Below are 60,494 nucleotides of genomic sequence, written 5' to 3'. Positions count from 1 at the left end.
TTTTTTTTTTTTTTAAGATTTATTCATCTGCATTGTTTTTAAACTTTTTTCTTATGTGTCCTATTCATCAATTGCCTCCATCTTTTAGATATCTTCTGTCACAGAACAAGATCACTACCTTGAGCTTTCTTTGAAGTTAGATATTTAGGAACCTCATAACACAAAACTGAAGAAATTATCATATGGAAATACTTGCAACAAACATCGTAAGAGGAAGTTTTCCAGTTATTTTTCACAAAGAGAAGGACTAAAGTCAGCCAAACTGAAGCCATGTGATCAGTGTTCTTATTAAAATGTTTATTAAAAAAGCTTGATTTTCTAAAATAGAAATATTATGTGCGTAGCAATTTCTGTCTCAGGAACCTAGCAAATAGGAATATATTCAGTTTCCTCCTCAGGCAAGTATCACACCTATATCACAGCTGGAGAAATCAAGGCAGGAAGATGAGATTTACCTGGAGGCATAGAAGCTAGTCAATTCCTGACTCTCTACGCTGGGCCAAAGACCACACCTTGCTTTCATCCACTCCAGTAATTAAAAATAAAAGAATTCTTGGTCTGTGTATTCTTTTCAGGCAGAACCTGTCTGACCTGCTAATTTACTGACAATGTATACGAAAAGTCACAGGACAGACAGCCAGGAGAGAATCTTGATTAAAAGAATCCCAGCCCTATACATTTCTTGTAGAATACCTACCTCCTTTTCCTTCCTCTGAACTGTGTTCATTCTGTAACCACCTTCCACAAAAACTTTCGTTGTGGATGATGCAGGATATAAATTCTATCAAGATTCCTACTCTCAGGAGGCAATGCCTTCTCATTAGTTAATTCAGTCATTAAGAAAAAGACAAATAAATATGGTTCTGTCTTCCTATTTTTTCAGATCAAGGCAGAACAAAACTTCCAAAAAGAAACTGCAAGGTGGTAGACATTCACAGAAAGAACGCTGGTGGAGCTCAGATTCTTCCAGGGACCATGAGAGAGACCTGATATTCTCACAAGCACGTGCAGCATGCATTTGTCCTCTGCAGTCAACTGCTTTCATAAAAGGGAGTGAAGGCAGCTAACTCTTGCCTGTAAGTCCTAATTTGCAAGCCTAGCATTGCAGTAACTATAACGTTGCTGTGGACAGCCCTTGGGTAACTGGTTGAATTGCACATCATCTGACACATTCAGATTCTTCTTGCAAACTTTTACTGCATCCAGGTGAGCACAATCTAATTCTTAACTTTAACTAAGAAAACACAGTTTAGCTTTGGTCTGAGAAAGACTTCCTCTCAGAGCTTCTCTGCATTTAAATTAGAGAATGACTGACTCTTCCAAATACACAAAAGCTACTCAAAATAAGGACTTCATACCCACATAAATTACATTGAATAGAATTGCACAATACTGTTCATGGAAACAAGTACTGCAAATATCACAGTCTTGGTAAGCAAAAAAAATCTGCAGTACAGATGATCAAAATACACTTTACGAACTTATCAGCAGAGTTCAGCTACAAAGGAAAACATACCACCAGAATTATATCACATATCCGTACTGACACAGCTCCCCATGTGTACCCATCATTTCCTCAGGGAAAAGTACCTTGCTGGGGTGGCCTGAAGAATGAAAACAGGTGCTGAAGCTGCGCCTGTGAATTTCCTTAAATGAATAACCCTTCCCAACTCCAAAGCAAATAGGTCCTAATATTCTGTTAGATTGGAACAGATATACAACAATTAAATGAGCATCATAAATACCACAGCAGAGCAACTGAGCTGCCTGCATAAAACAACACATACATTATTCCCTGTCAAAAAAGGCTGTGTGACTTTTATTTCTATTACATCTTATGCTACTAAGAAAATTGATCTCAGAAGAGCCATCTACCTTTTTCACACTCACCTGTTTTTCTCTGAACACGAAGCGTACACACGGAACATGAATTTCATAAGTTCAGCACAATTTTTACAGACTAGTAACTACACTCTGCTTGCACTGCAGTCACTAATCTCATTGTTTACTAATAGGTAGTGACAGTTTCCTTTTACACAGTACTTTCTCTTACTGTTTTCTACACACTTACTGAAAACTGAAAGCTTCAATGACTTCAGAAGCTACTGAACTACTTATGCTGACTGAAATTTCTCTCCAGTTGGACTAACACCAAAGAAAGCCATCACATTACATTTGAGTGTCAGTATTACACAAGTTGCAATACTACTAGACAGGAAAACCATCTTGGATTTAAAGCCTACTCGATTGAAGTTTTCTTTGCCTGATAGAAGATAGAATTTTTATCAGGAATGAGTGCAGAGGAAACAATCCTAAGGAAATCAATCAGCCACACCAGCCAGCACAGCAGTTGGCTTGGGATTAAATATAAAGAATGGTATTTGGGGACTATTAGAGATTATTACATATTAGATAATTTGTTGCATTTAGAATAAAAAATGACTATCAAAAAAGAATGACACAGTTCAGTGAATTGTACTGCATAACAACCAAAATAAATTCTGCACCTTTGGATGTCATGGCAAAAACTTGGGTAATATCACTTACCAGAAACTCAGCAAGATAGTGATTCCAGATAAACAGCTGGAATTGCAGGATGTCAGTAGATGACAGCGGGACCTCCCAAGTGAAAGAACCACATGCAAAATTAATAGAAACATCAAGTTCTTGCCTTCACACACTGACATGTTCCCACCAATACACACATTCCTATTGAAAAGCCTGTTCTTTAATTTATTTGGTTGAGCTGCAGTAAACTCTACAAAGACTTGAATCAATTTGAACGGTTGTATATTGATGCAGTGTGTGTTAATTATAAGAATAAACTCTGAACTGATTCTATTTTGGTCATCTATTTGGTCATCATATGTAACAGTTCCACTAAGGTCAGCCTTTGTGTTAGTTTCCAAGCTGATACAACACAGGACAAACAAAACGTAAAGGGCTATGAAATCAGTACCTGACTGTTTAAATAAATTCTGATTCCTTTGCAGTCATGGAGAATTCTGCTTTACCATACCCAGTGTGCATAGTGGAAAGGAGTCAAAAGAAAATGACATGATGCACAGAAACAGTGATTTGATTTCATAGAATGGTTTGAGTCGGAAGGCATCTTTAAGATCATCATCTAGTTCCAACCCCCTGCTACAGGCAGAGACACCTCCCACTTCAGAGACTGAATTACAGAAGGCTGCTCAGCAGTGTGTCTGCAAGTCAGTGACAGGCAAACATCTCTGACCCACATAGGGAAAAGAGCCTAACTGGCCCAGGTGCAAGGCAGTGCATCAGAAAATTGGGGAAGTAGGGAGGCACGACCCGCTCACCTCCTTCCAAAGGTAAGGCTCAGCTCATCTACTGAGCCTCACCTCAGGCACTCAGCTCCTGCAGATTTCTGGGCTCAGCAGGAACTGGACCTCATAGTGAGAAAGAAGCACTCTACTGAGAAATAGGAAGGCAAAGGCTAAAACAGCCCCTTGGAAATTCACACCACTGCAAAGAAATTGTGCTAAACATGTACTAACGCAGGGCAACCTATGTCCTAATTTCTCCACCCCTGTTTTACTACAGTTCTCACCACATCTCTCACTGTTAGCAATACACCTTCAAAAGAGCAAATCTCATATTGCAGCGAGGTGCCTTTCACTTACAGCTGACGGCCCAAACCTCTTTGTTCCACTTTTCTGGGCATATCCTGAAACCAAGTATCTTCAAATTATTTCTTGCTATTTCAGCAAAAGGCTGAAAAAACTCACACTTAAACAAAATAAACAAACAAACAAACAAATAAATACAAAAATAAAGCCAGAAGACTGGCATATTACTTAATTACTGGCTAAAAGCATCTAATATTTAAAATATTTCACTGCATTAGTACAAGTAATTTCAATGCAATTTCTCAGAATTAAAATAATCTGTTGTTTTACAACAGATATTAACGATATTAAGTGCATTTCAAACAATATTACAAACGATATTAAGTGCATTTCCTCACATTAACACCAAAAGCATGAGGACACCAGTTCATAATGAATATTTAATTAAATAGTCAGACCATGAACTTAATTCCAACAACGAGTTGTATGTTCATTTTCAGCCTGCAATCTATTGCCCATGTGCACAAACCAAAGGACTACTGAACAATTCTGTCTCTGCAACGGCAGGTAAAAAGCAAATCCATAGAAAGACTTCAGAGAGTCTCAGGGAGACACACTTATCACAAACACCAGAACTCATTTGCATGTTCTGGAGGGCATAAAACAATGGTATGGATTAGGAATGAACGCAGCTCTCACATGTGCAAACCTCATGTGGAGAATTATGCAAAAATTGCCCAAATGCGTGCAACCTTTAACACGTGGCTGCCTTCTGCAGCTGCCAGAACACAGGCTTATCAGCAGCTTGTGATCCTGAGGTATCTTTAGGTGATATGTATGTGTGTGTGTGTGTATATCCATCCATCTTTTCAGAATTAAAACTGTTATAAGCCATTCATCAATATTGATTCATTCTTCTGCGTTTGCAACAATTCTAATTTTAAAACAGCTGCCAGTTGGTCCTAAATACAAGGTTTCAACTATTAATTTTTCACAGCCTCAGTCTGAATGCACAGCTGACTGTCTCATTTGTACACAGACAAGCACTCTCTAAAAGCTGCTTGTGAGTCAAAAACAAGAAGCCTTTTTTGCTGTTTTATCTTTTGTTTTAAATGCATGCATGTGTGCAACTATTTCCTTTCATATGTTTGCTTTTAAGCACCGGCTTAAAAAAAAAAAAAAAAGCAAGAAATAAAACAGCTCAAAGCAAAATTCTTCTCCCAGAAATGTAAGTACAGAGTATGTAGAGAAAACCAATTAAATTTTGAAAGGTCAAGATCACAATATAACAAATTCAAGGAAGAAGAAAAATAAGAAAAAGATTAACATACAGCCTTTCTAAAGCTCCTGTATCTGCCACTTCTTTTCATAAAATAATGGTTAGAAAAATTATAAGGAAAGGTCTGAAGAAGAAAATTTGAAATCTTTGAAATCTTACCAGCACCTCTGGAAAATATGATCTCACATGAGTGCATATGATTCTACCTCTACAGTTACAGTTATTACAGAGAGGTTCATCACTGCAGCCCAATGTCTACCATTTCATATCGTGCGGGCATATCACTTTCTGGCTTCTCATAACCACCAAAAACTAGCACAGGAAGGTCCCACAAATGTTACATCCTGCTAGAGATCACCTGAGTGATCATTACTCTGCTCTACCAGGAAGTTCACCTCTGGCAGTCCTTAAAAGTTTATTCTGGCTTGCAACATTCACTCCACTCTGGACCCATGCTCTCAGGATTTCCTTAAAGATACAGCACTGCAGGGCAGCAAGCATACACCGATCCTGTTTGGAAAGTTACTTAGAAAGGCTCGAGCGCTATCAGAAACAAGAGTACACTGCTGTTGTTAACAGCTGAAAGAAATAGTTAAGGAGAACAGAAGTGCTCTCATTTGAACACCATCACATCGCTAGGAATGAACAGCCAAAAGCAGCAGTGAAAACCTACATTTTTCTACTGTCATAATCTCTCACTACCATTAACATCATGGTACGACTAAAAACAGACAGCAGCATTAATGTTTCTGCATTAAGGTCAGTGGAACAGCACATACTACCACTAACACTGTATTTTGAGAAGGAAAAAGAACTTTAAAACAAATTATCAAAAGATCCTACAGAAATATGCATGTAAAAATAAACAGATTACCAGTAAAAAATAAGGTTAGATAAGAAGATTTACACTGAAGGCATGTAAGAGTAAAGACAACTAAATAAGATCCAAGTTATTACTTCAGTGTGGCACTGTGGTTATCAAGTGGACACAGCAATTTGTTTGGTGCTCCTCTACCTATACAAATTGAGATGTTAAGTTTTTTAAGGGAGAATTAAGTGCAAGAAACATAAGTTTTACCTCTCCCAAATGCAGGAAAATTCTTGGAACCTTCCAGCAAAGCTCCTGGCTGAGAACCCAATATTGTGCATGATTATTAATAAGAATTATTTTATTAGTAGCAGTAAAATAACGGAATTTTCATACAGCAGATTGACAAAATACGTGCATGTATGCCAAATGATGGTGTGAGTTACATCACAGAGTACTGAGTACTGAGTACTGAGCACCATAGTAAGCACAGTAATAATTCACATATGTAAATCTGCTGCATGTTCTTTCCCACAATCCACAGCCAATCTATGAAATAAAGTCACAAAATACTTTTAGGAATCCCAACACAGATTCAACACCCGTATTACATTCCATCACAGTTACGTGAGGCAGGCTGAACTGATGAGCTTCGGGTGCGAGCCAACAAGTAACTGTCCATGGCTGAGAAACAACTTCCTTTCAGTACCTGCTGCACACTTCTGCTGGTCACAGGATGCACAGCTCTCATATAGTAAAACATCTCTTATTCCAACAGGGAAGCAAATTATGACTCTCCCTAAAAAGACATTAGGATACAATTGTTTCTGATTTTAAAAGCTAACAGTTCATTTTAAGTTCTCCCTGAGAGAGAGAGCTTATAGCTTACTTTAACTTCATTCCTTTCTCTGATCTTCTGTGGACAACTTCTTGCCACTTCCACTTTCAACAAGATACCATTAATTATCTGGGTTTCCATGTGTGTTTTTTGCCGTTGTTGTTTTGGGGTTTCATTTTTTGGGTTTTTTTTTTTTACTATCATACCTGAAGAAGCACAGCAAACGTTTTAGATGGAAATTTAATTATAAATACTTCTCAATACCCAGTACGTGCTTCGATACACTGTTGTAATACAAGGAAACATCACGAAAATACACTACTTTCAACCTGAATGATTCTGCCTTAAAACTATGTAACAATTTGTTCTAATCATTCATAAGACTCTTCTTCTGACACTATTTTCCTTTTGAAATACACTTGGTAGTTATTATAAAAGGGGTTATCACATCACATTTGGGTGAGTAACTGAAGAAGTTGAAAAGAAATTCATGAAATTTCATTCCTGATGTCAAACTACATTCCAATTCTTAACTACGCTGGCATGCTCTGGGAAGCAAGGAGCTGGTCTGTTCAGAAAGTTAAACTGACCTTTAAAGGCAAAACATCTGTTGAGAGTCATGAGAAGCTCAGTCCAACGGATTAAGGCAGCTGAGGAGACGTTAATGTAAGCAGTTATTGCTGTTACATTGGATGAAGTCTACCAAGTACCATAGCCAGGAAGAAGCAGATAGCTCAGAGGTTTTAATCAAGACTAGATAACTGCCTACTTCAAAAAGAAAAAAACAGATTTTTATTAAAAGGATAGATTAAAAATTTGTAAATTTTCTTTACACTGAAAAAGCAAAATATCCACTACTTTCTTTCATATTCAAACCATGACATAATTGATGCTCTTAAGTTTTTTTTCTTATTTCATCAATTCAAAACAACCTTCTTAAGGACTACTATAGACGTTAATACAACAATTTTAAAGCTAATTAACTATTCAACTATACTTCTAATAACAGAGCTCACAATTTTGGTATATAAGAATAATTGTTAGGCAAATATGGCATAACGAAACAATCTGTGTTGTGCCAGCGTTATACAAAACATGCTCTGAAATTGACTCAAAGACTGAGGCCCTTGCACAGTAAGCCCACGGATTTCAATCAGAGGCCAACACTGCTGAATTTTAACGTATTTGAAATACAGACCACTGTTGGAATGACGCTGTCTACTGACAAGATAATTCCAAGGGCAACAACTACTGAAAGAGGTTCTCCGTTTATATCATAATTAGGAGGCAAATTCACCATGAGGGACATCAGGGTTTAAAAACATATATATATAGGAGAGGTTACAGATGGAGCCATAGATGAACTGTGCTCTTTTGCTATTATGAGCCAGATAAATCCTGGTTCTAAGGAACGCCAATAACGGCCAGAGATTTATCATAGTAAAGCTATAGCTTAATACACGGATGTTCCCACATGAACCAAACAGACAAAAGAGGCATAACCCAGAAAATAAAAGCTGTCACTACTGCCACAGTTACAGGAAAATTAAGCCTGCTGCATGGGATAAAATGAATCAATTTTAAAATGAGAACACAAGAACGCACAAAAGCCTTTCTGTCCAGCTACCCTTTAGAATTTCTCTTACAGAACAATGAATACATGCAAAGCAAATTTAATTCCTGCATTATCAAGGTATTATCATCAGACACAATACTGTTGTAGCAGATAGATAAGAATGCCTTGTAATACAGTTAAGGATTTTTTTTTTGAGACAGATTTTAATTAATGAGTCCTTAAGTTTAAAATCAGAGCAGAAGTAAAAACAAGAACAACAACAAAGGGTAATAAATCACTTCACAACTTGCTAAGTAACAATCATTTCTCCTTTCAGGCTTATGGATGACAGACATTTCTGTAGTGGCATTGTTTGTAACTACATTAAAGATTTCTCATAAGAATGATCCAAGTAAGTTCTTTTTTGGTTCGACAGCAAAAGAGGGCCATTTATAAGTAAATCATTTGGGGGTTTGCTTCTTGGGGAGAAATACATTCTCTGCGGCCTGAAGCAAAATATCAGTTTTTGTTTTCTAATCACCAACAGAAGAAGTGAATTAGTATAATATCCCACTAGATAACTGGCTCTATTCTTTCATTAGCCATTAACTAGGACGCTCATATGGCACTGGGAAAACCCATGTTCAGATCCCTCATCTTTCAAGTCAGAATCTCAATGGCAAACCATAAATAAAGTCCAGGTTATCAGCAAGGGAAGAGAAAATACCAAACATATGCTCATTAAGAACCTAGATCTATATCTATTTACAACAGGACTCCGAACACTTTAGAAACATTTCACTGAAGAGTGCAGAACAGAAAGAGGAGTCAGCGGCCTCAATTTTAACACCACAGTCCTTGTAAAGAAATTAACTTCACAACAGTAAGACTGCTTTAACATATTGTATAATACCAATGTACTTAAATAAAGTCATCCTCTGATCCAGCATAAGGTCGTTAAATCAAAAATGAACATAGTGCTTTCTGAATCCTCCTTTCCTAAACACAGGCTTTTAATTTCCTTCCAGCAAAATGTACTTCCTTATTTGCCTACTTGCGTAAACAAAATGAAGAACTGTTACATTGCACCAAAGACATTCTCTTTCCCAAAAAGTCCTGCTTTGCCATCTGGAAAATGAGTAACAGTCACTGCAGAATGTATGGCATCTGGTGGATAGAACCTGAGCAACGGAGGGACAGCATGCCTATTGACAAGAGCCAGCCAGGAAGTTGTAAAGCGTTCCTACTTCTTACCTTTTCAGACTCGAGGATAAGAGCTTGCAATAACTGCAACACGATCAAGTAAGAGAAAGGACAGATAACAGAAAATAGCCCAAATCCAAGCTATTTTCTCTCTAATTCTGCCCTGAGAGTGCACCAGCTTTTCATGTGTGACACAGCATGTGTTCAAGCACGCCCTGATTCTCTGCGTTCTTACAGATGTGGAAAGAAGATCCTGGGAATGCATCCTGCATTTCACGAGCCAGCCTGCAGCACTCCTAGCTGAGGAGCAACTTGTTTAGTTTTTTAATGAAATAAAATAATCCACTACATAAAAATGGCCAGGTTTTCACAAGCTAGTATCTTCTGCCTAGCTGTAAAAAATCCCCCATTTGCGTCGCAATCACCCACCATAAAAAAACAGAACAAACCCACAATGACTGTGTAATTTTCCCCATATTTTTCCCCAGGCTCAGACAATAACAAATATTTAGTTCTGTAGAACAGACCAAACCAAGCACAAAGTCCCAGATATCCTGTTTCAGAGACTACAATCATTTAGAAGCATGTGCATTGACAAGTTCCACATGCTCGTGTATGTGCTATCATGCTTAACAATATGGTATTCACTCAGCTGCAGTTTTCAGAGCAGCGGTTGGTATCTGATGACAAATTCCATTCTAGCAAGAAGATTCTTTTCCCTCTCTGTGCCAAACAACATTTAAAGAGATAGTGTTTCAGCAAACAAAATTTCCTCGGAGGTAATGCCACCAATCACTGCAAACATTGTATCACCAATTAGGTAGACAGGATTCGGAAAGAAAAGACTTATTGTTTGGATGACGAGGGTCGGAACTCGGAGCAGCTGGTTTGTGCCCAAGCCACACTGGCTCAAAAGCATCTGCTATGCTGAAGGATGCTACAGCATGTTTATCAACTGCACCCGGATAACATCTTCAAAATGTTTTAAAATTAATTTTAAAAATACATATTTAGACACTTTGTTCCTGAAGGCATTACCATCACTCCACTGAGTATGCTAATGGTGTTCTACTGCTATTAAAATACATCTAGGCGCCAGGCAGACAACAGCCCCATTTTCCAGCCTATTTAACAAGTTGAAAACATAGTGCTACTCATTCTTTATTTCCTTGCTACAATAAACTTTGAGGGAGAATAAAGGGTGAAGTTTTGTGGAGATAAGAGTATGGGGGTGGGAGGGAAGCACTTCAAGGAATAACTTTTCCCTTTTAACACTCCTAATTTCAAGAAAATCCTAAGAATGATGAGATAGCCCTGATATCACTTCACAGAAAGCTCCTCTCTGAACATACTAAGGTCAGCTATGAAGTGTTTTTGGAAAACAAAGAGCAGAAGGTCAGGAATTCAGCCATTTGAGTGCTTTATGGGGAAAAAAAAAAAAAAGGAAAAAAGGTGAACTGATACTTAAAAACACAGAAATATTAATATTTTCCTAGTCTATATGGTTCATAAATCTAAAAGCATAATACTACACATGTCATTACTCACAGTACTTTATTATTTAAGGCTTTTGGTATTCATGCAGCACCAACAGATGACTCAGGCTGCCTTTCAGTGATTGAACCACATATGTTTTTCCATCACACTGCTACCAAGCAGAAACATCACACTTCCATACTTCTCTTCTTTTCAGTACTAACAGATGAGTTATGCCACAAATTCTGCTCCAAAACTAACAGGACTCCGTCTTTCCCCATCATTGATTAAATAAATGACTAACTGACAAATCCAGTTTTAACACCTTCAATAGCTGCTGAGGGATTACAAACATAAATATTACTGCTTAGGAATCAGATTTTCCTCCAAAAAGCTTAAGTTTCTGTTTTGTTAAACACAGCAGATAAGCTCTGACCATAAGAACAGGTTTTAATTCAAAATAATTATCCATCTCTTCATTGCAAAATAGATTAGGGCTGGGATTTTAAAGCACAATAGTTTTTCTGTATTAGACATACCAACTCTACAGTCTAGCTTAATTATTTGAAATTGATTAAACTAAACCACATAAAAGGAACTACTGCTGAAGAATAATAGTCACCACAGGCAAGGAGTGCAGAATAGCAATTCCAGGCTTACATGTAGAAAAAGAATATCACATGCAACTCCTCCACATGTTCAAGAAGAACAGCTTAATCAAAGATCATCCTTCTTTTACATGTAGTCCTCTATTGCAGGGTTTCAAAACGTAAACGAAGACTCAGTTGTTATGGAAGCAGCACAATGCACCAGAATGCAAAGCTATTACCCTCAACATTCTTGTGCCATTTATGAGCTGTTTCCAAACCTTTCATTTCCTTGTGGAAGTATATTGTCTTCTGTTTCCAAAAACAGACTTTTCATTCTGTTATCCTGAGAGGGTAAGAAACAGCGCGTTTTTTCTCTCCTCCATTCCCATACTCATGAACTGGAATTGCTCATTGGAAGGAGGAATAAACAACATGTTACAGGACAAATACTCAGCGTTTGCCATGCGTTGTGTTAGTGCAAGCTCTCATCAGCTTCTTCCCTCAATATTTTTTCTCAATAACAACATTATGCTTTTATATCACTTTTTAAAATTGAAAGACCAATTCTCAAAATCCTTATTTTTACATAAGAAATACAAAATAACACTTCACAGTGTTTGAACTCTGTACAGTTATGGGAGTTATGGAAAACTGTACTTCCAGTAATGAGTTACTAAAATATTACCATCTGAAACTGTAGTCTTCTCAAATTAGCCACTGTGAGTACTGAAGATATGAAAGATCATTACAATTCCAGTAAGTATGGTTTAGGGAAAGAACAGAAGAGCAGTATCAAAAATCTCATAGTAAACTTGACTTTTGCATCTCTACAGGAATCAACATTTGGTGAGGTTTCTAGCTCTGATAACATTAAAAAGACATCATGCATACACAGGCCTTACAGATGCCCACTTCATATAAAGCCCACTGAACAAAGCTTGGGGGGGAAAAAAAGCACCAAGCAGCAACACCCTACAAATGCCACCTACAGATGAAGAGTTGCACATTACCTACCCTGGAACAGCTGCTCATAAACAGCACCGACTTCCTACATCCTTTCCCTTCTCCTCTGGCAGTTCAGTGATTAGTGACAAGTCTTCAGTTGACAAATTAGCTCTTGCAAATCTTATTATTTACCTTAGATAACCACAAGCACATTTATGAGAAGATTTACTGATCCATTGGAACCTAACTACTCATCTCTTCAGAGCATCCTCATGTCAGGAAAGCACATCGCTTCCGTTCTTGTGTCTCCATTCAAAAAAACAAAAATATTTCAAACATGAAATGTGTAAAGGACACCAGGAATTGTCCCTTAGACAAACTTCATTCCAGCACAAAAGTAAAAGGCTCTGGATAAGACACTAATGTTTTTATTACTCTGCATTGTGACTGAGATATTAACAACTATGTAGAATTCAATATGGGGTATACAGATACAGAGAAGAACCAGTGCTAAAACTGCAGGGGGGAACGCCAGGCACTTCACTGGAAAGCTCAAGGATGTCTGCCCAATTCAGGCCTAAGGTTAACTCTTAGTATCCGTTCTGCAACACAATGTGAGCAACACTTGCTGGTACAATTTCCACAGGTCAACAAACAAAAAAAAGTTCAGCAACTGGCCTGGGCTACCATTTCTTCCTTCGAGCAGCTTTTCATACAACAGCATGATTGGTGCACAGTGCAGTGTGCACAGCAACAGGACAAACTCAGAGACAATCTAAGTCAGAAGTTGCAGAGTGGTATAAATCTAATTAAGTCGAAGTAGTAAAACTAAAGGAATGTAAATTAGAACCAGACACACACCAGCTTCCTCACATTCAAGTTGCACTGAATCAGACTTCCTCTGGATTCTCTAAATCCAGCCCAACATTCCTACCCCATGGAACTCAAAATCGAATTCAAACTAGAGAACTTAGGCAGTAGGCAACAACAACAAAAAAAAGCATCTCAAACTTAAGAAAATTGATAATGCATACTAAAAATACGCAAGGACTACTCCAAAAGTAGTGCCTCCAATTTTATGTAGTAAAAATAAGTAGTCAAAGGAAAACAGGCCAAGCTTTTGTCCTCCCTGCAAATTTGCAAGTTAGCTTACAAGAGAAATTTCCCAAGCCAAAATCAGAGAAATCTCCTTGAGACTTTCACTGCTGTTCATTGTACTCATAACAGTCAACAACTGTAGCACTAAACTAAATCATCCCACTGTAGTGGCATCAGTACAAATCCAGTCCATATCTAGCAGAGAAGTGAACATGAAAGAACAACAACAGCAATACTCATAAAACATAGAGACAATAATAGACAAGAGCTCATGAGTATAAAACCACCACTGCTCAAATTTCTTCAATAGTGAGCTACTGTTATCTAGAATATTGAATGGACAAACATGATGGAACTTCATCTTCAAACACACAGTGTTTGTTTACTACTGCAAGTACTTCAGTGAGCTGATTAGCAACAGCAGCAATGAATTCTTTTATAAAACATTCAAAGCTTCCACTTTTCAAAAAAAAGTGCACAGAATAAAAGAGCAAAGATTAAAAAGTGGAATTCACCTTAAGAGGTGACAATGCACAGAAGCTGCACACAAAAGCAGTTTAAAAGCCAGAAGAGCATTTTTCTAGTTAGCATCTACTCAGGTTGATAGCCAAGAAACATACACTAGTCAGAAAAAAACCTGAAAAACAGAGTTAATACTCATGCTCCATTCTAAAAAGCACAACTGCAGTTTGCCATAAATGAAAACATTCTGCTGACATTGGCTAACACACCTTGGACACTTAATGTGAATGCTAAGAGAAGTGAAAATGCTACCCATACTATTGCCAACATGTTACTCCACTGCTACAACTGACATTTACCAAGCTGACATCCTGTGCTCACCATTTATTAGCACTGAAAGGAAAGTGAAATGCTCATTACTAATTCTAACAGTTCATCTCCTAGTTTTTATGAGCTGGAATCTTTGCTCATCCATCCATGCACACCCAGTTATGTGTTCTTACAAGAGAATAGGCCTAACTTAAAACACTGAGGAGTGTGAGCTCTCAAATCCTCCCTAACTGGCCAGCAGCTCCACTACAATTTCTTTGTCTATTAACAATGCAAAAGTAATCAGGAAAAGTTGGGCACCTTTCTATAGATGGGAAAGCACATTTTTAAAGTGATAGTTTTGCATACTAAGCAATTTACATGCATTATATTCCTTTTGCATTTGAGGAAGACCATTTTAAGGGCTTCTACAGACATCTTCCTACATTTCAGATTCAAAAAGCTACAAAAATGAGCAAAGCCAACTCCTAGGCTAATACACAGTGCAAACATAAACATCTGGATCCAGGAAATAGAGAACTAAGTTTCAGACTTACGCTTCTCATCATCAGCATGTACCAGAGAGGCTGCTCTTGATAAAACATCCAATGGAGTCTCCATTCCTCTCTGGATCCTGAAAAATTCAGAGAAAAGGTCTTAAATTTTACAATGCTTTAACAGTACACAGTTATTCAGTCACTAAACTACAAATACTAGAAATCCTATCATCTTGCCTGCTGCATTTTTGAAGGTTTTCTTCCTTTCCACATGCCTTCCTTCCATCCAGACAGTCACATGAGACAATATCCAAAGATGCAACTCACCTGGACAGGTGGCCCAATGATCCATATCAGCTTAAGATTGTTTTAGACTCAAAATCTTCAATAAATTTGGACCCCATATTCTCCTATGCCCAAAGTGAAATTATCTAAAGCTTGTAAGCTATTAAGATGCTTTCTTACTTATGAATGTATGGTCAAGCCTTCAGTGTGCATTTGTATGCCACAGACAGAAAACTGCGACTTACATAAGCACCATCACACCTCAGTAACTTCTTGCACCTGTTCTTTCCCCACACAACTCATATTATTCCCATACTGAACAAATTAACGCCATCCCACAACAAGGTACATCTCAGGAGCTTACTAAGCAACAGCCTCTCCCACAAAAAAAAAAAAAAAAAAAAAAAAGTTAATAAAGTTTACATAAGTGTTACATAAATGGCTTCAAAACCGAAATGTTTTCTGTGTAAAAAGATGTGAAAGTGAAAGTAAAGAGGAGAGCAGCACATTGTCAAGATGCTTTCATTGAAAGGCCAGCAACTTGTATCTGTTTTACAATAAGACAACTGCAGAGAGAGAGCTGTTAGGAAAACAAATAGAGGAACAGAGACAACCCTAAGAATGCTCACAATGTCCTTGTTGTTTTGTTTTTTTTTTCCTTCCCAAAGCCTGTATGATAGACTGCCATTAAAACTGCTCACTGTAATTCTCTCTTCTATTTCCAAATCACGCTGAAAAGTAAGAAGAGAAAAAGGAGAAAAAAGGGAAATCTCAAACAGAGAAATCTCAAACACGTGTCTATGGGCTTAACAACAAGCACATGTTTGGGAAGCCATTTCTTTGACTTTGCACTATGAATGATGAACCTCACGATCCTCCCTCCCTCTTCCTGAATAAAGTCAAAGACTCTAAAATCAATCAAAGATTTTAAAGCATAAGATGAAGGATTCTTAAGTACGCTTAAGTTTCCATGATTTTTTCAAAAAAGAATTAAATCCAGTCTTGTTTGGCATCAGAACTGCCAAGAAGACTGGAGAAACTTGCAATAACCAAGTATCATGCTCAAGGATAAAGACATTCTTCCTTGCTGTCAGAATCAGCTTCTGCTCAAGAACGGTACTTTAACTCAGACAGAGCAGTCAGCTCTTCTCTTTTAAGGCAGTATAGGCAGGCAACACATTTTAGAAAATAAGATCTTAGACTCTGATTTTACAAAGTCTGTCTCAACTAAATATTTCTTTATATCATTTTCAACTTCTCCCTCTTCCAAATCAAAGCAAGCAGCATTCAGTAAGGAGAGCTCCATCACTGCACCCTGATCTCTTAGCCGGGGATGGTTGGTTCTTTTCTCCCTTTTGTTTTCCGAGGACTTTAAAATAGCACCACTTTCTTTCCCTCTGGCTGTTGGTTACTGAGCCTCTCACACAGACTTCTAACAAAGCCAAAGCTCTGCTGGAAACAAAGATGACAAGGCTTCTGATCAGATGAGGCAGCTACACCAAACTGACGGCTATCTCGTGGTTTAGCACTAACCAGCTTTGTCCTACATTTCAAAAGAACGCTGAGTTTTTTGGTCAATTCTTTAGAAAAACTCTCGGTAAAGAATAACGCAAAGGGTACTATAACGTCTTTTATGGAAAACAAGTTTTCTATTTGCTGCTTTCCTCGAGTGTTCCAGTGATTTTGGAATAGTGAGAGCTTTCCAGAACATGCTCATAGTGAGAGAGTTAGCTGGTGACAGAAGTTTGCCTTGAGAGAAGGAAATGGGAACAGAGTCTGAATTCTCTGCAGGAAATTAGACACTTTAAGAACGACTTTAGCACAACTGTCCTCAATATAGTTTTGTAGCTTTGCACACTCCTGAAAGTTCACATCACGGAGAGCTGCAGAAGTGTTTTGCTAACACTTAATGCCCTGTGAAGAACGTTGTGCCTGTTCAAGAGCTTCCTTGAAGGGATGCTGCTTATACAGCCATCTGCCAGTGCCAGCATGTGATTCCACATATGCTGTGACTTTTCAAGGCCGCTGAGCACACTGACAGTTTTAGAAAGTACCTTCAAGAAGCTACAAGCTCCCAGGCTGTATTCAAACAGTATGAAATATCCCCCCGTCCCTCAGTTAAGCTAACATCTCAGGGACAGCAGTTCAGAAAAGAAACAAAGGTTGCCTACGAGAATGAGAGGAGAATCTTCCCTTGGTGGTTTAAAGCTCGAAATCCTCATTTATCAGAAAGAACAGCAACTGCTCTGTGTACTCAGCCAGCCTTCAGAGGACAGCCCAGCCCCATCGCTCCCCTCAGCAGCCGCAGAACTGAAAGTTCAATTCCCAGGTTTTGATAAAAGCATCAACTCTCTGTTGCACCAAAATTTCTTTAAGCATTAGAGACAAAACTAAACCCCAGTATTTTAGCCTATGTGCTAATTGGTCTACATCCAGGTCTCAAAAGGGAAAACAAGTGCCTAGCAAGATGAAGTACACAAACTTAACTTCCTCTGGCTAGACTTGATTTAGACACTATGAAAACAGTTCAACTCTCAGTTTAAGTCTCTTACTTGTAATAAACTGTTCAAGCAGTGTGAGCTGAAAGTACTTTTACAAGAGCTTAAGATATTTTTATCTGCAGTAATTTCAATTATTAGTTATTGGTTACTGCTTCTACTCAGTATTTCCCTAGCCTGACATCTCCCCTGCACAGCAGCACTGAAACATTCTGAAAAACAGCACAGACATAGAATGTAAAATTCTATTTAAGAGACGTTTAGTAGCTTGCTGTTCAGACACCATCTAAATGATTACCACTGACTCATCAGAACAAAACACCTGTCAGTATAATGAAACAACACATTATTTTGTCCCTTCTTTTAAAGCTTCTGCAAATGCTCAGCTTATCAAATGCCTGTTAACATACACAGAGTGTAGCATTAGAGAAATCAAATCTTTTAAAAATGAACCATTAAATGTTTTCATGGATTTATATGGTACCCTCTGAGCATCAGGGAAAGAACACGGGGCAAAATCCTAAACCTGCCTGTTTAAAAGTCAAATAAACAAGCAGTAGGGAAACCAAAGACAAACTGCAGACTGGGCAACAGGACGTTCATGCAATCCCACAGTTATTATTCACAGCAGGGTATGTCAGGAAAGATTTCCAAAAAGAGACGAACTTCATATCTGATTAAACAAAAAGGGAATAGTGAAGGAACAGAAAGGAAGGAGAAATAAAAAGATAATGCTTGCAGCAATAATCAGCATGGAGCTATTAGCTTTTGGCTTGAAGGGATCTTAACTGGGAACCAAAGTAACAAGGCAGAAACAGGGAAAGGGATAGGTACACTTGGGGATGAGAACAACAGGTCTGCACAGAGAAGGCTGGGCAGATAAAAAAAATTGAGTAGGGTGTAGGCACAGTTTGGACAAGAAGATTTAAAGAGAGGTCATCCTCATAAGAATAGTTGGATCACAGTTCTGACTGACATACAGAATAGCAGAGCAGTCAACAGCTCTTGCAAACAAGTTAATAAAAAACTTCTAAAAGCAGACAATACTATGAGGTCTCTTTCAAACTTGCTGAGTGGGATCTAGAGAGAGACATCTGAATGGTGCCAACGAGAATGAAAGGCTGAACTTTTCAATGATGGAGAGAAAAATCTGGTGCTTGGATTCGTGTGTCTGGGGAAATCACAGATGAAGTTGGAGGGAGAGAAGTGGATTAAGAAATAAAGTCCTTTATAGCAATGAAAAAGTGAGACAAAAACAAGACACTCCAGAAACAACAAGGGAGCGAGGATGAAAATGAAGGAAGTGTAAATAATCAGAGATATAAAGAAAACATGATTAATTGAAGAGCATGGGCAAACAGGACAAAAGCACCTGACGCCTAGAAAGATGCAGGCAAAGTGCTTGTTAGACAAGTGCAGTAATCCCAAGTCAGCAGAGAAAGAGGGGTATTTCAGTTGATTTCAGTGAAAGAAAGTGCAGTGGAAAAGAAAATCCAGAAACTACTTATCAGCACAATGGAAAAGGCTGCAGAGGAAAGGAGTATGATGCGATAATTTGTTGAAAACCAAGTCAAGAGCTTTTATTTTTTCAGATAGGAGAGAGTAAAGCATACGTGCACTGTGAATAAGGCTAACGACAAGCATGTTGTATTCAATATATGTCCTCAAAAGCCACAACACGTTTAAATTCCTTCAACTGCACCTGTACTGCAACTTCTATTGGGGGATGCCTAAATCCTTTGTTGAGACAGCCATACAAAATGCTAACTGTTAAGTGTTCAGTTTAGATAGAGTTCTGATCTTATTTCTCATTTACAACAGTAAAATCTTCCCAGTGAGTTTCAGCTACTTGATCAGAGGAATCATCAAAGTACCATTTATTTTTAATGTGTTTGTTTAGCACCTTGGGTTCTTACTGTGCTTGTTTTGTGTGTGGAAAGCATGAAGAGCTAAATCTCCACACAGAAACTTGCCACCTATAAAACAATAAGCTTAAAGCAAAACCTTGGCATTTAGCGTTATGTTTTTTGTCTTCTTGATACGTAAATCCTCTCTAACATGGAAACATTCTAAAAAGAAATCTGTTAATAACAGTATTTGAATTAAAAGCTAGCAAACACAAGAAATTAAACAGGAAAAGTCTAACTTGACTGTATCTTGAACCTAAAAAGTCCATCATGTTACAAATTCTGATATAAAAAGAGTATGCAACATCTAAACATAGTAAAAGGAACCAATCAGAATCTGTTATAATGGAAAACTTTGAAACACTGAAAACAGATCAACCTTCTGTGTGTCTCCAAATCATGTTAGTTATCAAAGCTACATATTTATACGTACACACATATGTATCTCCTGTCGCTCTGTAATGCTTCTTCAGTTCACAAGCCCAAGAGGTCTATACCAACCATCTTCTACCAAGATTAACTACCAGCCCTATTTCATCCCATCAGGCTTTCAGCTTCCAGCAGCACCACTGGGTGCTCAGCTTACAGAACCAGCCTAATTGCTACTCCAAGCTACTGGTGGCAGTCACAGCACTGAGTCATAACTGAGCAGGGATGAGGAAGGCCAGCATCCTGCCCCAAACTGCCCCATCCCCATTCTCCACACTTGCGCCATTTTGCAGCAACTGTTCAGCGCAGTGGCTTGCTAAAAAACCCCAACACAATGCAAGTGTAGATGCCACCAAATTCTACCAAGACGGGCCAGATCTGTTGGCCATTTGTGACTTGCAGCGGCCTTTTGTAAATACAGCCTGACATCAAATATCATGATGGTAACTGTGATATTGACCAGAAGAAAGAGAAACATAAGGGATGTAAACAAAGCAAAATCAGAAATACCCTTAAGAGTAGGCATACGGGAAAACAGAAATAAAGAACAAGTATTAGAAAAGCCTTATGAACGCTCACGGATTACTGCAGCAATAGGGATGGATTACTGCCAGACCTCACACAGTTCTACATAATAATCCGTAATGTCACTGTACAGAGAACATCACAAGGATCTCAACTCTCCAAAAAAGTTATGCCACAAGAAGAACGTGGAGCACTTGACAGGTTGCTGTGCTTTGGTTTAACTACGAGATTCCCGTCGTTTCGTATTGCTGATAACCCTGCAGCAGCAGTGAAAAGGAACGTGAGCTGCCCTCACAGCTTCTCTCATCAGCAAAACGGCTGTTAAATTCCCACTTTCAGAAAAGAGGTGCACAGGTGGCCTGAAACTTAATTACTTCTGATGATACCTGGGAAACAAACTCAGCCTCACCAGGGAAACTGAATCTGCTCTGCTACAGACTAAAAAACGCTCTACAAACAGAATATACTAGATGCAGAGTGAAAAAGGCTTTACCAGTGCCCTTAGGACTCGTTCAACAAGATTTGCACCACAGAACCTTCTGCTGCTGGTGGAATTCCATAAGAAAAATACACTCTATCGAAGCCAAGGTGTGAATTTAAGATGGCAGTCGAAACGCTGCTTTGCTGGTCCCACAGCTGTACAACAGGCTTCCAGACAGAAACTTAGGGCGGCTTGTTTCCCAGCAGCCGGCTTCAGCACCTTCTGCTGTGATGGTGCGGCGTGGCGGGCCGTGAGGGCGCTCCGCAGCCAGGAGGAGCCTGAGGGCACGGCGCGGCACGGCACGGCAGCCGCCGCTCGCCCGAGGCAGGACCCAACCCCGCGGAGAAAGCCGCCCCTTCGCCGCGGCTCCAGGCCCCGCGGGCAGGCACGGGGCAGCCCGTTACCCGGGGCGGCGCCGCGCCCGCTCCTCCCAGCCCGCACCGACGCACGCCGGGGCGCCCGGCGCGGCTCGGCAGAAGTCCCGCGGCGCCGGGAGTTCCCCCGCTCCGGCAGGACGGCGGCGCTCCGCCTGTCAGCACCCGCCGGCACTCCTCTCGGCGCCCCGGGGCCCGCCGCCCCCGAGGGCCACCTGTCCCCTTCCTCCCGCCTCCCCGCTTCCGCCCCGCCGCGGCCGGGCTCACTCACCAGCGTGCTCTCGGGCGGGCGGGAGGCGGCGCGGCCGCGGGGCCGGGCGGGCGGCGGCGGAGTGGGGCGGCGGCGGGCGGGGGCGGAGGGCCGCTTGTTTACTCCCGGGCCGGGGCGGCGAGCCCGGGAGCGGAGCGGAGCAGGCGCCGCTGGCCCCGGCGCCGCTCGCTGCACGGGCCCGGGGAGGAATCCCAGGAATGATGGAATTCTGCTGCTAGCAGGTGGGGAGAGCGGGGCGGCCCCATTGGCCGGGCCAGGCTATGAGGTCAGCATAATTAGGGTAATGAGGCGCTGACATCATATCCTCGCAGGTAGCAGAGCGCGGCGCGGGCGGCGACGAGGAAGCGGAGCCGCGGCCAGGCCCCGCCCGCACGGAGCGCCCCCACGGCGGCTGCGGGAGGCGGGGCGGGGCGGCACCCGCGGGGCTCGCGCGGTGGGGAAGGGCGGAGAGCAGGTAGGGACGGACGGCGCCCAGCGCTTCGGGAACTGTGGGAAACCGGCGGTTCTCTGGAGAACAAAGCCAAGCACGCCTAAAAGCAAACGCAGCGCACGCCTTTAGAATTAAAGCGTTCTATCAGGCGGCAGCTGAGAAAGTCGCTCACCGGCCCCCCTCGGCTCAGTGCGAGCAGCAGAAAGCAGCATTTCCAGCCCTGCAGCCCCCGGCCGCAAATCCCATTTGCCGATACTACAGCTCCGCATTGATTTCCTGTTTACGACTCATTACTCCCGAAGCGCGGTAGGTTTGTTGGTGGGAGCAGTTGTTTTTTTTTCCAAGTCCCTCCTTGCAGTTGCTGTGACTCATTCAGCCCTCTGAGAAAGTAGCCAAAAATCGACGTGTGAAATGAAAGCTGAGTGACTGCCTCGGTCGACAAGGAACTCTCCGACACATCCAGACCCCCAGAGCCGGGGCTCCTCTTTAGTTCCAAGCAGCCCATGTTAGTCATGGCCACCACGCACCCCTGCGCACCATCCACTCCTGCACCATCCCCCATGACCTGCAGGAACGCTCATTCCAAACCCCAAATTTTCAAGACTTGAGCGCTTCAGGAGCGTATCAACACACCAAGCCTGCCCTCAGTCATGTCACGAAATGAAGCTGTCAGACTCGTGCATATGAAAGAACCATTTATCAGAAGCTGAGATCATATGACTTACCAAGGATCAAACAGAGCATAAGCGCACTAATTAAAGACCTTACCTGATAAAACAACTAAGAGATAAGAAAACCCATCAACTCCAGATGCACCACGGGAGTCAGCACTGTGGTGATGTGGTGGGACCTGGAAAGGACACCAGGCAGCAGCAAAACATCTCAGTACAGTTATGCGCATGATATTTCTTAGTCAGCTCATGCTTCCTTCTCTCAATGTGACAAACATATATTCTAACACATGCATAAAGAGATAAAAAGCAGCACAGCTGTCTTTCTTTACTGAAGGGGGAAGAAAAAAAAAAAAAAAAAAAAAAAAAAAAAAGCACCAAGATAGTGGAAGATTTATTTTAGCTTCTGAAAACGGTTCTTAAGCACAAAGGAGGGGAGGAAGCACAACTCCCACACTTACACAGCACGGCCACCAATGCAGAAGCCCCACCAAGTGGTGTGGGGAGGATGCATGGAAACAAACGGCCAGAGGCAAACCCTGCATCCTGATCCTGCATAAGTCAGAGCCTGTGATGGGGCTGTGCTCACCAACTCCAATTTTAAAATCTGTCAAAATCATGCAACTGATATTGAAGCCTTTTCATATCCTTGCAAGGACAAGTCATGAGATCTCAGGGCCACCAAAAGCTAGCCGTAAATGCATTCCAAACACTAAATGAACTCCAGATTCAGACTAAGCACTTAGTATATCCAATGGACTGATTTCAGTGGCTAAAAAAGTGAAAGGCAAGAAGTATGACAAACGCTATTTTATACGTCTTTAACTGTTAACCTATGATATTTATAACAATATAGGATAGTAGTTACAGGTTGGTTTTTGTTGTTTTATTATTTTGATATTTTAATACTGAACTGGAAAGTATTTTCACTGCCAGGAAGAACAGGAATTTTATTTTTTAATTTTTGGAAAAATGGTAGTCAAAATAGTGATGTAGAAAAAAACATTTAAAGCACCAAACAAGAAAAAAAGACTTTGAACTAGGGAAAACAAAACCGCAGGCACTGAGAAAAGATCTCAAATAGACACTGGTAAGTATCATGAGGATGAATTGCTGTAGACTAATTACAAACCTTTTCAATATGTATCTTCAAGGAAAAAGTACACCACTCCTGTTTACAACTGCTGGAGGGGAAGAAGGAGGAAAAGTTTCTTTGTTAAGGAGAGCTCCTGAGATGAGGAGGAGCCTGAAAAACAGAGGTCAAAACAGCTTTTGATCCTTGCATATGCTATTACAGCCCCCAGCAGAAGTTTTAGAAGAGTATTTATTAAACCATCTAAGGAGTCTGAGGAAACATCAGCCTCTGGGGAAGATGACCCTATGCATTCCTGCACAAACACTGCTAGTACAGACAGACTTCACCACTGAAGTTAGGCATCAGCAGTTGTTGAAACAACAATTATAAAAAAAAAAGAACAACTGTTAATTGTCAAAGCTGGAAATCACCAAAAACAAATCGTAACAGCTATCAAACCATAAGAGAAACTTGTTTAAGGCACTGAACTCAACACATGCTAATATTTAGCGAAGCTGTTTAAAGGCAAATTCACAGATTAGTAAATCAAAAACAATCTTGTTTGATGAACAATATTTTGGCTTGCTTGGGTGTTACAATTTGTTTCTCATTTTGCACATACTTTGCAAGTAAATGGTATCAAAGGCTCTTTGCTGACTAAATGCCAGCAGAAACCAAACTTTGCTGAAACACGAAAACTGACCGAGACAGCTGACAGTTTATACCTGAACTCAAACGAAAAATTTCAACCGGAATTTGGGCACCCAATAGAGAGCTTAAGGTGTGACTCAAATCCCACAACAGACCACAGTTGAATGGACACCTGTTCTTCCATGTGTATTAATGACTGAAAAGTGATAAGTGGGAAGGGGGTGGGGAGAGGAGGTAGTGAAATTCCAGTGGAATGACACACAGTGTTACTTCTACACTCCATATGCCAGTGCAACAGAAGACTTACCTGAGGGATCCAGAGCAGTGAATGAGGACTGGAAGCAGGCAGCTGAGGCACAACTCTATGGCACACCTGTGGACTGGGAGGAACCAGCAGACAAGAAAAGCGATTTCAAGTCAAGAGCTATGAGTGCATTCCAGTTACAGCAGTACTACCTAGATTTTCTGCTCAGGAGAATGCTTGTCAGCCAAAGATTTGCTGCCCTGAACTTGTGTCAGCCCACGGTCCCTGAGCCCTCTAAACAGGTAGAATCAGCTCAATTTGCCAAGAAGCTACTACTTCATAAGCAGCACAACCTGCTTTCTATGTACACTAAGAAATTTCCTGGAACATTTACCATTGCTTCATAGCTTGTTTTAAGGTGTTTAGGAAAAAAAAAAAAAAAGAAAGAAAGAAAGAAAAAAGCTTCCTCCCTCGCCAGAAAAAGCAGAACAGAAAAAGGGAAATATATCAAACAGCTGTAGTCATACACAGGGAGATCTGATGTCCTAGCTCTGCAGACTCTCATTAATCCTGTAATTATTATTGAAATTAAGCTTAACATCTGTTCCACAACCAAGTGAGAAAATAAAACGTTTCCACAGTAATAACAGTTGGTTAAAAATGCCGTGGGCAAGTACTTCCTTACATGTGGATCACAGCAGTGATATGTCTTACTACTGTCAGTGACATTAATGTTAACTAGACAGGGATACTCAGTGTGGAATGAGGCTCAAATCTGCTTTTGTTAAACCATTTTCAAGTGATTTCAGCTTATAAAAGTTACTAGTAGCAGGGGGTACACGTTGTGCTGTTTATTGAAGAAACACCCAACTCTGAAGAGATGGAGCTTTTTTCTTTAGGTGCCCATAGCATGCAGTAATTTGCCAGCAGGCATTCACTGCATGTTAAAGAGGAATTATCTGACTTCTTCCAGCTCCTTGCTCCAATTTCACTTTTGCTTTTTTGAGCAGCAGCAGTAAGAATACTTTCCAACACCACAGAAATACATGAAGCTACCTCAAGTCTGAACAGAAGGGTAAGATGTACTAGGAGAAACACAGCACAAAGATAATTAAGTCTGTGCCACAAAGCAAACACTTTTTCCAAAGCTATCACAGAACAACACTATACAAAGATCTCTCTGAAAGTAATACCTCCTATTTATTTCCATGGAAACTATAATAAATACAAAGAACATGTGTTATATGGTAACAAACCGTAATTAAACATTGATGGGAAGGTTCAACCTCTACAGCCATATCACCAACATCCACCTCTGAAGTGGGGGAGTCAACATAAAACGGGAGGCATTACTTTCAGAGCAGGCCTGTACATATCACAGACTACATAAGGAGTGTTATTCATTCACAGTATGTCAGTACAGTCATAATGCATACATCTATTTATATCTTCTTTAAATATTTTTTTTAATCAATGACAGCATCTCTTAAAACCATGTCAAAATACATTTTTATCTACAACAAATTACACAGCCTCACAAGCAAACAGACTTTCTTCAATGCCAAGACTGCTATACTTTGAATCTCAAGCTCCTCTCTGTAAAAGTTTGCTTGCGCTGCATCTCAAAGCTATCATGTGAGAACACATCCAAATTCAAAACAACATGCCACATAAGATTTTAAGAGACGCTAATTTTTTCAAAGATAGTTTATTATTTCATTAGAACATAATGTGTTAAATAGCAGTAATTCCAGACAGACTAGTCGATCCAAACTGTGAGTTGATGGAGTTGGTTATTTATTACCTGCTTCAAGACAAAGCTTGCCCTCTTCATTATTGTCTGCCCCATCATCCAAAGGAAGATTAAAAGAGACTCTGTAATTTCAGTTGGAGCAGGGTCAGAACAGAAGCACAATCTTAAAGCAAACAGTAAAATACTTCCCGAGCTGAACAGAAACATGAGCACCACTAACTGTTGTTTCAGAACATTTAACCACAGGTACTTTTGCTTGCTTTGTTCCAGGAAAGAAGATTGTACCCTATGGTGATTCCCATAAGATGAAAAAAGATGAGATACCTAAGCAGAAAAAGGAGTGTCAGATTGACAGATTAAAAGCACTCTTCAGCATTAACCCACTGGTTTTAATTTGTAGAAGTTTTGTCCAAGTTCATTAATAATGATAAAATGGACACAAATGGTTCACTGCAAAACCCTGAGTGATAAACTCAGTACAATCAGTGATACACAGATGTAGTTACATATTCAGAATAAGTTATACATTTTTCCCTGATTTTTCTCCCCTACTTGTGCAGTTATCACATGCATCTAATAGATTTCACTTCCTGTTAGGTTCTTCTTACAATTTTCTCAGATAAAAAAACAAATTTTAGCAAATTTTATTTTTAACTGGGATCACTAAAATAATGAACAGGTTACATTTCATGATCAGATGCAAAATTGCTTTGAGCTTATGTACTAAATCAGTGTAAACTACATAATTTACATATATTTCAAAGCTGCAAGAAAAAGTTTTTAGTCAACAGAACCGTTTCTAAATCAAAGACACTACCAGCAAATTACTAGATAAAAGTAACCTGCTATTGGAAAGATTCCTACCGAAATTACTAGAAAGCTAGAAAGGAAACAGAGATGCATCTTTAAATGATTAAACTAAGGATGAGGGTAAGAGTTTGCCATAAGCATGCAGAACCTCCTCATCCAGGATGTGTATGTCTCAACGCCAGACTTGTAAGGCAATTAAAGAAACGAGATCAACGAGACTTCAGTATGAAAATAGCTCAATTTTAAAAAGCCTCCCCTCAGAACGCAGTGCACTCCAACAGGGTCATGAGATGAGACACTGGGAGAGATGAGACATCGAGAGGATTCTGAAATCGGCTCCTCCCCCCTCTCCTGCACCCCTCTCAAGGCATTCAAAGCTACTGACTTCTTGGCTCTCAGTCTTGTCTTCTACAGGGACCGAGCCAGACGTTTCATCACTGCTAAGAGCAAGATAATTTGAGGATGGCAACATGAAGGAAAAAAAAAACACCACCACATACTGAATGTCTCCTTCTCATGTTTCACTACTGATTTTAAAATAGGAGGTTTGGAGAAACTTTGGCAGGAGACAGAGATTAAAAAAAAAAATCCACTCTGTGGGAACACAGCCTTCCACATTTACCGAGTAAACCAATAGAGCTAAATAGGCTCAGTGTAAGAGAAGTAATACAAATTAATTCAATAAAGCTAAAATGACACATTTAACTTAATGGTTTACTTAGTTCAGGGGAATAGAGGAGGTGCTTTAAACATGAGGCTCAAGACTTTCAAAGAGGGCCTGATGGTACAAAAAAAAAAAAAAAAGACAGGTGAAGGAAGCAGGAGCCAGAACGTTATGTACAATTTATTGACTTCTAACAACAACCCCTTATGGTTGCAGCAGCTAAGAACCAAATTCTATTCAAATTTAAAATCAGGAAGAACCCTCATGATAGCCATTCCATTTGCATGAAGTTTCAGACATACCAGAATATTCATCGTTGCAGCTGCATGACCTTCATTTTCTCAGAAAAATATGAGCAACTGTCAAAACAGCTATCCAACACTGATGGGAAGGTTGTGGCAGAGCAAGGGATTGTGAAGGTAAAAGTGACACCAAGTTCTTAGGCTAGACTTAAAAGATGTAACTGAGATATCTGTTTATACATGAACAATGTAACTGTACAGTCTGAAGCTTCACCTTCATGTACTAAAACTGAACTCATTTCTTTTCTGATTTAAAAAGCCTGAATAAACTGTTAAAACATGCAGGAATAAAACACAGCCTCTTCTCTAAAGCAGGCAGGATCAGTTAACAGCCATGTTGTAGATTTTTATCTAGAAAACAAAAGGTAAACAAGGTCACTTGATACTTTGGTTTCATAACAGAGAGAAGGATCAGCTGTTTACCCAGACTAAAAAGATACCATAAAATAGCTATACAAAGGTAATGTCTCTTCTTCCTGCAGTAGATAATACAAAGACAGCTAACTGTCCACACATTTGCAATATATGGCCAACAGAAGTGACCTCAAAAATAAAGAATGCTTTGTCCCCTGTAAACACCTTACCATTAAAAACTATCAGACACACACTGACCTGACATTCTGACCTTTAAAGCATATTTCAATTTCAATTCTATTTTTAAATTAATTGCTGGGAAAAGGCATGAGTCATAACCCTGGTTGGATCCCCCCCTACTGGATACTCACCAAGTGCTATGTTTGTTCTAAAGTTCCCTGAGGCAGAACAGGCTCCAGTATTATCTCTTCAATCAATTAAAAAAATAAAATAAAATAAAATAAAAAGGACCTTAGGGGTCAGCTCCCTAAACTGTCTGGGAATACTGGCCTCCATATCCACCTGTATCTCACCAGTTGGGCAAAGATGTTTGTTGCAAACATCAGAAAGCTATGGGATACTACAGAGGTCAGGCCTATAAAAGAAAGAAACCACACTTGTTCAGCTGTGTGCTACCTAGAGGCACCTTGTTTATGATAAGGCTGTTCCAATCCATCTGTCAGTCAAGTTAGCCAACAAGCAAGCTGAACCAAATGTAAAGAGAAATCACCCTGAAGTGCAGATGAGAAATACAGTGTCTACAATTGAAACAAAGTTAAATACATTAAAGACAGCCAATATTTGAAGGGTAGTACAGCCAGCCACCTGGAGAAATTTACTATTCAAATACTTGGGAAAAGGGGAAATAAAGTGATTAAGAACACATCTTACACACACTTATGGATAAAGTCAGCACCTTGTGTGGCACAATTTTACGCACTCACCAGCTAAGAACAGCCAAACATCATAATGCTAGTCAAATGGGTTGCTCAGAACTAAAGGCAAGTTAATAAAAAGACTCAACATCAAGAAGAAAGACTGTAAAAAGTGGAAACAAATCTATGGGTTATGCACCCGGTCATATTTTTATTCCCCATTCATCCGGGGTTGTGCAGTTCATTTCCTCTGAAGCATGAGATGAAGTTACACTCCACTGGCACTGTCCATCTCAGAGCCAGCCAGGCCCACAGTGCTGACTCACCTATGGAAATCCTTGGTACTTTGATTGGGCCCAGGCTCTTCAGCACAAAGACGCCTTTTAAACATCAAGAAATAAATCATGTCCAGAAAAAGAGAGGATGGAGCATGAAACAATATCCACAGCAGAATGGCCAAGCCAGAAACGAGGGGTGTCTGAAGAACAGAACAAAAGGCTTGTGAATTAATTCAAGAACAATTAAAAAAATAAAGCAATATGGAAACAGAGCAGGGAGGTACAAACAGGAAAGTTACAAATGGAATGAAAAGCTGGTGTGACTATTTTCACAAAAGAACAAACACACTGCACTGTGACAGAGTAACATTCTCATGTACTAACTTCCCATGCAACTAGTGATTTTAGTGAATTACAGCTGCACGACCATAAGAAATCACTTCCACATACTGTTGGGAAACTTCAAAAGCAACTAGCATGTCTGAAATCAATCTCTCTTCTCTTAAAAGTTTTACATAGCATAACACTGTAACAACCGCATGAAGTATTTTATATTAACAATAGAGAGGAGTTCAGACTGTAAGCTGCTCTGGGCTATGATTCATTCATGGCTCTCTGCCAGAAAAATAAATACATTCAAGACCAATGGCCTCAAGGGGAAAGGTAGGCCACTTTTTAAAAAGCACAGAGATAAATGATTTACAGAACAGAATACAGTTTAAGATTTCAGCCTATATGGATTATGAGGAAGAACTTCACAAAGATTTACTACACAGAGTTGAATACTGGCAGTGTATCAACAGATGGAGTAAACTAGGAACTATTAAACTGGGATTTGCAAAACTCTCCCTAAAGAGCATGAAATGACCGGTTATATTGCTGTACACAAAGAAAGTTCACAAAGCCAAATCAAGATAGGCAATGGGTATTTTGTCCATGCAAGACAAACACAGCCAGTTCACATTACAGGCAAACTCCGCAGTAAAGAAACACCTGCACAGTGAAAGACCAATCCACCAGCACACAACAAACAGTTTAAAGGCTGGAAGGGTTTGATGCTGTACAACATCTGCTGCAATATAAAGTTTAATTAGCTACTAACAGCAAGCAGTACATCCTTATTTTTCTCAAAAATATATATATATATATATATATATATATATTTCTTGATTAAATGCCCTTGTTAGCTAGCAATGTTCAGAATTAAGATACCTCTGCTGTACAACAGGAGCTAAGGTCAATTCATTCTTACACATCACATTGACTTATAATTGTAATTTTTTGAACCACTACTTCACATTAGCAAGCACCTTCTAAGACAGCAAAACCATTTCTAGATTTCTTACTTTAATATTCAGAACTTCATATTTTATTGGTTAATTTTAATTATTATATTTATATGTATTTATACAATAATCATATTTAATTGGCCAATGGTTCTACAAGAAAACTGTTCTCTTCAATGCTTCAGCAGAGTTACAACTGCATTTCATCATTTAGAAGTTCCTAGATTAACTGCTGCTCATTCCCAAACTTAGCAGTAATGAGAAATTTAAGCCTTTAAGAAACACTGAGCATCTTATAATCCATGATGCACTGAAAAGATGTTCCATTTAAAGCTCAGAAGGTGCACTTCTCAACTTAAAGAGCCACAAACTCAAGGTAACAAAAAAAAAAAAAAAAAAAAGAATTAAAAAAAAAAACTATTTATTCCCTTCATAGTGCAGCCATTTCCCAACGGATCATGAATGTCCAACAATATTCATACAGCACACCATTTATTTTACATTTTTAAACTTCTGTAAATTCAAGCCCAGTCCTTATATTTGTTAGATCCAGAAGGGAATTAAATACTTATTTAAGCAATGGTAAGTATGCATGCACTTTAAGTCAAGCATGTGACTAAATGCTCTGCTTGTAGGAATTCTCAACCAGATGTTAAGCAATCTCATGACACATGATCTCTTTCAACCAGAGTTTGCAGCAACAGTAATTTATGAGCTAGTGGTTTTGCATCCCGTGGTACTGTTATTTAACCAAGCTTTAAAAGCCCCATCTTCACCTTTACACAGGAAGAAAGTACAAAAATAAAGACGCAGGTTGTCAGGAAGGTTTTGCCCCATGGTATTACTTCCCAGTATGGCTCAAGATCTAAACCTTCACATAACTGCAGTACTACAGGGGAAGGGAGCTCCTTAAAATGGAAGGGCATCTCGTTTTGCCGCTGATCACTTTTTAATCGGGCCATATTGCTCATTCATTCTGTGGGTCAGTCACTGCTTCACCTGTGGACTACAGATGATTTTCTTCCCCTTCAGTTTGTACATTTTTGTCTTGCACTAAGAAAATTTGGGATTCTAGCTGGAATGATAATTATAGAAATGTAACAGTTACATTTTCAGAGTGAGGAGATGAATGACACAGAACTTTAGCTCCTAGCCTTAATTATCTAATCACACATTCAGTGGTATACATTGAATAATTTCCTAACAATTTCATGTGCAGTAACTGGAATTTCTAGAAGCAAAGTTAGCTGTTTTTCTACTTTCAGAAATTTTTTTCAAAAGATGACTACAGGAACAGAACTTACACACGAGAACATAATTTCACTAAAATTCATCAAATCTGACAAGGACAATGGTGAGAAAATGATATACTAAACCATTATTCATTGTAGGCTTTAATTTAGTGGGTTATTTGCATACTAAGCCCTCCAGTAGATGGTGGCTCTCTTCCTCCCAATAATACAGAGGACCATATTAAAAATTTACAAACTGCTGGTGTAAAAACGGGTCTTGGCTCACAGACCTTCCCATATGCAATTTTCCCTATTGCATACTTTCCTTGGAACAAAAAATAAAAGCTGTTGCCTCATTAGATGAATGTATCAGGCCGTTTTGACAACGCTGCACTTCTCACTTGGCAGCTAGCTCATTCAAAAAGCCATGGCTCCCTTCCGAATTCTTTCTCGTGCTGTTCCTGTGTCCAAAAGCCTTCTATCCGTCAGGGTGCATTTCTACCACCAGCATCCATATTCTTTGTTCTCAAGAATTTTCCAAACATACAACTAAGTCAGTCATTATCTGATTTTCTTTTAACTACGGCGTATGTAAGAAATATAAGAAATAAGAAACTGTATGACAAGTTCAAATTCTCATTGCACACAAATTCCACTTTGAAGTGGATACGGTGTACTTTGTATAAAGCACTTCTAGATTATCCACAAAGGATCTCTTCATGCAAGCAAAAAAAAAAAAAAAATCCAACCAAAAACCAGGGTTAATTTCAGCAGTGGTTAAAATGCCCTAATCTTTTTTTTTTCCTTCTCCAAATCAGGGACTTTGGCCTCTTAATAGAGATGCAGAATACCATCTACACCAACATTGGTTTGCATTTCTGTAACTTCTGCGGAACAGAGCAGCACCAGGACAGCCAGCCTCCTAAGATCACGAAACGGACATAAAGGGTTTTGTCTTACAAACTCTAGATCTACTACCAACTGATGAGCAGTAACATGTGAAGAACGTCCTATGACTTCAGAAAGAGACTATTCCACTTCAGTATTTTTCTCAAAAAAAATAAAAAAAAATCTGAAGATTATTCAACTTTTGCCATTTTAAGATGATCCATCCTCAGAAGTCCCCCCATCACTGATGCAAGCCTTAGTCAGTCACATTAAATAGTACAGTTTTTCCATATTTTTTACATTTATGCTTTGAACTGATCCCTGAAAACCACAGCCAATTTCATTCCAATAATGTTTCATAAAGTAAGATCACCGAAACAAGTGAACCTTGAGAAATACCTTGAGCAATGGCCCTACCAACCATACGATGCACAAGAAAAAAATATATGCTAATAAGGAAAGATATATTTCCACTTTTTACTTTAAAAAGAAAATTGTCATTTTCACAAACAGAATGAAAGTGTTCTTTCAAGTTACATTAAGAATAACATCCAAAGTTGCCCCACCTGCCAAGAAGTACCAAAAAGATCCTATTTACAACAGATGCTTCAAATCTATTGTGTCACATATCAGCACTGCCATAAATTTCCATTCCTTAATGGTATCACAGATGTGATGTAAGAATTCATGTGATGGTCCAACTTCTTCATCACAACTCATTTAATTGAGCAAGTGTGAACAGGTTTTATACTTGTGGACATGATTTTCACAAGCCAAAAAAAGCCAATGAATTATAGAACAGGTATTTTTTTCCATAAAATTCCTGATTTTAAAGCATTTTGATAAAATCCTTTCATAAAAAACATTTCATAAATGTGCAAGTACATGCTGAAGGTGAAGAAAAGTATGACTTCCCTTACAACCATGACACCTCTAACAATGCTTAGCTACGAGTTAGGCAGTTGTCACCTGAACCTCGTTTAAAAGCAGATACAAATTTTACCAAATGAACTTGACAAGCTTCCCGGGCTTTTCCTGAGGTCCAACCTGCAGACAGACCCATCTCCAAAAAGAAAATAATCTAAGAATGAAATTGCAAGCATGGAAATAAATACATTTAAAGCTCTACGGACTCTCCAGTTCTGTCTCTGAGAGAACGACACCTTAAGAACACTTCAAAAGACCCCTGGTGACATTTACAAAAAATAGAGCTATCGATACATACCAAATAAATGGCTTTGGTTTTTATTGTATGTACAATTCATCACCTTCACTCAAGGTTTCTAAAAATTCCTTGAAAACGTAATTCATATACACTGTAAAAATTTATTTCAGTATTTACACAGTAATTCCTTTGCCATCGAATCTCCCCTCTAATAAAAAAATTCTACTGCAGTAGTAAAAGTGGACAGGGAAGCTATTTGAACCGGCTTCTTCAGTAGACTTTCATCTTTGCAAGAGGGCTCAGCAACACCTGCAAAACATTTGGAGAAAAGGAACCCTTGTTTACCCATACGCCAAGAGTCAAGGTGTCTTCTTTAACCATCCTTTTGTCATTTTATACAATTTCTTCATACTGTAAGTTACAGATTTCTTTGCCCCTTAAAAAAAGGAAAAAAGACAAACATCAGAAAATATCAAAATTCTGGAAAGTTAACCCACATAACAGATTTTCAGTAAATTAACTAAAATATAAAGAATGACAATATCCTAAAACATCACGCAGACATGCAATAATCCTGCAATAACCTTGTCAGTCTTAACATGGTAAATAATGGCAGAAAAACAGTTCTAATACCATCAAAGCACACAAAAAATAGGATCATTCTGAAGGCCTGACAATGTTACTCAAAAGCACATACACAGAACAGGTGTAATATCTGTATAGATACATTTCAGAACTCCCAACCCAGTCTGTACTGATGGAAACATCTAAAACACAGCACTACCAAAATGTTCAGCATCTAAAGGCTTTTAAACCACCTCTGTCTGCCGCACACCCTCACCAAACCAGTATGCCATACTTTTCAACCCCTCCCTAAACTATTACTAGATAGCACACCTAGCTGAGTAGGATCATATTCCAGACTAGTAATGGACACCAGCAATTCAGTAACCTTCTATTATGCAGCTGGACACAGAACTATTTTAGAAGGATTCAGACCATTAGGCACACACGCTAATTAACAGAGCACATCTGTGATAGGAATTTATTCATTGAAACACGTCACTGGAGACCATCACCACATTGTGCAGATCAGATTAGGGCTAATCCTCAAGAACCAGAGCTACACCCAAAGCTGGGAAGCCAAAGCTGTGCTGAATAGATAACGAGGAAGAAGAGAATGAGAGGTGAACCAGAAGACAGACAGGACAAAGGAACAGTCTGCTCAAGCAAGACAAGAGTACATGACTGGTTGGCAAGTTCCATGCATCCAAATGCTACTTCACCAATTTTTCTAACAAGATTTTAGTTAGCCTTGCCTGATGCTGCGCTGAGTCTGAGAAGCACTCAGTTGCTGTGCTGTAAAGTTTCTAAGTGCAACTTCACAATCCTACAGCTAGAATTTAGAAGCATCACACTGATGCCCATCTTGATTAGACAGTCAAACACTGCACACCACAGAAAGTTTCCAAAATGTCAGTTCAGCCCCTATGGAGAAACAGCCCCAGAGCACTGCTACTGAAAGGCTTGCAAATAAGTGGAAAAGAGTATTGTTTCTTCATAGGAAACGTGCTCCCAGCTTCTGGGGTGGAAATCTGTTCTGGTTTCAACAAGTTGTAAAGTACACGATAACTTTCTTGACTATTTTGTTATTGCTTCATCCTAAGTAATGGCAGCTACCATTGCATAACTGAGGGAATAATGCATCTGCAAGAAATCAAATCTACTCAGCTTGCACAATGAAACAACATCTGTGTCCTTAGGTAAAAGCATCAACACTGAAATGATGATGGCTCTGGAAAACCATAAAGCACGTACCCAGATGAACTGAAGCATCATAAAATGAAAAGCAAAAATAACTGTAAGATGACAACAGAAGGCTACAATTTGGCAACACTGCACAGACCTTAAGTATGCTATGGACTTCAGTATAAATAGTCTGGCACAAGGATCTTATCTGGAACAATTCTGCTTCAGAGAACTTGCCTAACTCTTATTTATAATATACCTCATATTAAGCCAGTGTATCTGTAATATTCTAATACCAGCCTGCAGATCCCCACAGAGCTTTGGTAAACAACATGCCCTTACTCTTGGCGTACAAAGGCAGGCTTTTCACAATTTCCATAAAGATACACTGCATTTTGCATTTCAGCTGGAAGATGCTCTCATTATCAGTAGTCTAGAGTCACAAAAATCAAATGAGCACACAGTAATACAGAAAAGCATTAGCTGTACTCCAGAACAACTACTTTAAAGGCCTGTCATAAATCATTCTGTATATTCTGTGTACAAAGAATTGTACTTTTGGTTTACCTAGGTGCAATTTAAAGAAACTCAAAGTGAGCTTTTGCAGAACAAAAAAAAAACCAAAAAAACACCAACATCCATCCATATACTTCAACTTACATATGGGATGCATGTGATTCTGTAAGCTCACATTTTTCTACTTTTAATAGGCTTTCATTAAAAGCAAATGCACTAATGAGGTCAATGTTATTCTTCTGCAGCATCTCAAATAGCAAGTAAATAATCCTGTAAATTCCAGAACACCTCACAGATCTGCATTAAAATTGCATGCAATATAAGAATTCCAGTTGCAGAACAAGGCCAGACTTGAGCTCAGGCATAGCACATAAATGAAGTAAGCAGCTCCCATCTCAAAAGTTTAAACTACGTAACTGCATAGCTTTGACAGTTACTGTCCAATCTCTTAGGTACTTCCAGGACACAACCCCTCCAAAGCTGAAATGGCTTTGCCAGGATCAATGTTCTGCTATTCCAACAAAGTCAGTGTAGTTCTGGAAGCACAGTACAGCATGCGGCAAACCAACAGTAACACAGCTGCTCCAGCCTTGCAGGACTGTAATTAACTGAGTTGGCACAGCAGCCTGCAAGTCAGCTTGCTCTATCAGCTTGCCAACCTATTCTGCCTCTTGCAGCAGCTCAGCATTAAGAGCTTTTTCTTCATATTCTGCCCCTGCAGGGAGAACTCTGCTGAACTCCACCCACTCCAGCCATGAACCCAGCATCTTATGGAGTAAGAGGCTTACATTTCTGCCCTAGCACATCATGCTACAAAGCAAAATGCAGGTTTATACATACAGCTGGTTTCTTAAAGCAGCCCTCAGGGTGATGAGTCACATCTATAGTAAAAGTTAGTGGTTGTAATTATGGCTCAGTCTCTGCATCCAAAGCAGTTGGACCACATGAAGATGTCTTTCTACTTTAGCTATGAACCTACAACTTGGTGGTTCCACACCCCCTTTAGATTTTTCCACTACAGGATAGAGAACAAAGACCTTACGCACATGGAATCAAGACCACAAAACTTCAGTGTAAACATAAGCTGTATCTGGTTTTGCTTAACAGTCCCATGGAAGTGTTACTGTTACGTTACAGCCAAATTACTATCTTACAGGTCCCCCAAAGTTTCCCCATACATATAACTGTATGCTGCATTCTTTATTTCCTTTTGAAATAAAGGATTAATGAATATACTGCTGAAGAGCTGTCATGCTATACAGGGAATGCAAATATTTACATATTGCTAGTGCACAGACATACAACTCTTTACACATTTAGAGTGAATTGCAGTGTAATGCAGTATTTGTTCAGGCACTGATGAAGCTGGCAGTTACTATGAAACTGCAGAATATTTATATAGGTTGTTCCCTAAAGTTAAAAGAAAATATTTCTATGCAGGCATAGTTTATTAACAGCCCAATTCTAAGAATAAGAATGTTATTCACAGCAGCTAGCAAGCATTTGTGTTAACTTAAAAGAATCTTGAACAATTGATTCTTGAACAATTCACCCATTATGTATTTCTAACTTTTATAAGACATTTTCAAGGCTTGCAGCATTCCTCTATTAAGATATAAAGAAGAAATTTGAACTAAGTATCGGTGTCTTTTTCAGAGCAGCAAAATAGAAAAACTTCAGAGTTATTTCCCAAAGACCATGCAGACTCTGACTATGTGGGAAAATAAATCAAATGATGGTGCCATCTCTAATGGGAAACAGAGAGGCAATCTCACCACAGACTCAAAAAAAAATATACAGGCACATTTTCAGAAACTAAATAGGGCACTTAAAAACAAACAAAACCAGAGCTTGAGCTCAACTTTAAAACCACACTGGCAGAGAAAGAAGAAGAAAAGTTCTCTTAAATGGGCTGAAATTCTTTATTTTGCCTATGCTATTTGCCAGTACTGTTAATACACAGCATGCCAGCCCAGCAACAACTATTCCCGATTTAACACTGAATTCAGAAGCATGCCCTACACTGGACTGCCCTGTCACAGATCAGCACATAGACATTTCACATTTTCCTATTGTTATTAAGATAAAAGAATCAGCTACAGAAATCATTTTGTGTCCCTCATTACAAAGTGATGGTCACACCATGAAAATTAATTCTTTCACAAGCAGACGTGGGACAGAAGTACTTACACAGTTACCAGGAACAGGAAGGAAGAAGCCAGAGCTTATTTAATGGGGCTACTGACTTCATGATCCTTTCATAATTTTGTTATACTTTAGTTAGCATTCTTAACATAAGCACTGCAGAAGAGAGCAGATGAAAAAGAACTGGAGAACCATAATACTTTTCTTAAAGTCTCTACTAGCATGTATAAAACTAGTTCTCAGGGGAACAGAACACTACACGAATTTTGGTTAAAGAAGTAAGAAAGAAATGCAGCATCCCTAAAGATGAAATCTAACAGCTGAAGACTTTCCTGTAATACACATTTATTCCATGAGACAAACAGATACTTTCTACGTAGAAGCAACGATGTTTTGTCTGTGTATTGTATGTGCCTGTAGAAGTCCTGGCTGATAAAGCCCTGCTAAGCAGCAAAGCAATGTGAACAGCATTAACGCCTGCCCCCTAGTGACAAGTGTTTTAATTTAAGAAACCACCTTTGGGAGAAGATCTTCCTTAGAAGACAGTGAAAGCCTTCAGACAAACTGAACTACGAAAGTTTGGAAATAAATACTTTAAAAAGATGAAAAAACAACAAACAAAAAAGCACTTAAAGGCAAAAGGCTTCCATCTAACCCAAACCACCTCCTGAGCTGATGGGAGGATCACCCTTACATCAGAAAATGTGGGCTCACATCCCTGCTCAAATTTAATTTCTTCATTAACATCCACTGCAATTTTAGCATTTATTGGCACGATTACTGGTTCTGTCCACCTTCAGTGGGTGAAACTGCTGAGGTCCTGGTAAGTCAGCAGGCAGGAGCTGAGGAAGTAGTGCCAGGCAGTGGGCAAGGAAAGCCCACTGCATTTTCAACATTAAAAATAGTGGAAGGAAATACATTTTAAAACATTTAAGCATTAATTCTATATAACTAGATGGTCAGAAGACAACTGAATTCTATTTTAAAGAAAAAAAACTAACCACCATATAAATCAAGAAGTTGCTAAGACAAAGGGAAAACAGAAAACAATAAAAATTAAAAGTCCTACTAAAACTTACATTAGGACCTCCCAGAAGTCTCAGTAACAATACAGGCTGAGAGTGATTTGCTGAATGCCACAAGAGTAGCTAACAAATCCCAGAGGTGATTTTGTCTATCAGGATTTCAGCAGACAGAGAGTATAAACAATCTGACAAAGCTTAACTGCTTTTATTCCTATTCTTGCAGCTACACACAACAACTTTGCTCCACAGCTCAGGCAGGCTGCTAACTTTCCCAAGTGCTGCATTCATACACAATAACTCTGCCTTTTGCACCCCTTCCCTCTGATTATTTTGCTCTACAAAATCTCTGTGGATGTAGAACCAGATAGGTTACAAGCTAATATTTCTAAAAAGGACGTGTTGTGATACAAGGCTTGACCAGCAGCAAGTCATTTTAACAACAAACCCTAAAAGGAATGCTTGACTTCTTCAGTTGGAAACCTTCCATTAGAAACTATTGAGCATGTCTAGCTTATAAAATATAAGTGCAGTTTCTCAGATGGAGTTAAGGTTCTTACCCTCCTTGAACTACTAAACAAAGCTCGGCAAAAATTTGGAAGTATAACAAAGCCACTAACAAAAGTATATAAAAAGATGTAAAACAAGCACAACTATTCTTGTTTACTTTCCTCAGCAAACCACATGGTTTGGTTGGAGCACTGCAACCTGCATTTTCTCACAAGGAGGCATGAAGTGCAACATGGGGTCACAACTTTAACAGCAAATGGGAAGCGAACAGCAGCTGTAGAAATCTGGATAAGGATGAGCTGCTTTTGAGACCAGTAAGGGTGTTGTTTGTATGTAATTGCTTTTGAGGAAAACAGAGGAATAGGTGTGAATGAGTTCAGACAATGATACGAGCAATTTCAAGCAAGCAGCAAGGATTTCTCACTTTGCAGGAATTAAGACAATCTCCTGATCTCCAGTTTGTTTACGTTAATGCAGACTCAGATCTTAAGCTTTTCTTTTAAACTGAGCTGCAGTCCACTCAGCTTTTAAGATGCCCTGATTTTTACATTTAAAAAGTACACTTATTCCAGAACTCATAACGACAGGACCATGCTTCAGCTACACAACTGGCAGTAACTTCTGAGAGTTTGGAAGACTTCAGAGGCTTACAAATATCCATTTTCCTATGTTTCTACTCTGGAAGTTCTTATTTGCCTCCCACACTTCTCTCATTGACTTTGTAACATACTCAATTCTTCTTCTGAAGTACTTCATTGTGAAGTATTAAGAGTTATGGTAATAGCTAATGCTTATCAACTATATGGGCTTAGTAAGGAATACAGTTACCTGAACACACACCTGTCTTCTGAACTTGGACAGAAAATTCAGACTTTAAGTTCTCTCTTTCTAAACTTATCCTCTCCTTTATTTTATCATAAACCAACCTGACAGTCTACACAACATCAACACAACACATGGATCACTGTCACTTAGAGACACGTAGAAAATCAAAAGGAATTATCACGTAATTTTTCCTCTTTGTCATAATTCAATAAGAGCAAAATCAGTGCACAACAGTCAAATCTGGCCCACATCAAAAAGAAAACTGAAGTTGGATTTTTTGTTCCATCATTAGGTCACGTAGACTGTGTTCTCGTATTCCATAGGCTTTCAATATTTTCGTTAAACACTTAAAATTGTTTTTCTCTAAAGTCTCTTGCAAGACAGTTGTGGAGCCCTATGATTTTTATGCCGTAAAATCGGAAAGCTCACAAATCACACACGTTCTTACCAGCTGTTAGTATGGTTTTAGCACTCTGCACTATACTGGAAGATCTCACAATGCCTGAGATTCCTGCAGATAGAAAAGCACACAGATGTTACCCATCTCAGAAGCAGTTTTGTGTGTTGTTTTTTTTTTTTTTGCTCAATCCTCTAACAAAAAAAAGTTAAATATTCTACAGTTATATAATTAACCAGCTTGAAAGTAAAAATTGTTCTTAAGCTGAGAAAGTACATTTTACCTTCCACTATGTCATACCAATTGAAAATATAAACTCTTAAGTATTTTTGCTTATTCAACAGATAACAAAAAAGTCAATCTTAAAACATGTAACAAGTATGAATTGATGACATTCATTCACCTAGTGATCAGACTAAGATCTCCAAGACAAGCAATCAAAAATGATTCAGTTAAATCCCACCTAAGCATGGTTTACATCAGAATTGCACTCAATGTTCATTTCAACCCAACATGGGCATTTTGTGCTTCTCTTGCCAAGCAGGGTTGTTTATATTGTGCAGTTTTTTATATTGCAGTCTGTCTTGGCTAAAAGATCAACTTCTGGAAACACTGCTTGTTTGCCACTTCACAGCACAGCAAGTTCAGTTCCTATCATCTGTTCTTAGGTGTAAATGGAAGAGTACAGAAAAGGATACTTTCCAAAACTTAACTTTAAGAACTTAAATTTGTATGTGTATTTTATATATGTAAATACAAAAGTACTATTTATTACTAAATACCTGAAAATGTACAAAGGCAGCAGTCCCAGCATTGAGTCTTTCAAACTGAATGTTATTTTCCTGCATTAACCATATTATAGAAAACAATTTCAAACATTATTTCTAAAACCTTATTTCAAAGCCACCTGCATAAAGACTAAACCTTGAACAATTAAGAGAAATACAATATTCCACCTGAACAAGTTTGTTTATTTTTGAGAGTGGATAACAGGTCACGGTGAGCTAGTAAAATACCTAAGGAAACACAATTCAAGTTTGAGTAACCAGCTTAGTTTTAGCACTCATTTTAGCAAAATGGTTTGCTCTAAGCTGGAGCTGCACCGTGCTGCCAGCAGCATGCTGGGCTTGCACTGCCAGATCCTGTGCCCCTTCACTGGGGAGCGGCACCACCAAGGGCTCTGCTTCACCACAGGAGAGCAAACAACTGAACTGCAGGTGCTGGATGGCAGCTGATGGAAAGGGCAGAAGGCAGACAGGCTGCGTGGGTTGTTCCTGGCCAGCTATGTGCAGCTCCTGGTGTTAGAGGACAGAAGCAGCTCAAAGGAGACGTATCCTGAAGAACCTATTTCTGCCCATGGATTGCAAAGGGAGTCTAAAACCCATTTCACTGGAGGAGCTGCCTGCCCAAAGAGGGGCATGGACTTGCCCATGTTTCCAGGAACTCCAACTTCTTTAGCACAAGGTAGTCTTCAATCTCAGGGAAGAGAATCTCCATGGGGTAGATGTGGTCATCCAGGAATGAAATGCTGGCCAAGTCCAGGCCATTTGTCAGTCTGTTAATGTCTGCTTGCAGCTCAGCAAAGGCCTCTTTGTGCTCCAAGGCCACCTAGGACTCCAGGTTGTCCAATCTGCAGCTGAAGACACCACAGGACTTGCACCTGTAGGTGATGAGGGCAATGATGATGAGCAGTAGCAAACTGCCACACCACCAATCCTGGTGGGCGGGCTGAGCAAGCTGACCAAGTAGATCTGCAGTGTGCCTGGTGAGAATTCAAACTCTCCAGCCTTTAACCCTGACTCTGTGCTGGCCTGTAATGTTAGGCAATTTGCAGAACAGCTGGGTCTTGGCACAGTCAAGGTGCAGAGTGTGTCCCTGATCAGCACTGTGTAGTTCAGCTGGGATTTCCCAGCAGCTGGGGGTAGCGGGTTCCTGCCCTTGAGGATGAGGGCAGAGATGGGCTTCAGCATCCCCGTGGGACTGAGCAGCTAGAAGATAGAGTCCAGGTAGTAGAAGTTGATGGTGATGATGATGATCAGCAGGGCTTGGACATTATCTACAATGAACCCCATTTTGCCTGGCCAGCAGCCATCCTCAGGAAGGGCTCTGCTCAGGGCTGTTGATGGAGGGCATACAGCACATCATGCTGGTGTCACTGTACACAGTGCAGTCGCTCTCCTTCAGAGCTGTGTAGTACATGGCTCTGATCTTGGGCTTCTTGATGTTGGCCAGATTGATGCCACGTCCCATCACTGTTGATGCTCTACTCTGGATCAACCTTTTGAATGGTGGAGTCCTCCATGTAGTTGTACTTCACCTCCAGGTTGCTCAACTCTGCCTAACTTGTTGAGGATGGGGGACCTATTGGGGGCATGCCCAAGTCCTGCATCAGATCTTGCGGTCATTTCTCTCTGAAAAGGCACAGGGTCACTCTCCCATGGTGACAGCCTGTTCAAAGGGCTGAAGCACCTCATTTATGAAGAAAGGATGATGGAGTTGGGCTTGTTCAGCTTGGATAAGGCTCTGGGGAGATCTCTGAGGTATTCCAGTACCTCAAGGAAGCTTACAAGCAGGAGACAGACCAATCTCTTACATGGTCTAATAGTGATAGGATAAGGGAGAATGGCTTTAAATGAAAAGACTGGCAATCTGGCTAGAAGTGGGGTGAGGAGGGTGGTGAGGAGACGGAACAGGTTGCCCAGAGAGGTTGTGGATGCCCCATCTCTGGAGACATTCAAGGCCAGGTTGGACGGGATTCTGGGCAGCCCGGTCTAGTGGCTGGCAACCCTGCCTGTGGCAGGGAGGTCGGAACTAGGTGATCTTTGAAGTCCCCTTCATCCTAGGCCATTCTGTGATTATCCAGAGTCTAGACTTTGAAAATTCCTTTGGTGACAAAAGTGAAAAAGGATTTCTGATTTTTTCTGAGAGTATGAATGGCTTAGCTTCAGAAAACTAGATCTAATGTTTTGATTCTGTGGTGCTGCATTACTGTTTACAAACCATAGTCTCAGCTTGCAATAACCTACTAAAATACAACTACCAGAATAGGTAGCTAGGGGTGGACAACCAAGAGTACTAAAACTACACACAACAAACAACTATTGTACTGAAATCAGTGTAAGAGCTCCCTCTGCAGCTGGCTCGTGTTTGAGGCTCACAGGCATCCAGGCATCTTCCTATGGAGCTTGTAAAATTGGCCACCTGGAACTAAGATGCATCAAGTTCCTGAAAGGACTGTTCAAGTACTAAATGTATCTATTTACTAGCAGCATAATGAAATATTGATGTCTTCGGAGTAAGCTTTAACTTGCTTGTACTTAATCTTGCCTCAGAGAAGCTATCTGCGATGATAAGAAGCACCTCAATCCTCTTCTTCAAAGCTTCAACTCTCTGTCAGAGCATCACGTATCTGTATGAACTAAGGGAACTGGAAAGGGTAATGCCAGCAAGCTAGAAAATTAACTTAGCACTAAACTGTAGAACTGATAGGATATACAGCTTAATATTCCAATGAAGTTATGATAGCCAATAAAATCCTGAAGATGGAAGCAACCCAAACAGAGTTATATGGTCTAATTAGATCATAAAAGCTGCTGTCAAGATTCAAAACCAAATATCTTGTTTTTCTGTATCAGCAGAAATGGTGGTTGCCAGTATTTCATGGAGCTTGTTTGCAAACAAACAGAAGAATACAATTTTGGAAATGCATCTCAAGATCAATCTAGTTTTCTTCCTTTAATTCAGCCTTCTGAACTAGATAGCCATATACCATACATCTTTATTTTTATGATGTCTTAAAGGTGATTAAAGACATTGGTCTAGGCTCACCTTGATGCACCACAAATCCACAATCAGGGTCATGGGCAACTTGCAGTAAAATTTCTTCCACATCCCTGTTTTTTCCAGGAGGGTCTACCAGAGAAGTTATCTTCTGCTGCAGACTCCTTGGCAAAGCCATCAGTTGTGCAAATTGACCTTCTGGACTTTTATCGATCTGAACATTACAAAAAATAAAACAGGGAAAAAAATTGTGTTAATGAACTAAACTCTATTTTCAAAGAAGTCACAAAAGTTTTCCAGTTATCTTTGGCCTGTGACAAATATCAAAATACTGTTTCCATTTCACATTTAAAAGCCACTGACAACACTAATGAGATCTCCCCATGGAGCACCTCAGTTCTGAACCTGAAGAATAACAGTGGAAAGATGTTCATTTTTATCCAAGGCTAAACTAAAGCATACACATGATCTTGTTGCTCCTACAAGTAACTTCTCATTAAAACTGAACCATTCCTGCATTACCCGATTTCCTCTGCAAACATACATACACTAGAATGAAAGAAACTGTTCCCAAAAAACAGTTCAGCTCTGTTTCTTCTGCTGAACATAATCAAACTACACACACACAAAGTTTACTTTGAAAACTATTTTCTCTGCTTTAAACTCAAGCCACATTTGGTCTGAATAATTGAAGGGAAGCATTCATTTTGTGTTTTTCAATCTACTTAAGAAACACAACGACCTTTTTTTATTACAATGATATCAACACACAGGGCTGTACACGTTTACATACAATGTAAGAGCAAATACTGAAAAGTGCACAACAGAGCAGGTCTCTCCAAAACTAACGGAAAAGATTAAGAGCCTGAGTACTCCCACACATTTTCTTTCACATTTTTTGGAGACATCAGACAGGAGCCTAGTTGTCCTATACTCCCTCTAGTCAATGGGAAGGAAACGATATCCAGATGAATCACCCACTGACTACAGATGGAGTCAATAATAAGCAGGCTTTCAACATTATGTGGGAAGAACTCATGCCTGAACCAGAACTATAAGAACTATTGTCTGCTTTCAATTGTTTTTGAGGAATCTTTTATGGAAGATTTTTCTTTATAATTTTGAATATGCGTCCTTGGAGAGAGGGTTTCTATTTTCTGTTAAGCAGTACTCCAGATAGCAATTACCTTCTTCAGTCTTGGGAATAGAGGCAAATATCCAACACAAGGTGTGGGCAATGAAGAATTAATCTCAAAATCAACAGGAAAATGATGACAATTATTCACTGCCACAGAACTATTAAGAAATACCAAACAGACTTACTATCTAACATATTTGTTAGATAAAACCACAAGGTTTTGATCAAAAGTAATGTAAAAATAGATGCTGTTCTAACTAGATATGCTCCATTCTTGGAGAATGGAGCATTGGTTCTATTCAAAATTCACTTAAATACTTCCTCCATTAAGGTGTTCAAAATCACATTGGTAAGAAAACACAGAATGCTGCCATATAACACAGATTCACCTACGTGGTACTCAAAAACACTGCAGCAAAAGCTTTTACTGTACTCAAGGTTGCTTGTGTGTGCAACAACTTGCTTCAGTTTCTAACAGACATCCTAAAAGGAAGCATGAGTGAGTTACTTACCTCAGTGACTTGAGGATACAGCAGTAACTCATGTCCATGAGACTACTGGTGCTATTGCTATCATAACACAGAAATGCAGCATGCACACCCTTGTGCTAATTTTCAAGTGCAATATACATGAGAAAATAATGCTACCAGCCCCCTGAACATGGCATCCCACCTCTAACTGCAGAGTTTCACTTGCACCTTAAGCCAAACATGGAGTTCAACACACTGGCCATTTTGTACCAGTTTTCTGACTAAAACTTGGATTTGCTCAACTAATCTTCATAATTAGCACACAAGCACTGGTGGGTTTTTCTGTTTTTTTTTGTTGTTGTTGTTGTTGTTTTGTTTTTTTTTTTGTTTTTTTTTTTGAGATGAACATTTTGATTGCAGAAAGTTGCACCTCCAAGTTATTTTTTTTTGTTTAAACATAAGCCATATTTTTATTAATCACTTCCTGGACTGCTATCTCTATATAGTGTTCATTAGATCACACATTTTAGAATTATCTTCTCATTCCCTTGCTAGTATTCCAGTCCATACTCAAAGAAAATAGACAAAAGTTAGTTTTCTTCCATATATATGCAGAGGCCAATATTTAAAGCAAATTTTCCAACTGTGGAATTAACTAACCAACTGAAACATAATAGCAGATATATGGACCAAAGATGCTTGCTACAGCATGCTTTCTGCCAGTGTGATAAAGCACTCCCACTTGTTTGTTTTAAAAACGTTCTGAAGAAAAACACTTGCCTCTAGCCTTCCCAGATGGTGCTTATATACCACTTGAGGGCAGTCCTGTAATATGTTACTGTACAGCTTCTGAAAGTAGGGCACATTGGGTTTCACTATGTTCTGCACCTTCGATCTGTCTTCTCCTATTATCATTCTGAAATCACCTAGTCAAGGAAAAAAAAAGTTAGTTCTCTAGGATGAAACTGAAGTCTAAAAAGGAAAATATAACAAAAACCAACAGAATACAAAGCTGGTACTTAAAAATATTTATTCTTCAATTCTACCTAGTCTACACAATCCATAATTAGGTTCTCTCTTCTAACAGTCAAAAAACACCATCCAAATAACTTCAGCCACAGAAAAGAAGATTCAAAACCGTGATGCAGCCTCTGCTATGCAACATCATCAACCCTTGTATCCACATTTGCACCTGGACAACAAAAAATTCCAGTGGTCAAGTCCAGGCTCTAAGTCAGCAGAAATCAGCTTCAATGGCTCACTAAACAATACTAGTGAGCTGCCCCAGCACTTTGTATTCAAAATCAAAATAATCTTCATTTTCCCATTACTAAAGGAAAATAACTTGCACTGTCTCTACACTTCAAGGGCAATATGTGAAACACAGCTATTAACACATGCTGAGACCACAATGCTCCTTTTTCTTTCAGCCAAGTACTATGTCAGTAGAGTGTAAAAAAGCAACTCTTTTCAACACCACTGCTTTTCTGACCTTACTTTGAGACACTGCCCAGTGACTGTAATGAGAGGACTGTATTAGAGTGTTCACCTACCTCTGGTATGTACCACCCTGCTAGCTTTTGACGTTACCAACCAGGAGTTCAAAATCAACAAACAAAATCCTAAATCGATTCATTTTCTCTCCTTCCTACAGTTAGGATATAGATGCTGTTGCAGGGTAGCAACTTGCTGGCATTACTTAGTTTATTTCAATTTATGCTAATCAGCAAAACACACCTTCCCTTGCTGATTTCAAAATGCACCAAAACCAACAAACAAAAAGAATAAACATCTTCCAACTTAAAGTACGAACAGCTCTTCTCAGCACTTATGGCAAGAGCTGTTAGAGTAACACAACAATCAGTGCTGTTTACCAGTACTCCCCCTGAACAGTTTTAAGACTTCAAAAAAAGGCAGCAAAATGAAGAGTCTCTAAACGTGTCACTGACAGCTCTTTCCCTCAGCATTCCCAGCTGGGACTCTTTGCTTTGACTGTATTCACACAGCAGAGGCAACTCCAACATCTCACTGTATGGTAACTGATCTCCCAGCTTTTGTTACTATCATTGTTTCAAAGGATCCGTACAAAGCACCTCGGTCACCAGTGCCCACCAAGAACCTAATGACATGGAGAGGTACCAGGTGGTAAGTGCACAGCCCTGTAGCAGACACTCCTGGTGAACAATCCTTAACCACCCTCTGTCAGCATCCTCTATTGTCACTCTAAAACAGGTAATGATTCAGAGAAAAAAACCTGCTATGAGAACAGTAACACTCTTCATAAGCTGCAGCTTGGCTTTACTGAATTCTATCTATGCTGCGGGGTTTGTTTTACTTTTTTAAGTAAAGAAAGTGCTGTGTAAAATTCATCCACAAGAAAACTTTTTCATAATCATTAAAAATGTCAAATTTAAAGACCAGTACTTGATTTTATTAGTTAAATTTTAATATTTTTTGTACTATTAGTTCTGGTATTGAAGATCCATTTGGAGTAGGTTCTCTATTTTTGGTTTTGTGGTGTTTGGGGTTTTTTTTGGTTTTTGGTTTTTTTTTGTTTTTTGTTTTTTTAATACCACATCACTTTCACATGATTTCATAACCTGAGAAAGGGGAAATCTTCTAGCAAAACAATAACTCAATAAATACCAACTAGGAAGTAAGTCTTAAACACAAAAAGAATTTTAAGCATAGCACACTCAATCAGGGTCTGTGATGAATAAACATGCACTGAGTGAAGAGAACTTTTTTCCAAGATGTTGAACCATTACAACCAAGATACAATCCATACAAACAGAGTAAAAAACCACTTCACCACAATCACCCGCATCTACATCTGACAAGTTTTGCTTATGTACTTGAACCTATTCCTCAATGAATAAGCACAGTTTTCCAATTGCTACGTTCACAGCTGTAAAATACAGTTATCGGAGCATGCAGAAGTGTAGGCCCAAAGCAAAAGAAGAGATGACTTAGAACATAGGAGACTCACTACTGCTCACACAGCATACATGTAGCACAACAGCTCCAATTACAGCTTTTCTCCTCAGAGACTTCAGAGCCCATATACTAACCAGAATAGGAGAGTCCTGCAATCTGCATATAGAGGTCTTCTTCAGAGAAACTTTCTGGTAACATGAGAAAGGCTGCTGTGACTGCACTCTTCAGATTGCTAACAAGGGCAGCTTGCAGCTTGCCATTCTCATTCTGTGTCAGGATTTTCACCTGAAAAAATCAGAGTCATTTGGGAGCAAGACTTCAGGAAAGTGCTACTGAAGATGGAACTAAAAAATGTTACTCAATCCAACACTGAAAATAATACATTTGAGATTAGATCCTACTACTGTTATACAAGAAATACTTCAGTATCACCTTTTGCTTACGCTGTGGGTGAGGGGAATATCTTCTTACGTGTTAAGAGCCTGCTATAAAAGGCTGTTTTTACAAACACTTGGAACCGATATAAGCAACAGCCATCAGCTAATCTCTGAAGAGCTATTCACCTTGTCATACTCACAAATTCAAGATTCATAAAACAGTAAGTGTGAAAATATCAGAGATATCTCACATGGTATTAATGATATAGAAAGAAAAAAAAAGATCACTGTCACCACACTGAGAGAGCATGGAACAACAGAAAAGAGAAGTTTCCTATTCCCCTTCACTCTACTCTTTTTCCCAAGAGAGGACTCAGGACTCCTTGCTGCTGCTCTATCGCACGACTAAAACAGTGTCTTAAATATCAGTTCTCCTCCTAGAAGTAGCAGGTATTATTTTCCACTTTGTAAGAGTGTCAAACATCAGATAAAATCAGCCTGGCTTACCAGGTGGCTGACAATGCCCTTTCAAAAATGATTCTTCCAAGAATATATTCTGTTGTGAGTCTGTCATTCTTACAAAGGGCAAATTCTTAATATCTGTTTACTCTGCAGTATCTACAAATCCACTGGCAGTGAACAAACTCATCCAACTTGCTGTTTCTCCACAGAAGTGAACACACAGGCAAATGAGTCACAATATTCCTTGAAATTCTGCTCACAAAATGTAACCAAGTATAACCTGAAAGAGGTAAGGTATCATTTCAAGTCAATATTTTCCTTTAGACTCAGTAAGGGAAAAGGAGAATACAATATAGCTGCTACAAAAAATTCTCCTTACAGAAAGGACATCTAGGGCTGGATCTAGATCATCAGCCAACCCTGCCCACAGCATGGGGCTGGAACTAGGTGATCTTCAAAGCCCCTTCCAACCCAAGCCATTCTATTGTTCTACGTTATCAACAAGGCAATGCCAGGGCTGGCTGATACTATGCCCAGAGCTTCATTCTTACCCACTGCGAAGTCTCTAAGAGTGTAAAACTAAAACAATCTCACTTTGATACAGCAGTGAATGCAACAGCATCCAGGCTGCTCACGTCAATCCTTCTGCACTAAGATGTAAGTTTGTATACACCTGTATCAGGTACACACAGCAGTGTGGAATGGGTCCAGGGTGATTATTGAAATAGAAGTATTTTTAAAATAAAAACTGGAGGACAGAAAACAAAAGTTCATCATACAAGCAAACACTGAAGAATTCCTCCCAGCTTCTCCTGCAAATTACTTTTGTATTTCCTAGCAATAAAATGAAGGATGATGACAAAACAAACAAATCCATCTACTAGGGAATCCACAATAAATTCGATTTCCTTGAAAACTATGGAGTCTATTGAATGCATACGGACTTTTTTTTTTTTAATATATCCAATGTATAATACAGGCCAGTCAGAAGATTACCTAATATTCAAAATCCCATCAACTAATTTGGTTACATGCCCTTTCATAGCTCACTGCTACAATGAAACAATGAAGAAAGAACAAAGCAGCCTGTGGTGCTGCTATTCCCCAGGGATGACCATGGGCTCATTTCAGTGAAAAGAAAAACCTCCTTAGCTAAAAACACTCCTTAACATGTATCAGATTTTTCCTCCTAAGGGAAACAACATGCTGGCCTTCAAAATTTAGATGACTTGAACACTGCAATAGTTTTGGCATTTATGAAAGAATTTTTCTCTCAATAATTTCAGCGACAACAACAAATACAACTGCTTATTCAATTACTCTCACTCTATATTTAAAAATAATCATTAACATTCCAGATGCACTAAAAAAACCTCAGAAAGTAAAGTTAGGTGTCACTTGTGCTTGCTTATTTTACTTTTTGGTTACAGAAACATTTTTTTTCAGGAAACTTGCCAGTTATTAAGAAATTAAAACCAAGCTTAAACAAGTTTTCAATACGCTTAAATGGAAATTCAGTGAATCAATATTATAGTTTTATTTTAAGATGAAAAGCAAATTAACTCTTAATACAAAGAAGCCTATGAAGAAAAGTCAGCATTTCTAAACTGCAATTCCAAACTCCATCTATTCAGCAAACACTGTAAAAAGATCACTTGATCAAGGCAACCAATTCATAACAGAAACAAAACTTCCAGTGAAAATTACACCAGGATTTCTAAGCTGGAGCAAATGTTTCAGCTCATGTGCTGGAATAGCTTGGATAGCTTTCTCTCAGAGTAACAGCTTTGTAATGGAGCACCAGGACAGCCCTGAGCAATTTCACATCTACACAAGTGAGAAGAAAGTCCCCCAACTTCAACAATATTCATCTGCCTGCCCAGAACTAGCACAAATGGCAAGCGCTATGCAAGGGATCACAGAGCACAAGAAAACAAACCCAACCCTGTCTGCTATCCAAAAGAAGCTTGTTGTACATTTTAAGAAGAAAACCTTCCTACCACTATCACTTAAAACATATACAGCAAAAGATCAATCAGAGGTGAAACTAGAATCAGTAGACATTTGTGATCTGTACAACAGATCTAAGAAACAGAATTGAGGCCTGTCTGCAAGCATTTTAAAATCCAACTTAGGGATTTGATGGATTCTACAAGAAGAGACAATCTAAACATCCATAAATTTTTCAGTCAAATTCTACTTTAAATCCTTCAGACTTTATTCAATGCAAATTCCTCTAAGTTTTATGTAATTAATTTGGACCTGTGCATGAGGATCTCTCTGGCTGACTCACCAGAGCCCAACGAAATACCAAATTCTGCCTCACTGTGCAAGTATGCAATCAGAAGACACAAAGCATAGCTTACATATACCAAGAAGAAACTCAAAAATAAAGCAAAGCAGCAGCAATTGTAGTTGCACTCAAAATAAACAGTTTTCAGTTAATGAATACGAAAAAAAAATAAAAGATGATGGTATTTTCCCTTTAGATTTATTCTTTACAAAGATAACAGCTGCTCTAACCTGACGTAAGTTCTATGGAAATCAGATCGTTTCAGCGCTTCTATTTGAAGTCACTCCCCAAGATTTTGTGTAGGAGCATAATTAATTTCTGTTCTACGACTTCATCAAAGCTCTCCTCACCCCCAGTCCAAGAAAACTTAGCACTGCCTCCATCTGCTGACGGCACACTGAATCAGGCACTCATGGGAATGACAACCAACATTCTTCACACTTTACAGTTAATTACTGATATTTAAACAAGAGAATGAACTAGACAGTGGCCACACAGCAGTGCAGCCTTCATCTCTACAGACTCCCATTATTCGACTGCACAAAGTGCTGGTGACTCCTGTAATCTGTCAGTGATGGCAGACAGACTATTTACCTTGTGTTAATACAGTAAATCTTGAATAACTGGTCTAAAGGCAGAAAGCTATTGTTAATGTATCTTTTCTCACAGAACACAGAATATCATTAAGGACGTTACATTTCACTTCTTCTCTGACAGATTACCCCTCCAGCAATACTAGATCCCTAAATCAGGGTTGATTTCTTCAGTGCTGACTCACAGATCACTAAAGTTAAAGCTAAAGCTACAACTAATAGTTTTCCATCCCTGTAATTTACTACATTTCAAGACAGATAACTGAAGAGACAAATGGTTACCGGTTTTTGTAGGCGTCCAGCAACATAGAGGGTTTTCCAGTGAAGTAAATCATCAATCAGGGTATCAGTACTAATTACACCATATTTTATCATCTGAAAAAATAAGCACAGTAAAGATGTCTGAATAACAATATAGTTGCACTGTTTTTATTCCATGAAACGTAATGCTACAACTGTCATTAATTCTAAGAAACGCACACCGCCAATAAAGAGCTGTATGCATAAAATTAAAACATTTTAATGTCTTTTTTCTTTAGCAATTTTTGCTCCTAAGTATTTGCAGATTTTCTTCCAATACACCTTGACCATAAAAGCTTCTCTTTGATAACACTTAGAGAACTGCTCCGCAAGAAGAGGATCATACAAACAAGAGTCACATAAATGGCACAGCTCCATAATAGGTTTGGGGATTTTCTTTAATTTACCAGAAAAACAATATTAATAGCAATATATGATAGCACCATTGCCTAAAAAACATGAACTCCTCCATCCCCTGCCTCCTATCTACACTCTTACCAGATACATTCTACACATAGTTTTTATGTAGGACTTGCTGGACAAGTAAGTGCTTACCTGGAATTATTAATTACAATCACACAAAAACCAGGATGTTAGCCATTAGACAACAAGTATTAGACAACTTCCTATGTTAAATATATTCTTTTTATGTCAAACAGTAAAAATTCAGTTCACTATTACTGTGCAGTCAGCTGCTAAATTAAAGTCTGTACTTCCCCATACGTAAAACAGGGATACACTTCACAGTCACTGGCAAACTGCAAGTGATACAGAATGTAAACTCAGATTCACAAATCTGATGTTTGTCAAATAGTTTGAAATCTTAATATTGAAAATATCACCAGTTAAGCTGCAATCCCTCAGATGTGCTTCCTGCATGAAAATGTGCTTTAAGCTAATCACCTCAACACTTCACACACTAATATTTAGCCTTCCTAAAGTCATACTCACCCTGCCATTGCACGGCACTAAAGTATTGTAGTAAATCCCTGCTCCATAGCTCTGTACGTTACTTATCTGCTTTGGCCCAAAGACTTTTAAGAAAGAATAATGACTCCTGTTCTTTAACAGGTTCATCATGTGCCAGGTCACAGAATCATCAACCGCAAACACGAAGTCCAGCATATTGTTCTGTGGATACAGAGAACAGGACCAGTTTGCCAATGTCAGTAAGCAATTCATGTTGATCACATTAATCTAACACATGCATAATATATAGATATCAGCTAATTATTGTACACGTTAATAAAAAACAGAACACACGCCTCGAGTGGGGCACAGTTTAAAGGCTGTGTGCTTACACTTTGGGCTGCACCTTAGCTAAGCAGTCACTACTAAGTAGTGAACTGCGTTACTTCCACTTGTTTTTTGTGAGAGCACGAAATCCTCAGAGCTCTTCAATTCCTCGGCTCGCTACCAGTAAGGGCTCGTTTTCGCTGCTTCCATGCTTCAGCCGCACACACGGCGCTCCGGGCAGGTTCAGCACCGCGCTCCGGGCAGGCTCAGCACGGCCGGCCGCCTCCACTCCCGCAGTAACACGGCCCGCGCCCACAGCGGCCTGCGCCCGCCCAGCCGCCCGCCGCTCTCACCTCGCTGTGCCCGGCCGAGGCCCCCTCCTGCCGGAAGACGCCGGAGCCGTAGGCGAACGCCAGGCTGAACTCCTGAGGGAAATGCGCCAGGACTCGCCTGAACCTCACCCCGGAGCACGACAGCACCGGCAGCGCCATGCTGCCGCGACCCGCCTCCCCGCCCACGGCTGAGGCGACGGCCTCCGCCTCCTCTCCGCACAGCGCCCTCTGCCGTCCGCCGCCTTCCCGCCCGGATCAGCGCCTCCGTGCCGGAGCGCCCCGTAGCGGCCGCGCTGACGGAGCCGCGGCCGCCGCCTGCCGGCACCTCGGCGCTCTGCTCAGGGCGGGCGGCGGTGACCTGAGCTCAGGGACGAGCGCAGTGCCGCAGAGCGGCGGGATGGCGTCTTCCCGCCTGCTAGGCGCCCTGAGATGCCCTCCCGAGGTTTGTCCCTGTCCCCCCATCTCTTCTACACTCTGTGCTTCTCCCAGGAGCTGGTGTCGGTTCTGTGATTCTCCACGCTTCTCCCGTGCTATGAAAACAGCCCACAATGTTTAATCACCACATTTTGCCCTCCAGCTCACACTCTCTTGTGTATGAAACACTCTGCTGAGTCTGTCTTGGTTTTAATTTCCAAGTTCTGTATAATTAATTCAATTAGAGTATTGAATTCATTAAAAATAAATTTAAAAAAAAACTGCTTAAGGTGGACTCACGTCTTGTTTATGCTTTCCCCACACCTGCCTTCCTTAGCATTGCATTGTCCTTGTTTTTATGGCTTTCAGTTCATCCTCTGGGACACCGGGCTGAGAAAACAAAGGCATCACACACCCAAGGCAAGGCATGGGCCAGCCTGATGTCAGACGTGTGCTGAAGCTGGAGTTATGCATTTGCTCAAAACAAACTTGACATGCGAGAGGATCTGTAGTTATTACAGAAAATGGAGAACATGCACATGAGGAACAGTGGAAGGAGCGCCTGAGGTGAAAGGAACCCTCACGATTGCTGGCAAATGAAGAGTTTTTATACGCAAGGCTGCTGCCATCAGAAAACTGCAGGGGAGCTCCTCTGCTCTCTGGAAGCTTTATACATCATGTGGCTCGGTCAAAGCCTTCCTTCTGAGGTCTCCATTCTAAACACTTGATTTCAGATGCAAAACAGTTTACTAAAGGAACGTGCATTTACACTGGAAATGATTAGGTTTCTACTGACTGAATTTTCACTACTCTGATTTTTAAGGTCACAAAGGAGTATATCAACAAGGTCCCACTGTGGGTGGGGTTTGGAAGCATTTCAACTCAGACTGATTCAGAACCCACAGGTGTCTTTCCATCTAAATTCTTGTAAGGCAGATCACAGACCTTGTTCTTTCCTTGGTAAGAAATTCAAGGCTATCAGTTACTGTTTATGACTAAATTACTTCAAGGCAAACAATAAAGAGCAGTCATTTTTCCTGAGTTTGCATTTGGAAGTCTTTCCTACTACTTCAGTTAGTAGAAATTGTGTTATTTTGGGAAGAGGACCTGGCCTTATAGAACATCACTTATGGGGCATACAAAGAAATATTTTAGGCAGGCTATTTGATACATGTCATCCTGTCTAAAACATTGGGGTGAAAATTATATCAGGTGATAATTCATCCAATTAAGTACAGGCTTTACACAGATAGAACCATGACAACTAGCTGTAGCAATTTGGCAAATTGTTAGGCATCACTGGGAATAAAGACACTAAATGCTCCATTTTCCTGTATATTTTCTGAATCTAAGAAGAGTCATTCTTAAACCATGGGACTGTGTCTGTTGCATGCTGTTATAAGTGATACCTCCTGGCTGGTTAGTAAACAGTTTAATTAAGAATTTAAATAAGCTAACAGAGAGAAGTGGTATTAGTTGCTCAAATAGTTCTTCCTAAAGCTCTCAGAATACTTATAGAAAAAGCATTCAAATATTGACATTCATTTATTGGCCAGTCTTATTTTCTAATCTCTGCTCACATTCTTTACAGCTACCTGTAAACTCTGAAAAAGATCCGTAATTCTCCATCAGTGATTTTGTTTAAAAAAGGATCAGAAGAGAGCAGAACACAACAGCTCACCATTAGCAGTACATTTAGTTTTAAGACTAATAGCTTGTGACTTGGAACAGATTTTTGACAGTCTATGATGAATTTCTCTAAAATTTGCGAAGTTGTTTTGTGTCTCACACCAACTTTGAACTTGGCCTCTAATCTGTTTTCAATTTAACTTTTACTTTGCTAACTCTGGTAAGAAAATCTGCAAACACCAGAAGGTCTTAAGTTTCATTTACACTTTCAGCCAGCCCTGCTGTCAGAGGGAGCAGTTTTCTTCTACCCACTTTTACCAGTGTAGGTGTTTGCGTGGCTGCATATCAGAACAGACTGGAAAATTGATGTGGGTTAAAACCAACTTTTTTAAAAAATGAGTTTTAACCAGGTCACCAATGTTGTGCTTTACCACATGTTTGTGCTGGTGGAAATGAGAGACAGTTTCTTCTCTTGCTGACAGTGCTAGTTTGAAAGATACGCGTACTGGTTTTTTTTCTAATGTTTTCTCACTTAAAATCTTGTCTGTGATTGATTCCATGCATTGAAGCTGGGTAAGGAAGGATACAACATATCATATCACAGTTGTCTTTTGCTTTTATTCCTTTTTTTTTCAGTCAAGCAAGTTCTGATACTGCAGTTCATTTCTCATGAGAAGGTACAACAACGTCTGAGCTTTTTTTCAGCTTTGGCCACTGGCAATAAAATGCGTATAGCCCCCACATGACTAGAGATCTTATTTCTAAGTGTAGGCTTTCATTTCTATTGTACCATTGTGTTCCCCAGTTCCTTAGAGTAAAGGAGTCTCACAGATGTTGGCTCTGTTCAATGTGTGAATTCCAAGTGGTATATGCTGTTCAACACATATGCTAAGGCCAACACTGTAGAATGTTTCAGTGTTAGTTCTTCACAGTCTTATCTTCATGCCAGAATCCTCATTGCTGATTTAAAATTAACTGTTCTCATGAACTTCGTTCTGAATATGTCCTATCAATTCACGAGTTGATCTGATAGCTTGGAACTGGATTCATCAAATCATCTTCTCTACAGTGTCAGAAATGCTGCTTTGAAATTAATGTACCTCACCTGCGATGGTCCTGCTTACTAAGAAAAGACTTTCTGTTCATTTTCTGATTTCATCTCCATGGACCTTATGAAAGCTGTTAAATATCTAAAGGATGGGTGTCAATATGGTAGGACCAGGCTCTCTGCATGGTGCCCAGCAGCAGGCACAAACTGGAACATACAAAAGTTCCATACCAACAGAAGGAAAAAATTCTTTACTTTGAGGGTTACAGAGCAGTAGAACAATCTGCCCAGATGTTGTGGAGTTACCTTCTCTGCAGATATTAAAAACCTGTCTGGATGCTTCCCTGTGCAACCAACTGCACACAATCTGCTTTGACAGGATGTCTGGACTGGATGATCTCCAGAAGTTCTTTCAAACCCCACAACACGGCGATTCTGTGATACTCCTCAAGCAAACAATGTTGTGTATCTTATGATAGAGGGGGGGGACCTGTCCTACTTTTCCATAGTATGTACCTCTTGGAGATGGCAACTTCCTGTGAGCACTTGTACCACTTGTATCTTTAACCACTGTAACAGTATTAACAGCAATTTTCATAATGTCAGCATCTGGCAATAGAAAGTTGTATCAACTTATTTCTTCTAGAACTATTTGTGCTTCTGTGCTTACATTATTTTAATTTCTCCGTTTGTTACATTTTCGTTTGTTTGTTGAGAAGCATGGAATATATTAATTCTTGCTGGTGAAGCTGCACGTAGGTCTGAATTGCCTTGCTGTTGGTATACATTAACAACAACAACCACCACCAGATGCCCTCTACTCCTCTCTCAAGTTAGAGCTGCCTCCTTGTAATTTCCTCCTGTAATTTTAACTGTTTTTTTTTTTGTTTGTTTGTTTGTTTTTTTACCAGCAAGAGAGTGGGAGAGGACCACAAATCTTTTTTCCTTAGATTTGAAGAGGTCAGGATGTAATGCCACCTATAAGCATTTAGGGAACCTGTGCCATTTGTTGATATACATTTAGTAAAGCTTTCTCTTTATAGTGGAAATGCAAGTCACAGCTAGAACCAGTGATTGAGCATCTGGTGGGAAGGTGGGGCCAACCCAGGGAGCTCAGGTGTACACAATGTACCTGAGAGATCAGAAGGGGTGTAGCCAGGATCCACCCCCTCCCAGACCTCATTTAAGAGTTGGCAGTGGAAACAAGAGCATCTTGTTTAGAAATCCATGCCTGGCTAAGGTCCTTACAGGCCTTTTAGAGGTAAGCAGGTTGTTAATTTTATTTCTGAGCTGTCACATGTGAGTGGATCCTCGCTTATTGTGGCCTGGGACCTTGCTGCTCTGTTGTGTTTTGCATCATGTTACAGCATTCCTCCCTACAGGCTTATTTGTGACCCTCTGACTCACTATCCAAGGGATTTTTCTTCAAACAGTGACAGAGGTGTAGCTCAGAATTTGTTGGTGTCTCTTTCAGACCTGTTACTAAAACCAGCTTAGTCATCAGCATCACCTAAATGGGAGAGTGTTATGAAGAATGTTTAAAATAAATAAGTTGATTGCTTCCAGGCAATGATAACAGTGAGGATAATGAAAACCAAAAATTATTTCCAAAAACTACTTAAGAATTGAGATATTGGCACTTCTTCTAACTTCAGTTCTGTTGTCTTGCCTATTCTAGTCAGGAAGTTCAGTACCAGACTGGCAATGTAAGGAGAACTTTATTTTACACATCAGCACTGACTCTTATGGAACACAGTGAAACATCATGAGACAAAAACTGTTCTTTTCCTGCAGGTGGTGTATTGCAGGTAGATTGCAGGTAGTTTCTCTCCAAACCATGTAATTACACAGCAATATTTAATCTTGGAGGAACTGACTTCCATATAAGACCAAATATTGCTTGTTACTAGCTAATATTCTGTGGTAGCTGGGAGCCACTGTTTTGTACAAAAAAATCAATAGCACTCGCTTCTTCACTGAATGCTTTAAGTCACCATCCCACTTGATAAATTTAAGGGAAGTTTCTTTATTTTCTGTAGTTGGATAAGAGCAATAGGGAAAGTCAACAGACATTTCATTTTTTTATATCTTTTTCTCTTCTGTGGAGTCAGTAGGCAGTAACAAGCCAAGGTGTTCCCTTGTGCCATTATTACATGGAACAATGAGCAGCTATAGATTATCCCAAGTTCATTGTTTCCTATCTAAGCACTCTTTAATTAT

At 39.6% G+C, this 60,494-nt stretch overlaps 2 protein-coding genes and 1 long non-coding RNA gene across 4 annotated transcripts in view; all 3 read right to left on the bottom strand.

The window, feature by feature from the left end:
* VGLL4 (vestigial like family member 4) overlaps positions 1 to 21,455 on the bottom strand; it is a 79,885-nt gene extending 58,430 nt beyond the window's left edge. The window contains exons 1-2 of one of the 2 annotated variants that reach the window (XM_042823865.1): positions 21,424 to 21,455; positions 14,714 to 14,790 (exon numbers count right to left, since the gene is read on the bottom strand). In XM_042823865.1, the coding sequence (XP_042679799.1) occupies positions 14,714 to 14,777 (64 nt within the window). In that variant the 5' untranslated portion in view covers positions 14,778 to 14,790; positions 21,424 to 21,455. Of the gene's footprint in view, positions 1 to 14,713; positions 14,791 to 20,790; positions 20,989 to 21,423 lie in introns of those variants that run through there. The other variant, XM_042823866.1, reaches the window with a different exon arrangement.
* A 4,819-nt stretch (positions 21,456 to 26,274) lies between these two features.
* LOC122162817 lies at positions 26,275 to 31,211 on the bottom strand. The gene is made up of 2 exons (XR_006169706.1): positions 29,579 to 31,211; positions 26,275 to 28,374 (listed from the first exon to the last, which is right to left on the bottom strand). It is a non-coding gene; the product is annotated as an uncharacterized LOC122162817 (long non-coding RNA).
* Positions 31,212 to 34,242: 3,031 nt separating this feature from the next.
* On the bottom strand, positions 34,243 to 55,358 carry TAMM41 (TAM41 mitochondrial translocator assembly and maintenance homolog). The gene is made up of 8 exons (XM_042823495.1): positions 55,205 to 55,358; positions 54,567 to 54,746; positions 53,598 to 53,690; positions 49,725 to 49,875; positions 47,434 to 47,579; positions 45,094 to 45,259; positions 41,317 to 41,379; positions 34,243 to 34,537 (listed from the first exon to the last, which is right to left on the bottom strand). The coding sequence occupies exons 1-8, from the start codon at positions 55,340 to 55,342 to the stop codon at positions 34,461 to 34,463; spliced, it is 1,014 nt and encodes a 337-aa protein (XP_042679429.1). The 5' UTR covers positions 55,343 to 55,358; the 3' UTR covers positions 34,243 to 34,460.
* Between the last annotated feature and the right edge of the window lie 5,136 nt (positions 55,359 to 60,494).

Source organism: Centrocercus urophasianus, unplaced genomic scaffold (assembly GCF_019232065.1).
Source record: "Centrocercus urophasianus isolate 14NV4802_14NV808 unplaced genomic scaffold, USGS_Curo_1.0 seq_22, whole genome shotgun sequence".
Taxonomy (NCBI): Eukaryota; Metazoa; Chordata; class Aves; order Galliformes; family Phasianidae; genus Centrocercus; species Centrocercus urophasianus.
The sequence above is the reverse complement of the archived record's forward strand: the minus strand, read 5'-3'. Positions and strand labels throughout refer to the sequence as shown.

Excerpts from the sequence above, each read along its gene's own strand:
- TAMM41 (XM_042823495.1), bottom strand. The coding sequence starts at position 55,342 with ATGGCGCTGCCGGTGCTGTCGTGCTCCGGGGTGAGGTTCAGGCGAGTC. Across the intron at positions 54,747-55,204 it reads CCTCGGCCGGGCACAGCGAG|AACAATATGCTGGACTTCGT; the intron begins GTGAGAGCGGCG and ends CTGTATCCACAG. Across the intron at positions 34,538-41,316 it reads TAAAACCATACTAACAGCTG|GGGCAAAGAAATCTGTAACT; the intron begins GTAAGAACGTGT and ends CCTTTTTTTAAG.